Genomic DNA, 72,089 nt, shown 5'->3' on the forward strand with positions numbered 1-72,089 from the left:
TTTATGACCCAGATAATCATGATGATGTGATCACTAATCTAGAGCCAGACATCTTGGAATGTGAAGTCAAGTGGGCCTTAGAAAGCATCACTACAAACAAAGCTAGTGGAGGTGATGGAATTCCAGTTGAGCTGTTTCAAATCCTGAAAGATGACACTGTGAAAAGGCTGCACTCAATATGCCAGCAAATTTGGAAAACTCAGCAGTGGCCACAGGACTGGAAAAGGTCCGTTTTCATTCCAATCCCAAAGAAAGGCAATGCCAAAGAATGCTCAAACTACCGCACAATTGCACTCATCTCACATGCTAGTAAAGAAATGCTCAAAATTCTCCAAGCCAGGCTTCAGCAATACATGAAATGTGAACTCCCTGATGTTCAAGCTGGTTTTAGAAAAGGCAGAGGAACCAGAGATCAAATTGCCAACATCCGCTGGATCATGGAAAAAGCAAGAAAGTTCCAGAAAAACATCTATTTCTGCTTTCTTGACTATGCCAAAGCCTTTGACTGTGTGGATCACAATAAACTGTGGAAAATTCTGAAAGAGATGGGAATACCAGACCACCTGACCTGCCTCTTGAGAAATATGTATGCAGGTCAGGAAGCAACAGTTAGAACTGGACATGGAACAATAGACTGGTTCCAAAGAGGAAAAGGAGTACGTCAAGGCTGTATATTGTCACTCTGCTTATTTAACTTATATGCAGATTACATCATGAGAAACCCTGGACTGGAAGAAACACAAGCTGGAATCAAGGTTGCTGGGAGAAATATCAATAACCTCAGATATGCAGATGACACCACCCTTATGGCAGGAAGTGAAGAAGAACTAAAAAGCCTCTTGATGAACGTGAAAGTGGAGAGTGAAAAAGTTGGCTTAAAGCTCAGCATTCAGAAAACGAAGATCATGGCATCCGGTCCCATCACTTCATGGGAAATAGATGGGGAAACAGTAGAAACGGTGTCAGACTTGATTTTGGGGGGCTCCAAAATCACTGCAGATGGTGACTGCAGCCATGAAATTAAAAGACGCTTACTCCTTGGAAGAAAAGTTATGACCGACCTAGATAGTATATTCAAAAGCAGAGACATTACTTTGCAACAAAGGTCTATCTAGTCAAGGCTATGGTTTTTCCTGTGGTCATGTATGGATGTGAGAGTTGGACTGTGAAGAAGGCTGAGCGCTGAAGAATTGATGCTTTTGACCTGTGGTGTTGGAGAAGACTCTTGAGAGTCCCTTGGACTGCAAGGAGATCCAACCAGTCCATTCTGAAGGAGATCAACCTTGGGATTTCTTTGGAAGGAATGATGCTGAAGCTGAAACTCCAGTACTTTGGCCACCTCATGCGAAGAGTTGACTCATTGGAAAAGACTCTGATGCAGGGAGGGATTGGGGGCAGGAGGAGAAGGGGACGACAGAGGATGAGATGGCTGGATGGCATCACGGACTCGATGGACGTGAGTCTGAGTGAACTCCGGGAGATGGTGATGGACAGGGAGGCCTGGCGTGCTGTTATTCATGGGGTCGCAAAGAGTCGGACATGACTGAGTGACTGAACTAATCTGATTCCAGAAGCTGTACATCTCCAAAGTCAATTAGTTAATCTCAGAGGCTCTGTTTTGATAGTCTGATGATTAGAGTTCAAAGTGGAAATGAAATTGTGTTTTCTTCATGGATAGCAGGCAAATAAAGAATGCCTATTAAAATGCATGTTATATTTTGGAATGTAACTGCAGAAATAAGAAATTACAAGAAATTCTTCCTGCAATGGGCAGCTGATTCCCTGTAAGTTAGAACAATGTTGCTACTCATCTCAACTCCAAGTAGATTGTCAAAGCAGTTATGTTATTCAGAAGGCTGATAAGAACTGCACCGCACATGTAAGAGACCTGTCTAGCAATTTTTTTCACGCCTTTTTGAACTTGCAGCAGCTTAACTTTAGAATGACACTCTGTGACAGGAGGCTGTCTGAAATTTATCAGGAGTAACCTTTGAAAAGAGACCTTTTCTCAGGGTGTTTGATTCAGAAAGAGCACAGTGTGGGTCTAAAAATGTCCTCTAAGTATGAAGGATGTTATAAAGTTTAAAAAGCAGCTAAAGGAATATCACCTTCATGAAACCGGGGCACTGACTACAAATGTCCTTTCCTGATAGAGACCAAAGTTAAAATAACCTAGAAAAGGCTTGGACTTAAAACAGACGCGTTTCAGTTCATTGAGCCTTAAAACTGAGGTAAGAAGTGAGAAAAATCTTATGTATCTATTTTCCTACTCAAAGCAGTAATTACAGTATTATTGCTATACATTTTATTGTTGGTGTTTTGTCTGTTCTTTAGATTGTTTTTTAAATTTCTTGAAAGATGGGAACCATATGACCACTTAAAACTAGGTTTCACAAACCACAGTGTGAGTCTGAATAGCAGACAAATTCCATTACCCCTCAGTGAGCCATCCTTGATAAGTACAGAAGTGGAGAGTAAACTTTTACAAATACTTATAATGGGTTGATGTTGCTACAACACTTAAGCTTGTGATCAGCGGACATATCATACTAAATAAAGTATATTGGAAATGTTCAACTGTCTTGGTGCAGGTTATGTACTGGTCATGTGTGATAAAATCATGTATCTGTTCATGAAAGATTTGAAATAATAGAGAAAGTCAAAAATCAAAGCCACGGTCCATCACCAATGTGGGTTTAGAAGTTCTTCCCTGAATAGTTTGAGAGATTCTCATATCCCATACTCCATATATGATAGAGTAGGAAATGGCTTCATTGTTTTTTACATTTTTTATTGAAATATATTTGATTTACAGTGTTGTATTTGTTTCAGCAAAGTTATTCATTTATATACATATATTTTTTCAGATTCTTTTCCCTTATAAAGTGAAAGTGAAAGTTGCTCATTGGTGTCTGACTCTTTGTGACCCCAAGAACTGTATAGTCCATGGAATTCTCCAGGCCAAAATACAGGAGTGGGTAGCCTTTCCCTTCTTCAGGGGATCTTTTTGCATTCCTGTATTAAGTCATTTAAGGGTCTTAACATACCAATTTTTTTTATGGAAAGGGTCATAGTGGATACTCCATTGTGAAGTGTATCTAACCCTCCTTCAAGATGAAAAGACTTATTTCCCCAGCTGCTGTGTATTTTCCTGCTGGTGGCTGATTAGTCTCTCCTGATATTTACTCTTGGCTGAAAAGATGTGCTTCATCTAATAATATGTCCCCCTTCCCATCTGAATATAATCACTGTTCTATGAGGGGATTTTACAAGCTGGTTCATTGCTTCAATTTGAAACAACTTTACAGTACCATCCCAGCTCCAGAACGTTACATGGCATTAGTTGAGGCCTTTGTTGGGACTGTATCACAGCCTACTCTTTTCCTGGGCTCAGTCTTACTGCCTCCACATTCCCAAAGCTGTTGATTTTAATAGCACTTCCCAATAAACTTCCAGTATGCAAATTTCTGCCTCCAATTCTGCTTCCTAATGAAACCAAGAGTTATTACAGTGATTTTATAGAGACATATTTTCATTTTGATTTTTTTTTTTGTCAAGATAACCTTAATAGAGAATAACACTGTGAAATAATGAAAAAGTGAATCTGGAGAGAGATCTTGGGAGTGTGGGGGCTATCTGGTAGTTGTGAGAGCTGGCTAGAACTGAGAGCCCAGGTCACTTGGGCCAGGAGTAGGAAGAAAGCAATTGCAGAAGACTCAGGCCTTTAATTTTATATAGGGAGGGGACTAGGGATCTACATTTTTCTTCTTTATTTCCAGGGATAAACTTTCCTCTCTATATAGTCACAAATTCAACTTTATTTTTCTCATCTTAGGGTTCTGCCTGGGATTTCAGAGATGATAGAGGCCCAGTATCAAACTGAAAACTGATACTCACAAAGTACTAAACTCCATGTTAATCATGGAGTATATAATATAATGTAGTATACAATCTAAGGAACTGAAAATGGGTACACTAAAACTATTTTTATTTAAAATGGTTCAAAAGCATTCCTTCATATTTTAAAAATCTCTGGCCATTCTTTATTGAGTCTTAATACATTTTTGTGACTACACCTGAGATTGTCAAATTAATGCTTCCCCAGATACTCTAATGGTGAGCCAACCTACTAGCCAACTGCAGAGTACTCTAGGCACATTATGACTGACATTTTGTGCTATTGCAAGGGTGGTCTTGAGACATCAGCATCACGTTAGAGCCTGTTAGAAATTCAGAAGGCCTTTTCCAGACTTACTGAATTGGAACCTGCTCTTAAAAAATATTCCCTGGGTAGTTCTTACACATATTGTTATTTGAGAAACATTGCTGTATACAACTAAAATTCTCTGGAGTTCTTAATATTGCAGTTTGCATGAATAACAACCATGATATTAGAGGCAAGTTCTGCAACGCTATTGCTGCCATTCACTCCAGCAAATTATCGTAGTTACTTCATGTAAAGAAGTTGGAGAAGGGATGAACTGAGACCAGAATGATTAAAAAAAAAACAACCCCTGCTGTTTTCCATGATACAAAATCTTTAATAAGTGAAGATAAAATACCATTTGACATATATATCTAAAGGAAAACATTAGCTTACTAGGACACAGGCCAAACTCTGAAAGATGATTTATAAAAACAAATCTGCATAAACCTACATGCTTTTTCAGCCTAATCTTTTGCTACCTCCCACCTCTAAAAAACACACACCCACAGTTTTAAACTATTAAATCAATCTAGTTTCATCCCGAGCATTGCATGAGTTGTCTCTTTCCGAAACATTCTTCTTTTCACCTATAAAATTTATATTCATATTTTAAATCTCATATTAGATACCATTTCTTCCAGAAAGCCTTCTGTAGCTCCAGCAGGATCCTGTATTTCCTCCAAATTCATGCATAAAATCGTGAATGTCTGACTCATCAGGCCTTAAAAACTTGGTTTAGCTTTGGATCCAACTCCCAGCACAGTACATGGGCACATATTTATTGAATAAACAAATTATGATTGGACATAAATAGGAGTGTTAGTTTTCTATTGCTAAATAACAAAATTACTATAAACATAACAGCTTTAAACAACTCTGACAGTTTTCATGGGTCAGGAGACCAGGCATGGTTGGGACTTGCCTGGCGGTCCAGTGGTTAAGATTTCATGCTTCCGATGCAGGAGGCAGAGGTTCTATTCCTGCTCAGGGAATGAAGATCCCATACGCTGCATAGCATGGTCAAAATATTTTTAAAATAATAAAATAAAATCACATAGCCTTGAAGTGGTATAATCCAGGAGCCCAGGCATGGCTTAGTGGAATCCTCTGTAAGACTACAATCAAGGTGTTTACTTGGGCTGGGTTCTCATCTGGAGACTCGTGGGAACAAATCTGCTTCCAAGCTGTCTCAAGGTGTTGAGAGATTTTATTTCCTTCAGTTGTATGATTTAGGGTAACTTACTTCTCCGAAGGAGACAGAAACACTGGCAAGATGAATGTAACACTCATGAAATCTCATACACTTAATCACATATATCCTATTACCTTTTTGCATCCATTTAGTTACAAACAATTCACAAGTGTTGCTCAGACACAGAGGGGCAGCATTAGAAGAGTTGTGTTTACAGGGAGATGGGAATCATGGGTGTTCCTTTAAAATCTATCACAAAAGGTATTGTTAAAGTTTTATTGTTTGCTTTTGCTATATTTAAAGTATTAATTTTCTAACTTATTTAGGAAGTTAAACTTTTCCAATATGAGATGCAAATTAGTGGCCAGTAAAAAAATTGTCAGGAGATTTTTTTCAATTCTATTTCCTTCTTTTAAAATCTCTGAAGTTGGATTTTGTACCTCTGAATAAACCCAATTATCTCTCTTGAGATGGCTCTCCTATTCCACTAGACAGCACCGCTTACCTGCCACATGAGTATTATAACATTTAGCTTCCTGACTTGAGTCTTCAAATATGTTTTTAATTTTTGCTAACATTAGTCAATAACCTTGCTTGCTAAGCTGAAATTTTAAAGTTAGCCCATGTAATTCTCATACATTTTTTTTTTTTCATCTCGTAGTTTTATTTTTCTCACATTCCTCTTATTGTTCTAAAGAGTTGATAATAAGCTGTTAGGCTCCTGTGTCTGTTGAAAGGTAAAATTTTCAAATTTGCCTCTGGCAAAGGTGCACATTTTCCATGTTTTACAACTGAACATCTTCATATTCTGTAGAAGTAACGTTAAGTCCTCTTGAAACCCAGTTTAGCTATATTGTCCATTCAAAAAATAAAATAAAATAAGAACCACATCTATTCATTTCTTTAGCAGAATGATGGATACTAGAATAAAGAAAGGTAGAATGGATAAGTTTTGATTACTACATTTAGGGAAAAATTCTTATTTCACTTTTAGAAATATGATAAATGATTTTTAAAACTGATTCCATCTTTTGGATGGGCTTGCTTTTTCATATTCATGATATGTGTATGTGCTTTAAATTTTTGTCTTTGTCCTTCCTCTTCAACTTACACTGGCTTCTGAAATAATGGTTTAAATAGAATACTTGTGGTGGTTGTTGTCAAGGTGGTTACCTTATAGTTACTGGTGTAACTGTAATTTTTAAAAAGAACAAGAAATTATTGCCAATCTGATCCAAATTTCCAAGTGAGTAAAATTTAAGACAATATAATATAGACAGTACAAAGGTGATCAAACTTAAGTGATCAAGTATGTTAATGTTCTTTAATTACATAGGAAAAGAGGAGAGATACTAATTTTAGACTGCATTAAGATGAACATTCATGTTAAGAATTCAGAGCAATCACTAAAAATTTCAAATACAGTTCTAAAGAATGGAGAAAAGGAAATAAAGAAAATTCTTCCAATTCAATAAAAGTTAGGCATGAAATAAAGAAGAAAATATAGATAAAAACAAATTAAAATTATAGAAATAAGCCCAGGCATATAGGCAAATGAATATAATACAAGTTGATTATTTTTGCTCAGCAAACTAGAGGCATTGTTTAATTAGATAAAACAAAACAAATCTACCTAAGAGTTATTTTCATTAGATACACCTAAACCCAGTGACATAGAAAAGGTGAAACTTAAATGATAGAAAATTAATATATTATCAGTAAAATCCCATGCCTATGTTCTATCCCTGTCCTCCCCCACCCCACAGGGGGGGAAAAAAAAACAAAAACCTTGGGATTAGCTCTATTAATATCACATAAAATAGTATTTAAAAGTACTTTGGTGATATGACTGATTCTAGGACTGGAAGAGGAAACATTCAAGATGAGCCTGGAAATTTTGGTAATACCAAAAATTAAGAAAATGTTAAAAAGCAAATAGAACAAAAACTTCATGAAATAGCAAAACAAAGCATTATTGGCTTTATACCCAAAGTATAAAATAAATATCTATGTGCTCATACTGAGATAAATGAATGACTAAATAAGTAAGGGATAAGAGACAAATATTCCATGCAGAAAATTCCAAAGTATAGATATTCCACCCTGAAGGAGGAGGAATGTAACTACCCACTTATTAAGTATGGGCTGCACAAAGTGACTTCTTTCTGAAAAGTGAAGTAGGGAAAGATGGAAAGGAGGGGAAAGAGTAACTTTACAGTGAAGAATTCTGACAAACACTACTTCAGCCGGATGATCTAGGTCAATGTCAACTGTCAAATTTTGTTGATAGTATGTACCCTTGAAATGATTTGATGAGAATGGTGTTTTGCCTCTGTCATCTTCCTCCCTCAAACTCATAACCCATCTTATCAAGAGAAATGTATCAAATAAATTACAATATGGAAACATACTGCTGCTGCTGCTGCTGCTAAGTCGCTTCAGTCGTGTCCGACTCTGTGCGACCCCATAGATGGCAGCCCATGAGGGTCCCCCACCCCTGGGATTCTCCAGGCAAGAACACTGGAGTGGGTTGCCATTTCCTTCTCCAATGCATGAAAGTGAAAAGTGAAAGTGAAGTCATTCAGTTGTGTCCGACTCTTAGCGACCCCATGGACTGCGGCCCACCAGGCTCCTCCGTCCACGGGATTTTCCAGGCAAGAGTGCTGGAGTGGGGTGCCATTGCCTTCTCCATGGAAACATACTATTATATATTTAATACTTGACCAGAACTCCTCAAAAGTATCAAGGTCATTAACATTATAGAAAAATCTAAGAAACTGTCACAGCCAAAGGGCCCATTTTCTTTCCAATAATTGTTTATAACTTTTATATTTTCTCAAAATTAGCACATAATTATTCAAAAAGGCCATCTATTCTGGTTAATTCAACACCCTGCTTACTAGTCAGACTTCTTCAGAGAAACTGAACCAATTGCACAATATATAAAAAGAAAGATATTTACCATCAAGAATTGGCTTACATGAGTATGAAGATTGACAAGTTCCAAGGTCTGCAGTTAGTAAGTTGGAGACCTAGGAAAGCTGATGGTATAGAACTAGTCTGAGTCTAAAACCCTGAAAACCAGAGAGCCAATAGTGTAGTTCTAGTCCAAAAGTCAACCAGATAGAGACCCATTTCAGTTTGAATCTGAAGACAGAATGAAATGATGTCCTAGCTTAATGGCAATCAGACAGTAGGAAAGATCTCTTACTTGAGGGAAGGTCAGACTTTTGTTTTATTGAGGCTTTCAACTGATTAGATGGAACCCACTGATGTTAGGGAGGAAAATCTTTTATTTAGTCTCTCCATCTAAATGTTAAACTTATCTAAAACACCCTTAGAGAAACATCCAGAATAATGGTTGACCAAATATCTTGGCATCCAGTGGCTCAGTCAAGTTAAAATATAAAATTAAATAGAACAAATGATTTCTACAAAGGTTTTATCTGTGTCACTAAAAAAGTACTGATTTTCAAAAATTTAATTAAAAACTGTACATTGAATGCCAGTTCAGTTCAGTCTCTCATTTGTGTCCAACTCTGCGACCCCATGAATCGTAGCATGACAGGCCTCCCTGTCCATCACCAACTCCCAGAGTTTATCCAAACTCATGTCCATCAAGTCAGTGATGCCATCTAACCATCTCATCCTCTATGGTCCCCTTCTCTTCCTGCTGCCAATCCCTCCCAGCATCAGGGTCTTTTCCAATGAGTCAACTCTTCGCATGAGGTGGCCAAAGTATTGGAGCTTCAGCTTCAACATCAGTACTTCCAATGAACACCCAGGACCGATCTCCTTTAGAATGGACTGGTTGGATCTCCTTGAAGTCCAAGGGACTTTCAAGAGTCTTCTCCAACACCACAGGTCAAAAGCATCAATTCTTCAGTGCTCAGCTTTCTTCACAGTCCAACACTCACATCCATACATGACTACTGGAAAAACCATAGCGTTGACTAGACAGACCTTTGTTAGCAGGTAATGTCTCTGCTTTTGAACATGCTATCTAGGTTGGTCATAACTTTCCTTCCAAGGAGTAAGCGTCTTTTAATTTCATGGCTGCAATCACCATCTGCAGTGATTTTGGAGCCCAGAGAAATAAAGTCTGACACTGTTTCCACTGTTTCCCCATCTATTTGCCATGAAGTGATGGGACCAGATGCCATGATCTTCATTTTCTGAATGTTGAGCTTTAAGCCAACTTGTTCACTCTCCTCTTTCACTTTCATCAAGAGGCTTTTTAGTTCCTCTTCACTTCCTGCCATAAGGGTGGTGTCATCTGCATATCTGAAGTTATTGATATCTCCCGGCAATCTTGATTCCAGCTTGCGCTTCTTCCAGTCCAGCGTTTCTCATGATGTACTCTGCATAGACGTTAAATAAGCAGGGTGACAATATACAGCCTTGACGTACTCCTTTTCCTATTTGGAACCAGTCTGTTGTTTCATGTCCAGTTCTAACTGTTGCTTCCTGACCTGCATATAGGTTTCAATATCGGCACATTATAGGATAATTAATGATTATTAAGTTTCTTCACATTGTACTCTAAATATGTAGAGGTTCTACCCTAAGAAAATTCGTCATAGGTTTAGAACACTATAATAAGTTCAGATTGTTTTTCTTTATGATCTACTAGTATCTGGCTTTCTCAAAACTACCCATATTAACTTATGGTCTATTGACATTCACTTCTAGACTGACCATGTTCTGGGACTGACTTGGATCAAGTGAGCTACAAATATAAGAATCTGAAAATGACTGCTTGTGAGTGTATGCTAGTCATTGGTGTTCTATTACACTAAACTTGCTTATAATTACTGTGCTTTAATTAATTAATTTTAGCCTCTTCCTTGATTTTATATACCACTCTTACCATGTGTCTCTGTGCTCTGCCAGATTTCACTTGCCGCTGCGTTTATTCCTTGTCCCTTCTTTCTAACCCTAACTTGTCTCAGTTGATTCAGGTTTACTCTCAAGCTTCTCAAATATAATGAGAATAATTAGGAAGTCAACAGTAAAAGGAAACCTATAGGCCAGGGTAAACTAGATCCTAATATATAATTAGCACTGAAACCTGTTTTACGAGTCAGCCAAAAAATTTCATTTCTTATTTGATTTTTCTCATAAAACAAAGAGACTTCATTTGGAAAGTAATGCCCTCTGTACTATCTTGGATTATGACATTTTTCTTCCTAGTAGTATGTAATGGTTTTAAGCACTAGATTTAATATCTGTTTGAAATTTACTGTGAAGTATTTTATCTCGGTAGACTTCAAGTCCACACAGAAATTCATGGAGCTTTCATTGATTTAGTATCCCAACAACTGCCTTCCAGATATGCAAATATAAGGAGATATAGAAGCACTGATGGATGAGTTTCATACAGCTGGAATCATATCAACAACAGAAAGGATGAAGAAGATGGAAGCTATATATCTGCCAGTTTCAGCAAACCCACACACAATTATAGGACATGTAGGGCCAACTCATCCATTTTGTCAAGACATTATCTAGTCTGTTCCAGTGGCTTCTGGAGAGTCTTAGACATTCTAGATTGATAGTTTTCTATCCTATCCTTCAGCTGTGTCTTCTGATACTGCTGAAAGCTCATAGGTTCCAAATTGCTGACTCTCAGTTAAAGGGGCTATTTAACTTCCCCTGATAAAATAAATCATGTTCCTTACTTATATGACCTTGAATTCAGTGCATTTTTTTTGATAGACCTATTTATATCTTCCTATGGAATTGGTATATTTGTTCTCTGTCAACCATAGAAATGAGAATTGTTTACCATACTCTTCAAATCATATGCTCTTAGGAATTTGGATGGATTATGAAACTTTTCTGTTTCATTTAATATTTGTGCTGATTTATTTAATCTTAATTATATATAGTAATAGATATATACTAGCATCTGATTTAATATTACAGATATTGCTATAATATTTGCTATAAGGTTACATTTGAAAATAACCATCAAATGCAGAAAACAGTGATACAGGCTGATGCAACATTAGTGTTAGAAATAACCCTATATTGTTCATCATTTCATCATAAAGAGTAAACTGAGGCTCAAAAGGTGAAGTGGCTTGCCCGAGGTCATGAAGCTGATTTGCTGCTGTTGCTCAGTCACTCAGTCGTGTCCGACTCTTTGCAATCCCATGGCCCGCAGCATGCCAGGCTTCCCTGTCCTTCATCATCTCCCAGAATTTGCTCAAATTCATGTCCATTGGTCAGTGATGCTATCTAACCATCTCATCCTCTGTTGTCCCCTTCTGCCTTCAATCTTTTCCAGCATCAGTGTCTAATTAAGCAGTAGAATCCTGGCCTCTTAACTCCTGCCACAAATAATAGGACGCTGTGTTGTCTCAAGCATTTATACTTCAGAAAAAAAAAAATTGTTCTTAAAAAAAGAGAATCAGTTTCTTAATAGATGAAGTATGAAACTAGATGAACTATGTTGAATGAGTTATGCCTTTTGTCAATATATTATTCCTTTGCTGAAAATTAGCTAGATAATTAGCCCTATCATAATATTAAATTCTACTTAATATCTAATTATCAGAATTATTTTGATGGGCTCTCCACATAATGATCATAGTGCTTTGACCTAAATACACAGAGTGACGTTTTTTGGTTCCCCTTACCCATCATAAAAAGTTTCCCTCTCCTCTTGCTTGCCTGAGTCCAAGTTCACCTGTGGTTTGTTCTGGGTTCTCCCATATTTGAAGTGTTACTATAAGTCATCCATTATCCAGAAACAAAAGGCTAATTCTGAAGGGGAATATTAACAATAGTCTGTGGGGCCGCAATCATCTCAGTAGACATATCACCACTCCCCTTTCTGTAAGTAGAATTAATTTTACTAATTTAAAATTTATTTCAAAAAATAGAATAGACACTTATTCTCCTACCACCAACTGTCACCAAACCTCATGGAACCTATATTTTTATTATTTTTATTCCTTTGTAAGAATACATTGATATCAGATGTATTGAGTTATATGTTGTTTTTGAGAGAAGAGAAATAATCACTTGGAAAAAAGAACAGATAATGATAAATGATTACATTTACACATCTGTTTTGATTATGATTATGCAGTTTTTAAAATACATACATTTTGTGCAACGGTAACTATGAAAAATATTCTTTAAGTTGACTTTTCTATTTCTACTGTCCCCTCTCTGTTAATTCCCCCTATGGATCTAAATTAGTTTTATGCTCCAATTTCTAAATGGTTCACTAGAGAATTTTCAGAGCCTACAAAACTTCCATTTTCGGTCTTTAGTTGAATTTGACTCCTTATTGATTATTAGTTAATTATACAGTCACAGTTTTTTTTTTTTAATGTAAACTTTGTTCATGTTTCAGTTTTAAGTTAATGTTTAAGTCATCAATTCATTCAGGGCATGAATTTTCTTTTCATGAAGTTGTCAATAAATCAAGGACACTGTTTAGAAACTTCTAAGGAAGACAACTTTTAAAATATTATGCGTCCAGTACACTATAGGGCTTAAATTTATAGTCACATGGCACACATGATTGGAAATATAGTGTTGTTAAATAATGTTTTCATCCTCGCAAAGGTACATATTTTTCAGCTGGGTACAGCTTAGGAGGATTCAGTATTTATGATCTTTTAGGCTAGAGATGCAGATGAGCATTAAAATTGTGAGTAAACAGTGGAAACAAAGGTCTCCAGATAGTTTCATGTTAATACAATAATCACATGCAAAATAAATGTGTTTTAGTTCAGTGTCAACAAAATGTCAGCAAACTGCGCTAAAGAAAGTAACTTAGTCACTTTAATAGATGATCAAGAATAAACCCTCTCCTTAACCCTCACATCCAGTAAAGAAATGTACAAATCACTGGGGGAATTTGAACTTGTAATCCAACAGAGACAAAAAACAGAGCAAGGACTGTGGAGACAGAATCGAATCCCGGCACCATCACTGTTTTCTATCTGTTAGACTTTAGTCAAGTTACCAGATCTCTCGAAGTATTAGTTTTCACATATATAAGGCAGGATGGGGGGAGGGGAGAGGGTAGGATAAATTTCTCAAAGGTTAAGGTGTGCTTAAAATGAAATGAAATGACATGAAGTGTTTACCATGTGTGTTCAAGTCAGTTAATTATCACATTTATTTAGATTAGTTTATTCAGTATGATAGATGACACTGTATCTTTATTACTGTGGTCATTTTAGTTTGTTAGATTTATGTTGGTACAGTTAAAATCATAATGTTCTATGCATTTGCAGTCCCTTGTTTTTGTTTTTCAGTTGCTAAATCATGTCTGACTCTTTAGGACCACATGGACTGCAGCACTCCAGGCTTCCCTGTCCTTCACTGTCTCCCAGAGTCTGCTCAGATTCAGGTCCATTGAGTCGATGATGCCATCCAACCATCTACCTCATCTTCTGATGCCCTCTTTTCCTCCTGTCCTCAATCTTTCCCAGCATTAGGGTCTTTTCCAATGAGTCGGCTCTTCGTGTTAGGTGGCCAAAGTACTGGAGCTTCAGCTTCAGCATCAGTCCTTCCAAAGAATATTCAGGGTTGATTTCCTTTAGGATTGACTGGTTTGATCTTCTTGCTGTCCAAAGGATTTTCAAAGTTGGAAAGCATCACTTCTTCAGTGCTCAGCTTTCTTTATGGTCCAACTCTCGCATCCATATGTGTCTACTGGAAAAACCATAGCTTTGACTATAGGGACCTCCTTCAGCAAAGTGATGTCTCTGCTTTTAAATATGCTGTCTAGGTTTGTCATAGCTTTCCATCCAAGGAGCCAAGCATCTTTGAATTTCTTGGCTGCAGTCAGTCTCTGCAATGATTTTGGAGTCCAAGAAAATAAAATCTGATACTGCTTCCACTTTTTCTCCACTATTTGCCATGATGTGATGGAACCAGAAGTCATGATCATAGTTTTTACTCCCTGAAGAACTATATTATATAACTTATAGGAAATGTAGACTGTCTAGAAGGAACCATGTAGTGCTGTGGTAATTTCATCTATAGGATATTTTCTCTCAGTGAATATCTGCAAAGAATCTGTCTGACCCTGCAAAAAGAAAAATAAAGCAAAACAAAACAAAAATAAAGCCTTTTAGGAGTCTTACAACACTTTCATAAAAGTGACAATAATTTTCTCTAGAAAGATTCCTTTATATAGTATTTATTTTATTGAGAAAATAGTGTATTATAATAAGTATCCAAACTTCAGCTGAAATAAACCATTATTCAATATCATTATATGTGTGATATGAGTACAGATAATATAAATAGCAATAACTTCTTTTGTAAGTGAAAAACTGTATAGTTTCTATTTAATTTTCCCATTATTTACTTCATTTGATACTTAAGACAGATCTTCAGTTCCATCAGTTATATAGATGAATAAGAGATTTGTCAGAGTTGCCTGGGTAGAAAATAAATGATTCAGACCCTAATCTTTGTTTATATTCACAAACACCTCACTCAGATGTACTAATTCCTACTGAATAGAATGGTTGATTGTTGCTTATAAATAGAAGGAAAGCTAGTATAACAAGCAGCAAAACATTGGACAACTTCTATAATTATTTCAATGATAATTTATAATTTAACAAATCATCTAATAAATCTTACTGACGAACTAAAAAGAGCATAATGGGAAAAGTATGTTTTAAAGCTAAGAAAGTAGATTTGAAATTCTATTTTCCCTTTTCCAGATTGTGTCAATACTTGCAGAATGCCTTTAATGGACACAAGGATATAAAGATAAAGAAAAGAATAAGTCCCCTGCCCTAAGGGAATTCACAGTATGGTCAGGGAAGCAGACACACGAACAGATTATTTTAATAAAATATGATAATTGTTTCCATTGACACATGGCCTGAGTGTTACTGGAGCCCAGCAGTAGGATATTTGCCCAGTCTAAGGACTTGAAGAAATTTCAGGAAGGAAATGATGCTGGACTTAAACTCAAGTCTGAATGATCATATACCAGGTGAGGAATGACAGGAAGAATATATCTGCATTAATCAATTTATGTAAGCATAAAGCCGATAATATATTTAAGGAATATTGATGTGTGCCGCTGCTGCTGCTGCTGCTAAGTCGCTTCAGTCGTGTCCGACTCTGTGAGACACCAGAGACGGCAGCCCACAGGGCTCCCCTGTCCCTGGGATTCTCCAGGCAAGAACACTGGAGTGGGTTGCCATTTCCTTCTCCAATGCATGAAAGTGAAAAGTGAAAGGGAAGACACTCAGTCCTATCCGACTCTTAGCGACCCCATGGACTGCAGCCTACCAGGCTCCTCCGTCCATGGGATTTTCCAGGCAAGAGTACTGGAGTGGGTTGCCATTGCCTTCTCCGATCGATGTGTACTACCAGAATATAAATGACAAAGCAGAAAGAATCAGAAGTGAAACTAGAAAAGTAAGCGAGACTGAGTGACTAAAGAACTTTTGTGCTGAACTTTTTTTACTATGATGAGGAGGTGGGGCTATGAAAGGACATTAGTGGAAAAACTGATGAAATCCAAGTAAGTCTCTAGTTTCAATAATAGTATTGTATTACTGCTGATTTCTTAATTATGCATGTTAATATTGGGGGAAGCTTGAAAAGGATTGCTATTTTTTTAGTCCTGTTTTTTTTGTAGCTTAAAACCAGATTCTCCTCTATTTTTTGAAAAAGAGGACTTTCTGCTTGCAACAAACAGCTAGCAGGCTATACAACCCATGGGTGACTTAAAACAGCATTCTAATTATGACTTCCTCTGGTATACATTATTACTTTAATTTTATTATTTCTATAACTTTTATAGAATGCAGTAGGAAAATTCTAAGGGAGTCAGAGTTTCAGAGAAATTCTAAGAAACTTAATAGTCTATTTTTTGCTAAAGAGATGATTTAATAATTAAAACATATGACTACATAGCACCTTGCATTGAGGAAGTTCAAAGCAATTTGCCAGTTTATTTAACAACATGAATATTACCAAATAAAATAGCAGTTACAGTAATGAAGCTTTGGATTTCATATACATAATACGTCTTTTCCATGTATCAAAAGTGATATCATTATAAAGCGATTAATAACTTAGTGGGGTGAATCTAGTGATTGAATCGTGTATTCATTTTTTGTGTATTTATTCACTTAGCAAAAGTGTTTTGAGTGTCTACTACGCTTTTAGCACCATGCTAGGTTTTCCTGATCACAATCAGAATATACTCAATGTCTTTTCTACTCTGATCAAATACAAAATAATCCTTGGATTGTAGGTGCATCCACAAGAAGCAGAGGCTTATGTAATCATGTTCTATCTCTTCGGTCCAAAAATCTGCTTAGAAATTTTTTCCAGAAGAAACACTTTGTTCTTGTTTGCTGCTCAATCGTGCTTCAAAGTAAACCTTAGGCCTATGTGAGACATACATGAATAATAATTCAGATTTAATTTATTTTACATAACCCTCATTTTCTAAAACATGGCTTCCTCTGTATCCCAAATGGTACATGATAAATAATTTAGAGTTAAAGAGAACATTGACTCTGCATAAAATGAAGATAAAGTTGGCTCTCTTGAGTAGAATAGCTAAGAGATATCAGCTGCTATTGATTGCTTCTAAAATATTAAGGAACCCTATCCCCAGATTACTTGAATGAAATAAAGTTAGGCAATGGAGAGAATCATTTTTCCTGGCAAAGATGATAACTGTTTCCTAAATTGTTTCATGCACTGAGGGGAAAACCTAAGCCTTTTACTTGAAAGGCATGATTTTACAATTAGTTCTTATTCTTGGGTATGCTTGCTTATGCAGATTTGTGGAGAAAATTGCATCTGAAGCAATGCATCTGTGGGAAGAGACATGGCAGAGTTATTTACTAAAGGATATTTTTCTTGCTTGTTGATTATAGTCACGAAAAGAACAGAAGCAAAAATCAAAGTATCAAAACTGATCATAGAATACTGGTGCCATAAGGGACTCACTTTGATTGATTGTCTGATAGTACAACTGAAGATATGAAGATAAAGTTATAGTTCATTACTGGCTAAGGATATCTTGTAAATATTGATAATGTCAGAACTGGGCTACACTATATCTTAAAATTCATTTTGAAAAAAAAATACTACAAAATTAATTTATCCTATCAAGTAACTTCAGCCTGTGACACTATCAGTACTAGAAAAAATATCCTGGTCATTGTATTTTGGGGAATATTAAAGAAAGTTCAATTTGGAATGCATGTACCTGTATTTTTTCTGATAGTAGTACATGTAGTAGTTAACTGATGTTAACTGGATAAGTAGATATATGCATACATACATAGAAATGTCTGTGTTAACACTGTGGATATTGTCTCTTTTTAGGAACCAATATCCTTGAAAATGAAATTAGTCATCTACTATATTTAAATAACCTATAGCATTTAAATTGGCATACAGGAAATACCATCTGAAAATAAAATACATTTATGTTATTTAAATTAAAAGTTAGATTTGATTGTAGTATTTTCCCTACAAGTCTTTAGCTAAATAGAGCAAAAGTGACACATCTGTACTGAAACATTTTTTTTGTATCTATATTCTCTTCTAATTTGACTCCAGAAGTTGGTGATGGACAGGGAGGCGGCATGTTGTGGTTCATGGGGTCGCAAAGAGTCGGACACAACTGAGTGACTGAACTGAACTGAATTTAGGCCCTGGAAAAGCAAAAAAAAAAAAAAAGGCATGAAATGCCAGGATAATACACTGAGTAGACTGTAAACATGAATAATTTCACATAAACATGAAGGACAAATGAATATTTTAACACTGAATTCAGCTCAGTTCAGTCACTCAGTTCAGTTCAGTCACTCAGTCATGTCTGACTCTTTGCGACCCCATGAATTGCAGCTCGCCAGGCCTCCCTGCCAGAGTCGAGCTCCAGCAGCCAGGACTTCAACCTGAAGAGATGGACGGTGTTGGCAATGGATGTAGCCTCTGACTCATAGTAAGGAGCTACGTCAGGGGCCGATGCTGTCGTCTCTGACTCATGGTATGGGACTACATCCGGCGGACAATGATGTGGCCTCTGACTCAAAGTACCAAACTACATGTTTATTTCAAGCTTCAGGTTCTCTTTTATACTTTGACAAAAGCATTAGGTCAGAGGTTGGACATTTTTAGTTTCCTACCCAGATTTACTGTACTTAACTTGCAATTACATTGTAACTCATGCTACATTCCTCAGTTTATTTCTTATCTTTCTAAATCCTGTTTGCCCCTAGCATCTTAAGATCATTATCTCCTAAAAAGGTTTCTAGCTGTTCTTAATTAATCCTAAACCTTAAACTCAGCAAACTTCTTTTGCCATAAACATTCCCCTCACAAACAGGTCTCAGATAACAGTCCTTCCCATGGCCTCAAGCTGCGGCCTATGGGTTCATCCTGGGATATTCTTTGTAAAGATCCTTGCACAAATGTCAATGGTTATTTTATAGATTATTTTCTGGGCACAACTGTAGAAGGCTTTGTGCTTTCTCATGCTTCTCTCAAGCACCTTAACATTCTTTCCAGCCAACTCAACCGAAGAAAGGAAAGAACAAGTCAGAATCACAAGGCCTAACTCCTTCATCCCGGGGCCATGCCTGCAATATGAGGAGAGGGGTTTGGGGCCATGCCTCCATTTTGTCAGTAATGCCTAACATGGCTCCCGAAACCTCCCTGTCCATCACCAACTCCCGGAGTTCACTCAAACTCATGCCCATCAAGTCCGTGATGCTATACAGCCATCTCATCCTCTGTCGTCCCCTTTTCCTCCTGCCCCCAATCCCTCCCAACATCAGAGTCTTTCCCAATGAGTCAACTCTTCGCATGAGGTGGCCAAAGTATTGGAGTTTCAGCTTTAGCATCAGTCCTTAAAAGAACACCCAAGACTGATCTCCTTTAGAATGGACTGGTTGGATCTCCTTGCAGTCCAAGGGACTCTCAAGAGTCTTCTCCAGCACCACAGTTCAAAAGCATCAATTCTTCGACACTCAGCTTTCTTCACAGTCCAACTCTCACATCCATACATGACTACTGGAAAAACCATAGCCTTTACTAGACAGACCTTTGTTGACAAAATAATGTCTCTGCTTTTTAATATGCTATCTAGGTTGGTCATAACTTTCCCTCCAAGGAGTAAGTGTCATTCAATTTCATAGGTGTAATCACCATCTGCAGTGATTTTGGAGCCCAGAAAAATAAAGTCAGCCACTGTTTCCCATCTATTCGTCATGAAGTGATGGGACCAGATGCCATGATCTTCATTTTCTGAATGTTGAGCTTTAAGCCAACTTTTTCACTCTCCTCTTTCTCTTTCATTCTTTAGTTCTTCTTCACTTTCTGCCATAAGGGTGGTGTCATCTGCATATCTGAGGTTATTGATATTTCCCCTGGCAATCTTGATTCCAGCTTGTGCTTCATCCAGCCCAGCGTTTTTCATGATGTACTCTGCATATAGTTAAATAAGCAGGGTGACAATACTTTGATGTACATCAAAGGAGCCTTGACATACTCCTTTTCCTATTTGGAACCAGTCTGTTGTTCCATGTCTAGTTCTAACTGTTGCTTCCTGACCTGCAGACAGGTTTCTCAAGAGGGAGGCCAGGTGGTCTGGTATTCCCATCTCTTTCAGAATTTTACACAGTTTATTGTGATCACACAGTCAAAGGCTTTGGCATAGTCAATAAAGCAGAAATAGATGTTTTTCTGGAACTCTCTTGCTTTTTCCATGATCCAGCAGATGTTGGCAATTTGATCTTGGTTCCTCTGCCTTTTTTAAACCAGCTTGAACATCAGGGAGTTCACGGTTCACATATTGCTGAAGCCTGGCTTGGAGAATTTTGAGCATTACTTTGCTAGCGTGTGACATGAGTGCAATTGTGCAGTAGTTTGAGCATTCTTTGGCATTGCCTTTCTTTGGGATTGGAATGAAAACTGACCTTTTCCAGTCCTGTGGCCACTGCTGAGTTTTCCAAATTTTTTGGCATATTGAGTGCAGGCTTTTCACAGTATCATCTTTCAGGATTTGAAATAGCTCAACTGGAATTCCATCACCTACACTAACTTTATTCATAGTGATGCTTCCTAAGGCCTGCTTGACTTCACATTCCAGAATGTCTGGCTCTAGGTGAGTGATCACACCATCTGGGTTGTGAAGATCTTTTTTGTACAGTTCTTCTGTGTATTCTTGCCACCTCTTCTTAACATCTTCTACTTCTGTTAGGTTCCCACCATTTCCATCCTTTATTGAGCCCGTCTTGGCTTGAAATATTCCCTTGGTGTCTCTAATTTTCTTGAAGAGATCTCTAGTCTTTCCCATTCTGTTGTTTTCCTCTATTACTTTGCATTGATCCCTGTGGAAGGCTTTCTTATCTCTCCTTGCTATTCATTGGAATCTGCATTCCAATGGATATATCTTCTCTTTTCTCCTTTGCTTTTCATTTCCCTTCTTTTCACAGCTATTTGTAAGGCCCCCTCAGACAGCCATTTTGCTTTTTTGCATTTCTTTTTCTTGGGGATGGTCTTGATTCCTGTCTCATGTACAGTATCACGAACCTCCATCCATAGTTTATCAGGCACTCTCTCTATCAGATCTAGTCCCCTAAATCTATTTCTCACTTCCACTGTATAGTCATAAGGGATCTGGTTTAGGTCATACCTGAATGGTCTAGTGGTTTTCTCCACTTTCTTCAATTTCAGCCTGTATAACATTGAGTACCACTCATCATTTTATTAATATAGTAAAAGATGAAAATATTTGTAGCTCCAGTTTCAGGTAAGTCAGAAGTATGCCCACTTCAGAGATTAGTTTGTTATTTTCATTCTCCAAGTAGGAAATGTCTTTGAAGAAAATATGTAATCTAGCACTATAGAATTACTGTCCCTTACACATGGTAGAAGAATGCTCTACGGTTCTAATTTTTGTAAAGATGACAACCTCCATTTAAACTCAAGACATGATGTGCCATTTTCCTAGCCTTCTTTCTCCTCCTAGAGAATTCTTTGCTCTTTCTTAAAATCTTTTTGATGGTGGTAAATTTCACAAAAATCTGAAAATCTTTTTTTTTTTTTTTCAGATGAAAATATGCTGGAATATCTGAAGAAATAAGAACTAAAAAATTGATGATTAGGGAATTTTCTGGTGGTCCAGTGGTTAAGGCCCTGCCATTTCACTGCCAAAGGCCAAGGTTCAATTCCTGTTCAGGGAACTAAGATCCCACAAGCTGCTTGTACTTAGTTGCTCAGTCATATCCTACTCTTTGCAACTCCATGGACCATAGCCCACCAGGCTCCTCAGTCCATGGGGATTCTCCAGGCAAGAATATTGGGCTGGGTTGCCATGCCCTCTTCCAGGGGATCTTCCCAACCCAGGGATTGAACCCAGTCTCCCACACTGCAAATGGATTATATACCATTTGAGCCACCAGGGAAGCCTAACAACACTGGAGTGGGTAGCCTATCCCTTCTCCAGGGAAAATTCCTGACCTAGGAATTGAACTGGGGTTTCTTGCATTGCAGGTGGACTCTTTACTAGCTGAGCTACCTGGGAAGTCACATGGCACAGGAAAAAAATTTTTTTTTAATTTTATATTAAAAAAGCTAAAAATAAATTTTTTATTGAAAAAAATTGGTAATTAGCTTCACTTGAGTAGAGTAAGAACCTGAACTCAGCTAAGAGATTATCTGACCTTTCTGTATATTCTTTTAATCAAATCTCAGGCCTAGAAGTGGAGGGAAGTTTGAGTAACTCAAGTCAGCAAAAGTTTATTAACAAGACAAAAGTGAAGTAAATCAGTGTGAAGTCACAATATTGCTTCTGATAGATATAGTAAACAGCTTCCACATAAAATATAATAGCATATTTCTTCTCTCAATTCAGAGAATATAAAGGAAAATATTCAGTTTGGATAGAGCAACATATTATTTTTTAAAAAATCACTGATGATTATCTTTGATAATGCATTTGCATTCTTTACAAACATTTTTATGGCAGCACAAAATACACTGAATCCCTGATTTCAATTGGCCTCTGGGTTAAACTCACACACAGATTTTAGAAAAGAAAGTGGAGCTCCTTGAAGAACTGGCTAACTCTAGGACTGAGATAGGAAAATGAGATCAGCCTGGAGCATTTTATAGTGCCAAGAATTGAGGAAGGGTCAAAGAAAAGACAACAATAAAAAACATTGATTCATGAACGTCAAAAGGGCACAAGAGCCAACTCAAAATTCTTCCGATAGCCAGATCTGAAGCAATTTGAGCAACAAAATAGCCCAAAATATAGAAAAAATATCATGAGTTCATGCTTAACAAGAAAATTATTAAGGAAATTGGTTAGTGGGGAAGAAGAGACAAATATCTCTTGTAGGAGAATTATAACTTATGTATATAAATACTTCATCCTGAAGGAAAGGGAACATAACTCTCCACTACTTAAGTGTGTGCTGTACATAGTGACTTCCTTCCCAAAAGGATAGTATAGGAAGGGGGGAAAAATAACTTTAAAGTGGAGAATTCTGACAAGCACTATTTAGCCAAGTGATTAAGGTCAGGACCAATTATTGATACTGAGTACTCCTGATAAAATGTTATGAAAATGTCACTTTACCACTCTGATCTTTCTCCCCCAAACTCATAACCCCAGTCTAATTATGAGAAAAACACGTCAAGCCCCGGTTAAGGGGCATTCTATAATACCTGACCAGTATACCTCAAAACTGTCAAGATCTTCAAAAACAAGAAAAGTCTGAGAAACTCTCATAGCCAGTAGGAGCCCAGGGAGTCGTGGCAGCTAAATGCAGTGTGGTATAATGGATAGAAACCTGAAACAGAAGACAGACATCAGTAACAAGTAATGAAATTTTAATAAAATATGGATTTTAGTTAATAATAACATATTAATGGGCACATATGTGTGCTTGATTGTTCAGTCATGTCCAACTCTGTGACCCCATGGTTTGCAGCCTACCAGGCTTTTCCATTCATGGAATTTTCCAGGCAAAAATAACTGGAGTGGGTTGCCATTTCCTACTCCAGGGAATCTTCCTGACCCAGAGATAGAACTATCTCCTGCATTGGCAGGTGGATTCTTTACCACTGAGCCACTTGGGAAAACAGATCAATATAGTTCATTAACTATAAGAAATATATTCCTTTCTTTACTGCCAGCGGAAGACTTTGCTTGCCTGGGTGGTGCTGGCATCAGAAAGAATCTGATTTGCAAGGAGAGAGCTCTTGATCTTGTACCACATCCAGAAAGGGACCATTAGGAAGATGGGAAAGAGAAGATACTTAAAAGTTTCAAAGATTTCCAGTGAAACTGGACGATGCATTCAGAGATCAAGCCCTGAGCCTTTAGAGTGGGAGCACTGACTCTAAGACCCTAGACTACTGGAGAACTAACCCTGATGCTGCTGCTGCTGCTGCTGCTGCTGCTGCTGCTAAGTCGCTTCAGTCATGTCTGACTCTGTGCGACCCCATAGATGACAGCCCACCACGCTCCCCCATCCCTGGGATTCTGCAGGCAAGAACACTGGAGTGGGTTGCCATTTCCTTCTCCAATGCATGAAAGTGAAAAGTGAAAGTGAAGTCGCTCATTAGTGTCTGACTCTTAGTGACCCCATGAACTGCAGCCTACCAGGCTCCTCCATCCATGGGATTTTCCAGCAAGAGTACTGGAGTGGGGTGCCATTGCCTTCTCTGAGAACTAACCCTAGGGAGCATCAAATAGTGAGAACTCACACAAAGGAAACCACTTGAATACAAGACCCAGCATCACCCAACCACAAGTAGCACCCTGTGCAGGACACCTCACCTAAACAACATCATTCAGTACCACTAAACCCAGTCATCAGCAGACAGGATTACCACCTCACTCAGCCTTGCCCATCAGAGGAAAAACAAACAAACAAAAACTCAACACAAATCGTATCCTATACTAAGCTTACACAAACCACTGGACCAAAATTAGAAGGCCAGAAACCAAAAGGAAGGAAGAATTCAACCTTGAATCCTGGGAAAAGGAGACCTCAAATACAATAACTTAAAAAAAAATAATGAAAATCAGAGAAATACTACACAAATGAAGGAACAAACTAGAAACATAGAAGTCCAAATAAATGAAGAGGAAATAGGCAAACCACCTGAAAAATAATTCAGAATAATTTTAGTAAAGATGATTAAAAAAAAACCTTGAAAAGAGATTAAAGAAAATGCAAGAATCCATTAACAAAGACCTAGAAGAATTAAAGAATAAACATACAAAGAACACAATTACAGAAATTAAAAATACTCTAGAAGGAATCAGTAGCAGAATATCTGAAGCAGAAGAATGAATCAATGAGCTGGAAGATAAAATGGTGGAAATAACTTCTGCAGAGCAGAATAAAGTAACAAGAATGAAAAGAACTGAGGATAATCTCAGAGACCTCTGCTGCTGCTGCTGCTAAGTCACATCAGTCATGTCTGACTCTGTGCAACTCCATATACAGCAGCCCACCAGGTTCCACCATCCCTGGGATTCTCCAGGCAAGAACACTGGAGTGGGTTGCCATTTCCGACCTCTGGGACAATATCAAATGCACCAACATTTGAATTATAGGGGTCCCAGAAGAAGAGAAAAAGAAAGGATATGAGAAAATTTTTGAAGAGATTATAGTTGAAAATTTCCCCAACATGGGAAAGGAAATAGTCAATCAAGTCCAAGAGGCACAGAGAGTCCCATATGGGATAAACCCAAGGAGAAATATGTCAAGACATACTAATCAAACTAACAAAAGATTAAATGCGAAGAATATTAAAAGCTGCAAGAGAAAAGCAATAAGTAACATACAAGGGAAACCCCATACATTTAACAGACGATATTTTAGCAGAAACTCTGCAGACCGGAAGGGAATGGCAGGATATATTTAAAGTACTGAAAGGGAAAAATCTACAACTGAGATTACTCTACCTGGCAAGGGTCTCATTCAGAATTGATGGAGAAATCAAAAAGCTTTTCAGACAAGCAGAATTTAAGAGAATTCAGTACCACCAAACCAGCTTTACAACAAATGTTAAAGGGACTTATATAGTCAAGAAATACAAAAGAAGAAAAAGATCTACAAAATCAAACCCAAAACAACTAAGAAAATGGCAATAGGAACATTATATGAAAACACAAGTCTTAAATGATACATTACATCAGATGGCTCTCATTGATATCTTCACATATTCCATCAAAATGCAAAAAATACACCTTCTCAAGTGCACATGGAACATTCTCCAGGATACACCACATCTTGGGTCACAAATCAAACCTCAGTAAATTTTAGAAAATTGAAATCATATTAAGCATCTTTTCTGACCACAATGAAACTAGATATCAGTTACAAGAAAAAAGCTGTAAGAAACACAAACACATGGAGATTAAACAATATGTTTCTAAATAACCAACAGGTCACTGAAGAAATCAAAAGGGAAATCAAAAAATTTCTAGAAACAAATCACAATGAAAACACAACAACTCAAAACCTATGGGATGCAGCAAAAGCAATTCTAAGAGGGAAGTTTATAGCAATATAATCCTACCTCAAGAAACAAGAAAAACATCGAATAGACAACCTTACTCTACACCTAAAACAACTGGGAAAAGAACAGAAAAACCCCAAAATTAGTAGAAGGAAAGACGTCATAAAGATCCGAGCAGAAATAAATGAAAAAGAAATGAAAGAAACAATAGTAAAGATTAATAAAAACTAAAAACTGGTTCTTTGAGAAGATAAACAAAGTTGACAAACCTTTAGCCAGAGTCATCAAGAAAAAAAAGAGAAGAATCAAATCAACAAAATTAGAAATGCAAAAGGAGAGGTTACAACAGACAATGCAGAAATACAAAGGATTATAAAAGACTGTTATGAACAACTATATGGAATAAAGTGGATAACCTGGAAGAAATGGACAGGTTCTTAGAAAAGTTCAATCTCCTAAGACTGAACCAGGAAGAAATAACAATTATGAAAAACCCAATTACAAGCACTGAAAGCCATGATCAAAAATCTCCCAAAAAACAAAAGCCCAAGACCAGATGGCTTCACAGGAGAATTCTATCAAACATTTAGAGAAGAGCTAATGCCTGTCCTTCTAAGGCTCTTTCAAAAAATTGCAGAGAAAGGAACACTTCCAAATTCATTCTACAAGGCCACCATCATCCTAAAATCCAACAAAGACAACACAAAAAAAATAAAACTACAAGCCAATATCACTGATGAACATAGATGCAAAAATCCTCAACAAAATTTTAGCAGGATTATTCCAGGAATGCAAGCATTCTTCAATATATGCAAATCAATCAATGTGATACACCATATTAAAAAATTGAAAGATAAAAACTGTATGATAATCCCAGTAGATGGAGAAAAAGCCTTTGACAAATTTCAGCACCCATTTATGATTAAAACTCTTCAAAAAACGGGCAGAGAAAGAACCTACCTCAACATAGTAAAGGCCATATATGATAAGCCTACAGCAAACATTTTTCTCAATGGTGAAAAACTAACTGAAAGTATTCCCTCTAAGATCAGGAACAAGACAAGGGTGTCCACTATCACCACTATTATTCAACATAGTTCTGAAAGTCCTAGCTAAAGCAATCAGAGAAGAAAAAGAAATAAAGAAAATCCAGATAGGAAAAGAAGAAGTAAAGCTCTTTCTTTTTGCAGATGACATGATACTATACATAAAAAACCCTAAATATAGTATCAGAAAAATACTACAGCTAATCAGTGAATTTAGTAAAGTTGCAGGATACAAAATCATTACACAGAAATCACTTGCATTTCTATATACTAACTGAAAAATCAGAGAAATTAAGGAATCAATCCCATTCACCACTGCAACAAAAAAGAATTAAATATCTAGGAATAAACTTACCTAAGGAGACAAAAGAACTGTACTCAGAAAATTATAAGACACTAATGAAAGAAATCAAAGATGATATAAACAGATGGAGAGATTTTGCCTGTTCCTGGATAGGAAGATTCAATATTGTGAAAATGACTACACTACCAAACACAATCTACAATCTAGATTCAACATGATCCCTATCAATGGCATTTTTCACAGAACTAGAACCAAAAAATCTCACAATTCATATGGAAACACAAAAGACCCTGAATAGCCAAAGCAGTCTTGAGAAAGAAGACTGGAGCTGGAGGAATCAACAACATTCCTGACTTCAGACTATACTACAAAGCTACAGTCATCAAGACAAATGTGCCATTTTGTACTGGCACAAAAACAGAAATATAGACCAATAGAACAAGATAGAAAGTCCAGAAATAAACCATACATCTTATTTTTTACAAAGGAGGCAAGAATATACAATGGGATAAAGACAGCCTCTTCAATAAATGGAGATGGGAAAACTGGACTGCTTACATGTAAAAGAATGAAATTAGAACAGTTCCTAACACCATACACAAAGATAAACTCAAAATGGATTAAAGACCTAAATGTTAGAACAGAAACTATAAAATTCTTAGAGGAAAACTTAGATAGAACATGCAATGACATAAATCAAAGCAAGATCCTCCATGACCCACCTCCTAGAGTAATGGAAATAAAAACAAAAGTAAACAAGTAGGACCTGATTAAACTTAAAAGCTTTTGCACAGCAAAGGAAACTATATGCAAGGTGAAAAGACAACCACAGAATAGGAAAATATAATAGCAAATGAAGCAACTGACAAAAGATTAATTTCCAAAATAGAAAAGCAGCTCATACAGCTCAATACCAGAAAAACAAACAACCCAATCAAAAAGTGGGGAAAAGGCCTAAAGAGACATTTCTCCAAAGAAGACATATAGATGGCTAACAAACACATGGAAAGATGCTCAACATCGCTCATTATTCAGTTCAATTCAGTTCAGTCGCTTAGTCATGTCTGACTCTTTGTGACCCCATGAATTGCAGGACGCCAGGCCTCCCTGTCCATCATCAACTCCTGGAGTTCACTCAAACTCATGTCCATCGAGTCGGTGATGACATCCAGCCATCTCATCCTCTGTCGTCCCCTTCTCCTCCTGCCCCCAATCCCTCCCAGCATCAGAGTCTTTTCCAAAGAGTCAACTCTTCACATGAGGTGGCCAAAGTACTGGAGTTTCAGGTTTAGCATATCGCTCATTATTAAAGAAATGCAAATCAAAACTACAATGAGATATCACCTCACACCAGTCAGAATGGCCCTCATCAAAGAGTCTACAAACAATAAATGCTGGAGAGGGTGTGAAGAAGAGGGAACACTCTTGCACTGTTGGTGGGAATATAAATTGATACAGCCACTATGGAAGATGGTATGGAGATTCCTTAAAAAACTAGGAATAAAACCACCATATGACACAGCAATCCCACTCCTAGGCATATACCCTGAGGAAATCAAAATTGAAAAAGACACATGTATCCCATTGTTCATTGCACCGCTATTTACAATAGCTAGAACATGGAAGCAACCTACATGTCCATCGACAGATGAATGGACAAAGTTGTGGTACATACACACAATGGACTATTCAGTTCAGTTCAGTCACTCAGTCGTGTCCGACTCCTTGCGACCCCATGAGTCGCAGCACGCCAGGCCTCCCTGTCCATCACCATCTCCCGGAGTTCACTCAGACTCATGTCCATCGAGTCGGTGATGCCATCCAGCCATCTCATCCTCTGTCATCCCCTTTTCCTCCTGCCCCCAATCCCTCCCAGCATCAGAGTCTTTTCCAATGAGTCAACTCTTCGCATGAGGTGGCCAAAGTACTGGAGTTTCAGCTTCAGCATCATTCCCTCCAAAGAAATCCCAGGACTGATCTCCTTTAGAATGGACTGGTTGAATCTCCTTGCAGTCCAAGGGACTCTCAAGAGTCTTCTCCAACACCACAGTTCAAATGCATCAATTCTTTGGTGCTCAGCCTTCTTCACAGCCCAACTCTCACATCCATACATGACCACAGGAAAAACCATAGCCTTGATTAGACGGACCTTAGTTGCCAAAGTAATGTCTCTGCTTTTCAATATGCTATCTAGGTTGGTTAACTTTTCTTCTCAGCCATAAAAAGGAACACATTTGTGTCAGTTTTAATGAGGTGGAAGAACCTAGAACCTATTATACAGAGTGAAATAAGTCAGAAAGAGAAAGATAAATACCATATTCTAACACATATACATGGAATCTAGAAAAGTGGTACTGACAAATTTATTTACTGGGCAGCAGTGGAGAAACAGACATAGATAATAGACTTATGGACATGGGGAGAGGGGAGGAGAGGGTGAGATGTATGGAAAGAGTTTCATGGAAACTTACATTACCATATGTAAAATAGATAGCCAATAGGAATTTGCTGTATGGTTCAGAAAACTCAAAAAGGAGCTCTGTATCAACCTAGAGGGGTGGGTTGGGAAGGGAGATGGGAGGGAGGTTCAAAAGGGAGGGGATATATGTATACCTATGGCTGATTCATGTTGAGGTTTCACAGAAAACAACACAATTCTATAAAGCAATTACCCTTTGCAAATCCTTATGAAGGCAAATTATCCTTTAATAAACCAATTAAAAAATAAATTTTTAAAAACTATAAGAAATATGCCATACTAGCCATAAGATGTTAATAATAGGAGAAACTGAGTGTGAGGATACATGAAAGCTGTCTGTACACACTTCTCAATTTTTTCTGTAAATCTAAAACTCCTCTAAAAATATTCTTTTATTTTAAAAAAGACTTCCTAGTATAAAATATGATTTAAAAAGATGGATAAATGTGAGCATAAAGACAAGGAAAAGGCCAGGAAATGTTATTGAATAATTGCTGAAGATACATGGAAGAAAAATGTTTATAATCAGAATTATCCTTTGACAGGATTTTATGTGTTTGTTTTTAATATACTTTCTCTTCTCAGTAAGTTGAGATACAAATTGTGATTGGAAAGCAGGGATTTAATGAAATCAAAATTTTAGTCCTGGTGACAGTGCAAGTGTTTATAGATTGTTTAATTAACCTGTTCCTCAATTTTCTGAGAGAATAAAATAGTTTAGTTATGAAGTCATCCAAAGCTCTAGTATTTTGTATTTCAAATTCCTTGACAGATATTATTCCTAGTTGAAAAAAATCGCCATCTCATCTGAATCTGGTAATTCAATTTGGGAATCTCATATTTTTTTGTTGTTTTTCAGTTGCTAACTCCTGTCTGACTCTTTGTGACCCCATGGACTGCAGCACCTGAGCCTTCTCTGTCCTTCACTGTTTCCCAGAGTTGGTTCAAATTCACATTCATTGAGTCAGTGATGCTCTAACCAATGCCTCCTCTGCCACCCCCTTCTCCTTTTGCCTTTAACCTTTCCCAGCATCAGGGTCTTTTCCAATGAGCTGGCTCTTAGCATCAAGTGGCCAAAATTGGAGCGTCAGCTTCAGCAAAAGTCCTTCCAATGAATATTCAGAGTGGATTTCCTTTAGGATTAACTGTTTTCATCTCCTTGAAGTCCAAGAGACTCTCAAGAGCCTTCTCCAGCACCACAGTTCCAAAACATCAATTCTTTGGCATTCAGCCTTCTTTATGATCCAACTGTCACATCCGTGTATGACTACTGGAAAAAGCATAGATTTGACTATACAGACATTTGTTGACAAAGTGGTATCTCTCCTTTTTAATATACTGTCTAGGTTTGCCATAGCTTTCTTTCCAAGGAGTCTTTGAATTTCATGGCTCCAGCCACCATATGCAGTGATTTTGGAGCCCTAGAAGATAATATCTGTCACTACTTCCACTGTTTCCCTTCTACTTGACATGAGGTGATGGGATCAGATGCCATGCTCTTAGGTTTTTGAATGTTGAGTTTCAAGCCAGCTTTTTCACTCTCCTCTTTTCACCTTTATCCAGTCTCTTTAGTTCCTTTTTAATTTCTTCCATTAGAGTGATATCAACTGCATATCTGAGGTTGTTAATATTTCTCCCAGCAGTCTTGATTCCAGCTTGTGATTCATCCAGCCTGGCATTTTGAATGATGTACTCTGCATATAGTTAAATAAGCAGAGCAACTATATACAGCCTTGACATACTCCTTTCCCAATTTTGAACCAGTCCATTGTTCCATGTCTTGTTCTAACGGTTGCTTCTTGACTCATATACAGGTTTCTCAGGAGACAGGTAAGGTGGTCTGTACTCCAGTCTCTTTAAGAATATTCTTAAACAGTTTGTTGTAATCCACACAGTCCAAGGCTCTAGCTTAATCAATGAAACAAAAGTAGATGTTTTTTTTTCTGGTATTCCCTTTCTTTCTCTATGATCCAATGAATGTTGACAATTTGATCTTCGGTTCCTCTGCCTTTTCTAAACCCAGCTTTATCATATTGTATATAAACATGTCTTTTAACTCCTTTTCAAGCCCTTTTGTTACTATGTTTCTATAGTATACAATATTCCAATATTAGAATAAGCATTAGTGTAAAATATGGTTCACAACAAAGCAGTGAAATTTCATGTGATACTTTAGTAGAAAGTAACATTTTCATTAATAAAGAAAACAAAATACATCTTACAGGTATGTCAGTGAGAATTAAAAGTGGCTGAATACAGAATCAGTTTCCACATATTTACCTTAAGCTGTGGGTACAAAAAGTAATGTTATTTGGCTATTTTTTTCACTGTGATCAGACTCAATGCTAAAGTATTACAGATCACTCATTATACTCACATGAAATATATACCAAGGTTTTTATTCATTTTAAAATAGATGCAATTTTAACATACTTTTTAATAACATTCACTAAAAATATGATTGACAGTCTTAAGTGGTATTTTCTTCAATTATTTCTGTGCATAGTAATAAATGCATTTATAAAACTATTAAAATAAAATTTTACTAAAATTCCACAACATTATATGACAATCATTTTTTTGTTGTTAACATTAACTTAGAATTTTACTGAATCTGTCTGGTGATAACAACAAATGAAGCTGCACTCTTTGAGCACTAAGAAGAACTTTACTTGTGACAATGAAGACCTGTTCCGTTAAGTGGAATGAAATTAGGTTACAACTGAGGAATTTCCTCCTAAAATTTTTGCAGGATTGCACTAAAAGCTTCCCCAAAATGTAAATGTTGAATAAAATCAGGAATATAATGCGCATTTGTAAATGATAGAAACATCATGAATTCTTAAGCAGCATTATGAATTCAATCCTTATAGACTTATGTGTAGTTCTGAATCTTTCTGCTTATTCCTTTTTTCCCAATTTCGTTCTTTCAGTCTCTAAGTCGTGTCTGATGCTTTGTGATCCCCTGAACTGCAGCATGCCAGGCTTCCTTCTCCACTATCTCCCAGAGTTTACAACTCACTGGATATTTATTTTACTGGTTATTTATTCTGCTTACAGATTTGCCTATATCCCTGTGACTTATTCATTTTATAACTAAAAGTTTATACCCCTTTATCCATTTTGTCCAGGTCCCAGCCTGCAATTTGTTGTCTGTATCAATGAACTTAAATTTGTTTTTTCTTTAATTATAAATAGCAGTGAAATCATACTGTATTTGTCTTTATCTGTCTAATTTTACCCATGTAATGCCTTCAAGATCCATCTGTGTTGTCCCAAATGGCAAGATTTATTCTTCTTTATGGGTGAATAGTACTTCATTAATCACATACATTCACTGCATCTTTCTCCATTCATCTGTTGATGGACACTTAGATTGTTTCCATATCTTGGCTATTGTAAATAAAGCTGCAATGAACATGGGGGTGTATATATATATTCAGATTAGCATTTTCATTTTCTTTGGATAAATACTCATAGTGGAATTGCTGAGTCATAGGGTAGTTCTATTTTAAATTTTGGGGGGAACTTCCATACAGTTTTATATAGTAGCTCCACAAATTTATATTCCCATCAATAGTGTATAAGGGTTCCAGCTCAGATATTGCTTCTGATCGAGGATCAATTTTTTTTAAAAAATATATTTTACTTTCTGTATAATAAAACACACATGTAAAGTGTAGAATTTAATGAATTTAGACAAACATATGTGCCTTTTAACCACCGCTAGCACAATTAGCTTCTCCCAGGTGGCACTAATGGTAAAAGATTTGCCTGTCAATGCAGGATACATAAGCAACACAGGTTCCATCCCTGGGTTGGGAAGATCCCCTGGAGAAGGAAAGGCAACCCACTCCAGTATTCTTTCCTAGAAAATTCCATGGACAGAGGAGCGTGTTGGCTACAGTCCATGGGGTTGCAAAGAGTTGGACACGACTGAGCGACTAACACACACACACCACAATTAACATATGAACCACTTCTATCACTCCCAAAAACTTCCATTATACCCCTCACAACCCCTCTCCCTCCATCCTGGATATAGGTGAACACTGCTTTCTATGACTGCATGCTAGATTTACTTTTTCTAGACTTTCATGTAAGTGGAATTGTAGAGGATGTAGCCTTTTGCTTCTTGTTTTATACACATAACATAATATTTTTGGTTGTTGTTGTTGTTTGATATTCATCCATCTTATATTAATAAATCAATATCAATATCCTATATTGATCAATTAAACAACTGGATATTGATAGTTGTTTAATTGATCAATATCCTATCAATCTAATATCAATATCCTATATTGCTAGTAAGATTCTGTTGTGTAAATATTATACAATTTGTTTATCCATTCCCCAACTAACAGATAATTAGGTTTTTCACAGTATATGACTCATGCATAAAATTGCAATGAACAAGTTTTGCATTGCATTTTGTAAATAAGTTTTTATTAATATTGTGTGATACTTGGCCTTAGTAGGTCAAAGATGAGAGCATGTTTAATTTTCAAGAAACTGCCAAAATTTTCTGAACTGGTGGTACCATTTTTGCACTTCTACATAAAAGGCACGAGAGGTCCATGCTAAGGGCTTCCCAGGCAGTGCTACTCCAGTTGTTCTAAATTCTCATTAAATGAGTTTGTCAATATGTTTAATATTAGCCATTCTAGTCAACATGAAATAGTGTTTCATCATGTATCATGTTGTTAACTAGAGTTTCCTAATGACTGATACTTAGGATCTTGTCATGTGTTTATTGGCCATAATTATAATTTTCTGTGTGAAGTGTCTGTCTATTCCTATCTTTTGCCCATTTAAAAACTGGGTTGTCAGTCTTCAGTTGTAAGAGTTCTATATGTATTCTGGATAGCATTTCACTGTATATGTATTGCAGGTATTTTCTCCCAATCTATGGCTACATTCTTATTTTACTCATGTTATTTTTCAGAGAACGAAAAGTTTTTAATTTTTATGATACTAATTTTACCTATTTTTATAGTTTTTACTTTGTATTTAAGAAAATTTGCCTACTCCAAGTTTGCAAAGACCTCATTTTTTATATAAAATGTATTTTTACATTATAGCCTTCATGTTTAGATTTATTATTTATTAATATTTTGGGTTAGTTTTTGTTTATAGTGAGAGGTAAGGAGTAGAATTTCATTTCCTTTTCATATGAATATCCAGTTGTTTAGCATTGTTTACTGCAAATATTTCTTTCTTTAGTAAAAATATTACTTTTACTAAAAGTATTTTATTTCCTCTATCGAATTACTTTGGTACCTTTGTCAAAAGGGCCTCCCAGTTTGCTCAGTTGGTAAAAAATCCACCTGCCAGTGGAGGAGACACATGAGACATGATTTTGATACCTGGGTCAGAAAGATCACTTGGAGCAGGAAATGGCAAACCAATCCAGTATTATTGCCTGGAAATTCAAATCAGAGTCAGACATGAGTGAGTGCACACACAATCATTTTGTCAAAAGTTAATTTACTCTATAGATACAGGGCTATTTCTGAATTCTCTATTCTTTTTCACTTATCCATATGTCTTTTTGTCAAAGCCACACTATTCTGATTACCATAGCTTTAGTGTAAGCTTTGAAATACAAATTTGTTCTTTAAAAAAAAAAAAAGATGGCCCAGGTGTTTTATAAAATATGCCTGTCTGTACATATTTTAGAATCAACTTGTCAGTTTCTTTAAAATAATCATCTGTTATTTTCATTGAGACCTTATTATAACCAATATCAAAACAAAATAAGTGAGATAAAGTGCTCACACCCATGGGATTCATTGATCTTACTATGTACCCATTACCCAGAATCAACAGGACTTGAGAATTCCATGGATGAGGAGCCTGGTGGGTTACAGTCCATAGGATCACAAAGAAGTGGTCACAACTGACTGACTAACACACACAGACACACATACACTGCAATCTCAGACAGGCAGAGAGTCACAGGTAACTCAGGCCTTCATGAGTGAAGATCTTCTTTCACCCAACAGCGAAAAGTGAAATAGTTACAACATATTCAATTATGAAAAAGCTGCTGCTGCTGCTGTCACTTCAGTCTGCAACCCCACAGACGGCAGCCCACCAGTCTCCCCCGTCCCTGGGATTCTCCAGGCAAGAACAATGGAGTGGGTTGCCACTTCCTTCTCCAATGCATGAAAGGAAAAGTGAAAGTGAAGTCGCTCAGTCATGTCTGACTCTTAGCGACCCCATGGACTGCAGCCCACCAGGCTCCTCCATCCATGGGATTTTCCAGGCAAGAGTACTGGAGTGGGTGGCCATTGCCTTCTCGAATGAAAAAGCTGGATGATGACAAAGCATTAAGACTTGTGTGGTGCTATACAGATTTTAGCATATGACCTGCATAAACATATGAAGATATTTATCCCATGGCCAGGAGAAAACATGTGTCCTGGAAATAAGTGTGGAAGTAAAAGTGGCTTAGGTAATTTCTGATTCTTGTATATACATTTTTAGACTTGGTTGGTTGTGAATCTTAGTTTGTAAAGGAGCAATACTTTTATGGAGTACACAGTTATTCAGTTCAGTTCAGTCACTCAGTTGTGTCATACTCTTTGCAACCCCATGAACCGCAGCACACCAGGCCTCCCTGTCCATCACCAACTCCCGGGGTCCACCCAAAGCCATGTCCATCAAGTTGATGATGCCATCCAACCATCTCATTCTCTGTCATCCCCTTCTCCTCGTGCCCTCAATCTTTCTCAGCATCAGGGTCTTTTCAAATGAGTCAGCTCTTCGCATCAGGTAGCCAAAGTACTGGAGCTTCAGCTTCAACATCAGTTCTTCCAGTGAACACCCAGGACTGATCTCCTTTAGGATGGATTGGTTGGATCTCCTTGCAGTCTAAGAGACTCTCAAGAGTCTTCTCCAATACCACAGTTCAAAAGCATCAATTCTTCAGTGCTCAGCTTTCTTCACAGTCCAACTCTCACATCCATACATGACTACTGGAAAAACCATAGCCTTGACTAGACGAACCTTTGTTGGCAAAGTAATGTCTCTGCTTTTGAATATGCTATCTAGGTTGGTCATAACTTTCCTTTCAAGGAGTAAGCACCTTTTAATTTCATGGCTGCAGTCACCATCTGCAGTGATTTTGGAGCCTAGAAAAATAAAGTCTGACACTGTTTCCACTGTTTCCACATCTATCTGCCTTGAAGCAATGGGACCAGATGCCATGATCTTCATTTTCTGAATGTAGAGCTTTAAGCCAACTTTTTCACTCTCCTCTTTCACTTTCATCAAGAGGCTTTTTAGTTCCTCTTCACTTTCTGCCATAAGGGTGGTGTCATCTGCATATCTGAGGTTATTGATATTTCTCCCAGCAATCTTGATTCCAGCCTGTGATTCTTCCAGCCCAGCGTTTCTCATGATGTACTCTGCATAGAAGTTGAATAAGCAGGGTGACAATATACAGCCTTGACATACTCCTTTTACTATTTGGAACCAGTCTTTTGATCCATGTCCAGTTCTAACTGTTGCTTCCTGACCTGCACACAGGTTTCTTAAGAGGCAGGTCAGGTGGTCTGGTATTCCCATCTCTTTCAGAATTTTCCACAGTTTCTTGTGATCCACATAGTCAAAGGCTTTGGCATAGTCAATAAAGCAGAAATAGATGTTTTTCTGGAACTCTCTTGCTTTTTCAATGATCCATTGGATGTTGGCAAATTGATCTTGGTTCCTCTGCCTTTTCTAAAACCAGCTTGAACATCAGGAAGTTCACGGTTCACGTATTGCTGAAGCCTGGCTTGGAGAATTTTGAGCATTACTTTACTAGCCTGTGAGATGACTGCAACTGTGTGGTAGTTTGAGCATTCTTTGGCATTGCCTTTCTTTGGGATTGGAATGAAAACTGACCTTTTCCAGTCCTGTGGCCACTGCTGAGTTTTCCAAATTTGCTGGCATATTGAGTGCTGCACTTTCATAGCATCATCTTTCAGGATTTGAAGTAGCTCAACTGGAATCACCTCCACTAGCTTTGTTCGTAGTGATGCTTTCTAAGGCCCACTTGACTTCACATTCCAGGATGTCTGGCTCTAGGTGAGTGATCACACCATCGTGATTATCTGGGTTGTGAAGATCTTTTTTGTACAGTTCTTCTGTGTAACTTCACAACACTGTTATTACCAGATTGAATTCAAGTTTGAATTGTCTTGTCATCTTATGTACTTTTTGATCCTGTAGCAATAGGCAAAGAGGAACTGTCATCAGGGGGAAGTATAATTTCTGCTACACAGTATGGACAAGGAGAATATATCTAGAACCCAAAGGATTCTCTCAAGCACCTATTATGCTTCTACTTAAAGTTAATGGGAAACTGCTTCCCTGGTGGCTCAGATGGTAAAGAATCTGCCTGCAGTGCAGGAGACCTGGGTTTGATTTGTGGATCCGGAAGATACTCTGAAGAAGGGAACAGCTACCCACTCCAGTATTGTTGCCTGGAGAATTCCATGACAGGGGAGCCTGGTGGGTTACAGTCCAGGGGATCACAAAAGATTTGAACACAACTGAGCAACTAACACACACAGAGACATATACATACATGTGCACGTGCGCGCGCGCGCATGCGCACGCACACACACACACTGCAATCTCAGACAGCCAGGGTCACAGGTAACTCAGGCTTTCACAAGTGAAGATATTGTTCACCCAACAAGTGAAGAACCATTAAACATTGGATTCTTACTGAGGAAAAGAACATAGAATAAGTAGTGGCAGAAGGAAGGTGTTTGTAAGGGTTTTGTGGTGGTATAGGTTATTTGCAGAAACAAGAACTGCAGTAACCATGTTTATCATTGATCATATGCATATATCATTGATCATTTACCTATACACACACAGATTTTTCCATATCCTCTTCCTTCAGTAGTTTATACAAGGTATTATATTGGTATTAAAGTTATGTGATATCAGTCGATGATTGCAATGGATTTAATCAGGATATATGTATCAGTGAAAAATGGATGCAATTACTTATGAAATTTTTTCTCCATTTAAAAAATCTTCATTTGTTTAATGAATGATTGTATCCTGTTGTGACTTGGTAATTTAGACATATACATAAGTGTGTATGGAAGCTGAGTAGCTAAAGAAGTAGAACAGACTAGAACAGATAAGTTCTGTTGATGCTCAGTACCATCTCCACCTTTCTAAGATTCCCATCAGCCACAAGGGGTTGTTATGGATATTACATTGCAATGATTCTCACAAAGAAATATTCAATCAGTGAAAGCCAGTGGTAAAATAGCTGGAAGACATTAAAGAAGAAGCCATAGTTCTCTGGTGGAAATTTTAGGCAGAGTCTTGGGCAAAGGTATACTGTAAACCAGCTTTCTGAGAGAGCCAAGTCATTGCTACAGGAGGCGGAAGTCATTTGTGGTGAAATCCCTGCTTTCTATTTTCACAGATTTCCTAAACCTTAGGAGTGGCTTTAGTGACTTCTGTTCTTCAACTCTTCCAATTATCCTCTAAGTCCTATACAGATATTTTGGTGGTGGGGGGGTGGGTAGTGACATAAATAGAGCATGATATGGGCTTTTGAGGTACTGATAATGTTCCATTTTAAGATTTGAGTCATATGTCATGGGAATGTTTACACTCATTTATTGAGTTATACCATTGCAATATGTATATTTTAATGAAGGCACATTATACTTCAATTAAACTTTTTAGTCATAATTTCTGCTGAAAGTTTTGTAGACTAAAAGCTTCTGGCTGATAGCTAACTGATACACAAATAAAATCAATGAATGGAAAGTATATTATTGCTGCAAATCTTTTCTGCACTGTTCATTTTCTCATCTATAGAAAGCATATGATGATAGGACCTACTTCATGATATCAAAAGAGAAATTTATCAGACTTATCAAGTTTAGAAAGTGTATACCACTTTCTAATAAGAATGTGCACTAGAAAGTGTATACCACGTTCTAGTAAAAGGAAAAAAAGGAAAGTGAAGTCGCTCAGTCGTGTCTGACTCTTTGTGACACCATGGACTGTAGCCTATCACGCTCCTCCGAGTTATGTAAATGTTAGCTTGTTGAAAAAGTAAAGAGATGCGTACCTACTACCTACATTTATACATAAACGTGCAACAGTTTTAGGCCCATAAATTATTGTTAGCGTAGGGGCTTAGAATAGACCTCCCAAGATGTGCTAATTTGGCATGTGGATTATTTTGAGCTGAAAGCCTTCAAGACACTGTAGTCTCAAGGGAAACTACCACCCTTCCCTAGAATACCTATAAGAATTTGAGTGTATTTTTTTTTAACCAGAAAAAGAGTTATTATCAGCAATCAAATTTTATCTGTGACTTCATCATATGTCAGGGCAAGCATCTGATTACCAAATATCTGTTTCTCTTGCCATCTTGTGAATGACCCTCCCAGCCTTGAGAACCCTAGGCCCTTACCCCCTTTCTTAACTCCAGATGGCATATATACCTCATTTTACCTTTCTATCTATGAACCTTTTATGTATGTAGGGTCTCTGACTTTCTCATGTATATAGAGTTCACATATGTGCAAAATTAAATATTATTTTCTCCTGTTAATCTGTGTCATATCAATATAAGGCCATCTGGAAGAACCCACAAGGTAGGGGAAAGCTTTTTCCTCCCTGACAGTAGACTCCATGCTTCCCATGGTCAGTCCACATGTCCACTTTCATCATTGTTGTTGTTTAGTCACTAGTCTGACTCTTTTGAGACCCCGTGAGCTGTAAGCTGCCAGGCTCCTCTGTCCATTTAATTTCCCAGGCGAGAATACTGGAGTGGGTTGCCACTTCCTTTTCCAGGGGATCTTCCCAACTCAGGAATTGAACCTGGGTCTCCTGCATCGCAGGTGGTTTCTTTACCACTGAGCTATGTGGGAAGCCCACATGTCCATTTTGATCATCCTTAAATCCCTTTGATCTTATACCTGATGTGACATTGCTGCTTAAGAAAAATTAATTAAACAAACTGAATACATTTAAGCCCCAAATTTAATATTGTATGCTGAGCTTTATTTGGCATTTCCATTTTCTGACTAAGACCCATCACTTTGCTTCTCTTCCTTTCCATTAGTATCACTACTGGTCAATTTTTCTTAGAGACTATTTCTCACTGACAAAGCCTTATCTCTTCAAAAGAGTTCACTGGGTACATAGCATCAAACAGAAAACAACAAAGTCCTGTGGAAATGGAAATGCTGTGAGTTCTGCTGGTCTCAGATATCAGCTGAAAGCCTTGCTTCTGCTCCCTGGCCTCAAGGTGTATGCAATTCAAATGCTTGTTTCAGTAAAGTGACCTATTCATAGGTGTCACCTTTAAAACCAGGAATTGATTGTCATAAACACAGATGTTCATTTAAAAGTCTACTATAATGCTAGATTTTTAAGCTAACTTTGGTAGTTTTAATTTTTCTAAAAGAAATACATGTCCAGAAAGATATTAGTTTAGTTTTTCAAGCATAACAGAAACTTAATAAAAGAATTGAAAGAACGGCTATTCTTCTGGAGTTTGTTCTGTGTATTTTAATAGTATGTGTGTGTATAATATATATGCATATGTGTGTGTACACTATGATCATATATTATGTCCTTATATATCAACCGATGCAAGCATAGGAGGAAACAGGAAGAATGAACTTTGCATGGTATAATAGCTTCTTGAGAAAATATATAGACACCAAAAAAGTTACAAATTCTCATCTGTATAAGCCTCTAAAGAAAAATAATTTACTGAATTAGATTTAGAATATAGCATCATATGTAGTTAAGGAAATATTTAATGCAAGAGGGATTGCTGTCTTTGAGTCTATTCTCCCACATTCTCTTGACATGCCAAGTATCTGGAGAAGTCAGGCACATTGATCCTCTACAGCAGATGGTTCTCAGTATTCATTTAAATTAAAATGCAGCATTTCTTTCCTTGAAATCAATTCAAAAGAAGGAATTCAGTGAATTTTAAGCAAGATGAAGGCTTTTGTCTGACTTTGTGGCTGACTAACTCAAATATGGATTATGTGGCCTAGCCCAGACGTCATCTGTATCATCAACTTCAAAGATAAAAACTCTGTTCAAGGGGGAAAAAAATCAATTCAGATTATCTTTAGAATGATAGGCAGCTACCTTCCAAACTACCTATTGCTAGATCTAATTATTGCCAATTCTTATGATGAAAACTACATAAAATGTAGATTTCCCATTTGTTGCTCTTATTCATGTCAGTCTTCTCTGTAGAAACCCCAGTATGCCATGATCATTTTGTAATCATGTTGCTGAAGGAGAACATATTAAATATAAAAGAATACTCATCTTTCCAGAATGGAATAGCTACCATACTTTTCAGAGGTGGAAAACATGGGTAGGATCTTTATTTACCCTTAAAATCGCCATGATACCACACACACAAGAATTTCTAAAATGCTTTCACTAACTTCTATGGATAGTAAGGCATACACAAAAGGATATGAATAATCTGTTGTAGGAAAAAGATCTAGGTCGCTAATATGATAGTGCACACTCAAAATACACACTTATAACGAAGTCAGTGTTTTGTAGAAATCTCCGGATCTGAACCTTAGCTGGACAGAGGAAAGACTCTTGTGAGAAATTTAGTTGGTCAAATATAAAAAACTGGCAGAGGTATGTCAGTCTTTTCTCAAACATGGTTGTGAGTCCAAGGCTGTTAACTAAAAGTGAATATCCCTTGGGACTGGATTTGAGACAAAGAGCATGGAAGGGAATGGGGAGTGAATAAACGCAAGGTGTTTTAGGATGGAGTACACTCTTTTTGTTTGATGACTAGAGAGAATATTCAAATACAGAGCTTGATACATAACATTCAAATAACTGAAATCTATTCTTGTAATTCAGTGTAATTATCTCTTTAGGGGCTAATGAAGCATATTTGTCCATTTCATCAATGTGTTCATTTAATCATCATTCTCTGATTTCTGTGATAATGTACGTTGAATGCCATATTTTCTGTGCATGAATCCTTAAAATACAGAGAGGAAAAAAACCACATGTGAGTTTACAGAAGTAAATCATTAGAATTAATTAAGTAGTTACCAATTATTATATATAATAGAAAAGAAAATAATTGTGTGCTCTAAGATACTATCATCAGTTCAGTTCAGTTAAGATCAGTCGCTCAGTCGGGTCTGACTCTTTGCGACCCCATGAATCGCAGCATGCCAGGCCTCCCTGTCCATCACCAACTCCCAGAGTTCACCCAGACTCATGTCCATCAAGTCAGTGATGCCATCCAGCCATCTCATCCTCTGTCGTCCCCTTCTCCTCCTGCCCCCAAATCCCTCCTCAAAATTCTCCAAGCCAGGCTTCAACAATATGTGAACCATGAACTTCCTGATGTTCAAGCTGGTTTTAGAAAAGGCAGAGGAACCAGAGATCAAATTGCCAACATCTGCTGGATCATGGAAAAAGCAAGAGAGTTCCAGAAAAACATCTATTTTTGCTTTATTGACTATGCCAAAGCCTTTGACTGTGTGGGTCACAATAAACTGTGGAAAATTCTGAGAGAGATGGGAATACCAGACCACCTGACCCGCCTCTTGAGAAATCTGTATGCAGGTCAGGAAGCAACAGTTAGAACTGGACATGGAACAACAGACTGGTTCCAAATAGGAAAAGGAGTACGTCAGGGCTGTATATTGTCACCCTGCTTATTTAACTTCTATGCAGAGTACATCAAGAGAAACGCTGGACTGGAAGAAACACAAGCTGGAATCAAGATTGCCAGGAGAAATATCAATCACCTCAGATATGCAGATGACACCACCCTTATGGCAGAAAGTGAAGGGGAACTAAAAAGCTTCTTGATGAAAGTGAAAGAGGAGAGTAAAACAGTTGGCTTAAAGCTCAACATTCAGAAAACAAAGATCATGGCATCCAGTCCCATCACTTCATGGGAAGTAGATGGGGAAATAGTGGAAACAGTGTCAGACGTTATTTTTTTGGGCTCCAAAATCACTACAGATGGTGACTGCAGCCATGAAATTAAAAGACGCTTACTCCTTGGAAGAAAAGTTATGACCAACCTAGATAGTATATTGAAAAACAGAGACATTACTTTGCCGACTAAGGTCCGATAGGGGGTAGGAATTTAGATTAATGTGTTCAGGACGGTTTATTTGAGAAGCTGTCATTGAAACTGAGATCTGGAGATGGAATTATCCAGGCAGTGAGTGGGAAGGAAAACCTCTTGGATTATAAAAAAAAAAATAGAAATCTCCTGAATCAGGAAAGCGTTGTAGTGTTGTCAGAAACAAAGGAAGTGCAGCAAAGCTCCAGTTCTGTGAGTGGAGAGAGTTATAAGTGGTAAGGATTGTGAGGTAGGTCATTCCAGAAGGGTTTATAGATCATAGTAAATGTAATATTTTATCCTCTGCACAAGTAAAAACCATTTGAAATTTTGAGAAGGAGAGCAGTGTGATCTGATGTATGTTTTATTGTTATCCTTCTGGTTGCTGTAAGGAAATCTATCGTGGTGGCATTAAAAGGTCAGGAGTGGAAATGCAATAGCATTTGTCTAAACTAGATTTGATAGTGGCAAGGATGAGGGCAATGTCAATGAGAAATTCTGGCAAATAGACAGATTCTGTGGTGTTCAGTATGCTGAAAGCATCAGGAAGCCCTCAGACCCCCATGACCAGGAATGATATGGGCCTGTTTGACTGGCTAGACAGCTCCAGTTTTGGTGATGAGTTAGAAGATATGCATAATTAATTTTAAATCCTCCTGAGATCTAGGAAATGATGAAAATGTATCGACTTTCCACATTGTTAACACCTACATGTGCCAAAGGCATAGCTGGGCTCTGTCTAGGCCTTAAATTTATGACTTTTAACGATCGTAAAGAGTTGAAATATACTATTAGTAATCTAGCTTAGTTAAATCATCAAGTCATTAGTAAATTCTATCAGTCAGCCTGGGAACCTATCCACCTTCATAAAATTGTTTCTTTGTGGAAAAACATCACCATATTGTACATTGGAAGAAACAGAGCTGTGTAAAGTAAAACGGGTCAAGGAGGACTCTACAGTAATATAAATACAAGATTCAAATAAAACTGTTCTAGGAGAGATTGAACAGCAGATAGATGACTTCAGTCAGTTCAGTTCAGTCACTCAGTCGTGTCCGACTCTGCGACCCCATGAATCGCACCTCACCAGTCCTCCCTGTCCATCACCAACTCCCGGAGTTCACTCAGACTTGCGTCCATCAAGTCGGTGATGGACTGCCATCCCCTTCTCCTCCTGCCCTCAATCCCTCCCAGCATCAGAGTCTTCTCCAGTGAGTCAACTCTTCGCATGAGGTGGCCAAAGTACTGGAGTTTCAGCTTTGGCATCATTCCTTCCAAAGAACACCCAGGACTGATCTCCTTTAGAATGGACTGGTTGGATCTCCTCGCAGTCCAAGGGACTCTCAAGAGTCTTCTCCAACACCACAGTTCAAAAGCATCAATTCTTCGGCGCTTAGCTTTCTTCACAGTCCAACTCTCACATCCATACATGACCACAGGAAAAACCATAGCCTTGACTAGACGGACCTTTGTTGACAAAGTAATGCCTCTGCTTTTTAATATGCTATCTATAGATTGGACTTAGATATTCCTAAAAAATCAATTTCAAGTAAAAAAAAATTATAAGTACATAACGATGTAACTCCTGGTTTTAAAACAAAGCTCCTACAAAACTGAAACTAGCTAGAAAAATTCTGAAAAGAGTTATAGTTTAAGGTAAAAATTAGGATTAGAGTAAGATTTTCTGTTAGGATAAGAAATTGCCTCAAACTAATACCAGTACATTGTTATTAGTGAAAATGTAAATGATACATATTAAAATCAGGATAAGGGTTTCTAATGAAAATTAATTTAACCTTGCTCTGTAAATATTAGCCAATGCAATAAGTAAAAGAAAAATAGTACAAATAGACAAAGGTAGGGAAATTATTATTTTTATAAATTGTATAATTATACATCTAAGAATCTGAAAAAAATGATTTGAAAAGCACTCTGAAGGTAGTAAGAGAAAAGAGTAAAGTGCCTGAGAAAAATAATATGACTTTTTAAAATAACAAAGAAATACTTATAATACATTATTTACTCATATGAGCCATACATCTAAAATGTCAATTTACCTTTAAAAAGAGTAATTGTTATGTACACATACATAGAATGTCTGTTATACTGTTGCTTAGAAAAATAAGTATTATATAATGTGATTTTATTTTTGAAAAAAATACCAGCATTATACACTTAAGTATTATATGTGTTATGAAAATGTCTGGCAGACTCATATTAAATTTTTTAATAATTATTCTCTCTAAATAATGTAATGAGAGTGGTGTGAAGAGTTATATGTTACAAAATTGTCTATTGTTTTTATGGCAAGTATTTCTTTTACAAGAAAAATGCTTTAAAAATCAAGTTACTCTTTAGTTTACTTTTCTCAGAGCATTATATCTTTGATAAATGACTTGTACATTTTAATTGCATTTTAATCAAGTTAACATTTTGTAACAAGATGTAAATCATTACCATTTGTCTGTGTTAAAAAGAAAACCATGAGGGTTACTCTTTAAATTGTTCACTACATCTACTTGAAAAATTCAGCTCCACATACACATTTTCTAATACACATTTTCTAATACACATTTTCCTAGGCTACAATAAAAGATAATACTTTTGCTGCAATTACTGGTGTCACCTTTCTAATCTTTTCCAAATCAATGTTTTTTAGACATTTATGGGAAATGTTCAACTATTCCAGTTTAAAATATAAAGTAAAATATAAAAAATAGAATAGTCATCTGCCTCTATAGGTCTCCCATTTCCATAATAAATTTAGCTGATATCAATTACCCAAGAAAAAATAAGTTAAATGAAGATTTCTTTGTTGTGAATAGAGTGAAATTGCTTCAAATAAAAGGGTCTGTGTTATAATGATCTGTATTAAAATATCTGCAAGCTTTAGAACTATAAAAATGCTGCAAGGTCATGGTCAAAAGTATTTTGATTAATAGAGATATGTCTGCCCAACTAAATTACCTTGCTGAAGAGAACATAATGTAATGATGGCAATTTCCATGCTTTTCTCAACTTACCTTTTATTTCAGTGCTAAATTTTATTATGATAACTATTAGTTCTAGCTTCAGAAACAGCTTCAGAATAAAAAGAAACAGGTTTCTCTGAAATGAAAATATAAATTTAAATTTTGAACTTAATATTACTTAAATAATTTAAAAATTCACCTAGACTTTCAATATAATTACTGGAAATAACATTTGTAGAATTTAATGGACATGGGTGCATATTTCTAAGAAAGCCTTAGGTTTGTAATAAAATTTTTATAGTGTTATCAATTCTACTCAATAGTGCACTTGAAATTTAAGAAATTAAACATAAATCTACGTCTCTGTGCCTCTTCTTCTGTAATCTTAAAACTCTGTTTAAAATTTATTTTAAGGGATTTCTTACATAAAGCAAAGCAAAATGAAACTATGAAAAACTTAGAAGTGGTTTTCAGGAATACTTAATAGCCAATTTATTCTGCCAAACAATGTTATTTTTAAATCATTTGAAGCAATTTTTAAAAAACTATTTAATAAGCACATTATGTCAGAAATCTTTGAAGAGTGAAATTTTTTTTCTTCTATATAATGTGCAAGTTTTTTGTGAATGCATAATTTTTTCATACCTTATCATGTGCAAAACTAATTTGTAAAGGACAGATGTCATATATACATAAGTGCATACATGAGAAAAATAATCAGATGCCAACTTGGAATCCAGAAAGGGGAAGCGCTTTTCTTTCTTATTTGGTTAGTGAGCAAAACTCAATAAAATTATTGAAACAGAACCTTCAGTGGTGAACAAATGAAAAATATACTTTGGGATGAAATAGTTCTTTGCAACCAAGAGAATATGTCATAGATTGTTGAACCTCTGTCAGTGGTTAAAAATTTAACCTGATTCCTACTTTTAATCAGAAGAGGAAAAGCATCTTTCATAATTCAGTTTAGTTCAGTCACTCAGTCGTGTCTGACTCTTTGTGACCCCAAGGACTGCAGCATCCCTGTCCATCACCAACTCCCAGAGTTTACTCACTCATGTCCATTGAGTTGGTGATGCCATCCAACCATCTCATCCTCTGTTGTCCCCTTCTCCTCCTGCCTTCAATCCCTCCCAGCATCAGGGTCTTTTCAGGTGTGTCAGTTCTTCACATCAGGTGGCCAAAGTATTGGAGTTTCAGCTTCAACATCGGTCCCTCCAATGAACACCCAGGACTGATATCATTTAGAATGGACTGGTTGGATCTCCTTGCACTCCAGGGGACTCTCAAGAGTTTTCTCTGACACCACAATTCAAAAGCATCAATTCTTCTGTGCTCAGCTTTCTTCACAGTCCAACTCTCACACCCATAATGACCACTGGAAAAACCATAGCCTTGACTAGATGGACCTTGTTGGCAAATTAATGTCTCTGTTTTATAATATGCTGTCTAGGTTGGTCAATACTTTTCTTCCACAGAGCAAGCATCTTTTAATTTCATGGCTGCAGTCACCATCTGCAGTGATTTTGGAGCCCAAAAAACTAGTCTGTCAAGGTTTCCCCATCTGTTTGCCATCAAGTTATGGGACCAGATGCCATGATCTTAGTTTTCTGAATGTTGAGCTTTATGACAACTTTTTCCACTATCCTCTTTCATCAAGAGGCTTTTTAGTTCTTCTTCACTTTCTTCCATAAGGGTGGTGTCATCTGCATATCTGAGGTTATTGATATTTCTCCTGGCAATCTTGATTGCAGCTTGTGCTTCTTCCAGCCCAGCGTTTCTCATGATGTACTCTGCATAGAAGGTAAATAATCAGGGTGACAATCTACAGCCTTGACGTACTCCTTTTGCTATTTGGAACCAGTCTGTTGTTCCATGTACAATTTTAACTGTTGTTTCCTGACCTGCATACAGATTTCTCAAGAGGCAGGTCAGGTGGTCTGGTATTCCCATCTCTCTCAGAATTTTCCACATTTTGTGTTGATCCACATAGTCAAAGGCTTTGGCATAGTCAATAAAGCAGAAATAGATGTTTTTTTGGAACTCTCTTGCTTTTTCGATAATCCAACGGATGTTGACAATTTGATCTCTGGTTCCCCTGCCTTTTCTAAAACCAGCTTGAACATCTGGCAGTTCACAGTTCATGTACTGTTGAAGTCTGACTTGGAGAATTTTGAGCATTACTTTACTAGTGTGTGAGATGAGTGCAATTATGTGATAGTTTGAACATTCTTTGACTTTACCTTTCTTTGAGATTGAAATTAAAACTGACCTTTTCCAGTCCTGGGCCACTGCTGAGTTTTCCAAATTTGCTGGCATATTGAGTGCAGCACTTTCACAGCATCATTTTTTAGGATTTGAAATAGCTCCACTGGAATTCCATCACATCTACTAGCTGTGCTCATAGTGATGCTTCCTAATGCCCACTTGACTTTGCATTCCAGGGTGTCTAGCTCTAGGTGAGTGATCATACCATCATGATTATCAGGGGTCATGAAGTTTTTTTTTTTTTGGTATAATTCTGTGTATTCTTGCCACCACTTCTTAATATCTTCTGCTTCTCTTAGGTCCTTACCATTTTTGTCCTTTATTGAGCCCATCTTTGCCTGAAATATTCCATTGGTATCTCTAATTTTATTGAAGAGATCTCTAGTCTTTTCCATCCCCTTGTTTTCCTAGATTTCTTTGCACTGTTCATTGAGGAATGCTTTCTTATCTCTCTTTGATATTCTTTGGAAACCTGCTTTCAAATGGGTCTATTTTTCCTTTTCTCCTTTGCCTTTTGCTTCTCTTCTTTTCACAGCTATTTGTAAGGCCTCCTCAGATAGCCATTTTGCTCTTTGCATTTCTTTTTCTTGCCATTAGTCTTGATCCCTGTCTCCTGTACAATGTCAAGAACCTCTGTCCATAGTACATGAGGCACTCTATCAGATCTAATCCCTTGAATCTCTTTCTCACTTCCACTATATAACAGTAAGGGATTTGATTTAGGTCATACCTGAATGGTCTGTTGGTTTTTCCCTACTTTCAAGAAACTGACCCAGACTTGCCCAGGAGTGTCCAGGAGTCTCCAGCAGAGGCATGGGTTAGTGGTGGGCTGCTGCCGGGTTGGGAGCAGTGAGTGTAGCAGTACATGCTTTGGATCTTTTGAAAGAAGTCACCGTTATCTTCATTACCTCCATCATAGTTTGGCCCCAGGTAAATAGCAGGGAGGGAACACAGCTCTACCCATGGACAAAAAATTGGATTAAAGATTTACTGAGCATAGCTCTGCCCATAAGAACAAGACCCAATTTTCCCCCTAGTCAGTCTCTCCCATCAGGAAGCTTCCATAAGCCTCATATCCTTCTCCATCAGAGGGCAGACAGACTGAAAACCACAATCACAGAAAACTAACCAATCTGATCACATGGACCACAGCCTTGCCTAACTCAATGAAACTATGAGCCATGCCTTGTAGGGCCACCCAAATCAGACAGGTCATGGTGGAGAGTTCTGACAAAATGTGGTCCACTGGAGAAGGGAATGGCAAAACACGTCAGTGTTCTTGCCTTGAGAACCCCATGAACAGTATGAAAAGGCAAAAAGATATGACACTGAAAGATGAACTACCCATGTTGGTAGGTGCCCAATATTCTCGTGGAGATCAGTGGAGAAATAACTCAGAAAGAATGAAAAGATGGAGCCAAAGCAAAAACAACACCCAGTTGTGGATGGGATTGGTGATCAAATCAAGGTCTGATGCTGTAAAGAGCAATATTGCATAGGAACCTGGAATGTTAGGTCCATGAATCAAGGCAAATTGGAAGTGGTCAAACAGGAGTTGTTAAGAGTAAATGTTGACATTTTAGGAATGAGTGAACTAAAATGGACTGGAATGGATGAATTTAACTCAGATGAGCATTATATCAAACAATCTGGGCAAGAATCCCTTGGAAGAAATGGAGTAGCCATCATAGTCAACAGGAATCCAAAATGCAATACTTGGGTGCAATCTTAAAAATGACAGAATTATCTCTGTTCCTTTCCAAGGCAAACCATTCAGTATCACGGTAATCCAAGTCAATGCCCCAACCCGTAATGCTGAAGAAACTGAAGCTGAATGGTTCTATGAAGACCTACAAGACCTTCTAGAACTATCACCCAAAAAAGATGTCCTTTTGTTATATGGGACTGGAATGCAAAAGTAGGAAGTCAAGAAACACCTGGAGTAACAAGAAAATTTGGCCTTAGAGTACAGAATGAAGCAGGGCAAAGGCTAATTGAGTTTTGCCAAGAGACCACACCTTTCATAGTGAACACCCTTTTCCAACAACACAGGAGAAGATTCTACACAAGGACATCACCAGATGGTCAATACCAAAATCAGATTGATTATATTCTTTGCAGCCAAAGATGAAGCTTTATACAGTCAGCAAAAACAAGACCAGGAGTTGACTGTGGCTCAGGTCATGAACTCCTTATTGCCAAATTCAGACTTAAATTGAAAAAAGTAAGGAAAGCCATTAGACCATCTTTCATAATATTGATCTTTAAAAAAAGAGAAGACTCTAATACCTTACACAAAGGATGGAAATCTCATGCAGTATTAAATACAGATAACTTGTGTGATTAGTAAGAGAAGATAAAAATATGGACTGATTACTTGCTTAATATGGAATTGAAAGCAGAATTGGACCAAGTTTTTAAATAATAGTTATACTCCTCAAATCTAACAAGATACAGTTGGCCTTCCATTTCTGAGGATATGGAACCTGAGGAAATGGACAGAAGGTGAGAATGTACTGCTCCACTTTGTATAAGACACTTCATCTTCCTTAGATTTATGTATCCACGGGGATTTTGTTGTTGTCGGTCAGTTGCCAAGTCATGACTGTCTGTCTGTGACCCAGTGGACTGCAGTATGCCAGGTTCCTCTGTCCTGAACAATCTCCCGGAGTTTGCTTAAATTTATGTCCACTGAGTTGGTGAGGTTACCAAACCGTCTCACCCTCTGCTGTCTCCTCCTCCTTTGGCCTTCAGTCTTTCCCTGCATCAGAGTCTTTTCCAATGAGCTGGCTCTTTGCATCAGCTGTATTGAAGCTTCAGCTTCAGCAAAATTGTCCTTCCAATGAATATTTAGGATGGATTTCCTTTAGGTTTGACTGATTTGATCTCCTTGCCAGTCCAAGGGACTCTCAAGAGTCTGCTCTAGCACCATAATTTGAAAGTATCAATTCTTCAGCACTCAGCCTTCTTTATGGGCCAGCTCTCACATCCATACGTGACCACTGGAAAAAACATGGATTTGACTAGATGGATGTTTGTCAACAAAGTGATTGCTTTTTAATACACTGTCTAGGTTTGTTATAGATTTTCTTCCAAGGAGCAAGTGTCTTTTAATTTCATATCTGCAGTCACCATCTGAGGTGATTTTGGAACCCGAGAAAGTAAAATTGGTCACTATTTCCTCTTTTTTGCCTTCTATTGGCCATGAAGTGATGGGGCCAGATGCCATGATCTTAGTTTTTTGAATGTGAAGTTTTAAGCCAGATTTTTCACTCTCCTCTTTCACCCTCATCAAGAGGCTCTTTAATATCTCTTCAGTTTCTGCCATTAGAGTGGTATCATATGCATATTGATGGTTGATATTTCTCCAAACAATCTTGATTCCAGCTTATAATTCACCCAGCCTGGCATTTTCCATGATGTACTCTGCATATAAGTTAAATAAACAGGGTGACAGTATACAACGTTGACATACTCCTTTCCCAATTTTGAACAATTCCATTGTTCCATGTGGAGTTCTAACTGTTGCTTTTTGACCTGCATACAGGTTTTTCAGGAGACAGATAAGGTGATTTGGTACTCTCATCTCTTTAAGAATTTTTAACAGTTTGTTTTGATCCACACAGTCAAAGGCTTTAACGTAGTCAATGAAGCAGATGTTCTTCTGGAATTACCTTGCTTGCTATAAGATCCAATGGATATTGGCAGTTTGATCTCTGGTTCCTCTGCTTTTTCTAAACCCCGCTTGTACATCTGGAAGTTCTCTATTCATATACTGCTGAAGCCTAGATTGAAGGATTTTAAGTATAACACTATTAGTATGTAAAATGAGGACAACTGTATGCTAGTTTGAACATTCTTTGGCATTCCCCTTCTTTGGGATTGGAGTGAAAACTGTCTTTTTCCAATTGGAGTGAAAACTGTCTTTTCCCAGTCCTGTGGCCACTGCTGAGTTTTCCAAATTTGCTAACATACTGAGTACAGCACTTTAACAGCATCATCATTCAGAATTTGCAACAGCTCTGCTGGAATTCCATCACCTCCACTAGTTTTGCTCATAGTAATGCTTCCAAAGTCCCACTTGACACTCCAGTATACTCAGCTCTAGATGAATGACTATACCATCACGGTTATCTAGATCATCGAGACCTTTCTTGTATAGTTCTTCTGTGTATTCTTGCCACCTCTTAATGTCTTCTGCTTCTGTTAGGTCCTGAATGTTTCTGTCTTTTATCATGCCCATCTTTGCATGAAATGTTCCCTTGATATCTCCAATTTTCTTGAAGAAATCTCTAGTCTTTCCCATTCTGTTGTTTTCCTCTATTTCTTTGCATTGTTCATTGAAGAAGGCCTTCTTGTGTGTCTGCTATTCTCTGGAACTCTGCATTCAGTTGGGTATATTACCTTTCCTCCCATGCTTTTTGATTTTCTTTTTTCAGCTATTTTGAAGCCTCCTCAGACAACCATTTTGCCTTCTTGCATTTCTTTTTTGGGAGTGTGGTTTTGATCACTGCCTCCTGTACGTGTTATGAAACTCTGTCCATAGTTCTTCAGGCAGGCTACCAGATCTAATCCCTTGAATCTGTTTATCACCTCTACTATGCAATCATAATGAATGTGATTTAGGTCATGCCTGAATTGCCTAGTGGTTTTCCCCACCATCCTCAATTTAAACCTGAATTTTGCAATAAGAAGCTAATGATCTGAGCCATAGTCAGCTCTGGGTCTTGTTTTTTTCTCACTGTATGGAGCCTCTCCTTCTTCAGCTACAAAGGATATAATCAATCTGATTTTGGTATGGACCATTTGGTGACGTCCATGTGTAGAGTTGTCTCTTGTGTTGTTGGAAAATGGTGTTTCCTATGACCAATGTGTTCTCTTGGCAAAGCTCTGTTAGCCTTTGCCTTGCTTCATCTTGTACTTCAAGGACAAACTTGCCTGTTACTCCAGATATCTCTTTACTTCGTACTTTTATATTCCAATCCCCTACGATGAAAAGGACATCTCTTTTTTTTTTTTTTTTTTTTGGTGTTAGTTCTAGAAGGTCTTGTAGGTCTTCATAGAACTGGTCACCTTCAATTTCTTTAGCATCAGTGGTTGGGCCATAGACTCATATTACTGTGATGCTAAATGGTTTGCTTTGGAAAAGAACTGAGATCATTTTGTCATTTTTGAGATTTTTACCCAAGTACTGCATTTCAGGATCTTTTATTGACTGTGAGGGCTACTCCATTTCTTCTAAGAGATTGTTGCCTACAGTAGTAAATATAATGGTCACCTGAAATAAATTCTCCCAATCCCATCTATTTTAATTCACTGATTCCTAAAATTTTGATGTTCATTCTTCCATCTCCAGCTTGACTACATCCATTTGATTTGATTCATGGAACTAACATTCCAGATTTCTATGCAATATTGTTCTTTATAGCATCAGGCTTTATTTTTACCACCAGACATAACTGAGCATCATTTCTGCTTTGGCACAACCACTTCATTCTTTCTGGAGCTGTTAGTAATTGTCCTCTACTCCTCCCCAGTAGCATGCTTGACACTTTCTGATCTGGGGGAGGAGGCGGTTATCATCTGGTGTCATATCTTTTTTACCTTTTCATACTGTCCATGGATTTCTCCAGGCAAGAATACTGGAGTAGATTGCCATTTCCTTCTCCAGTGGACCACGAGGATCCTGGAACCAATTTCATGTGGACCCCAAAGGATCATTATATGTTCTTAATATACATCTTGGTCCTTAAAAAACCAAATTTTCTATTCAGGTTAATTTATATTAGTCACAATGTAACATGATCCTACTTTCACACACTATTTGGTGTGACCTTGGGCAAATAAAGTTGCCTTTATTAACTTTAATTTCATCATTTGTGAATATAGGAATAGTATCATTTCTGTTGTGGGACATGTAATAATTAAACAAGATCAAGCACATGAAAGCTTTTAACCAAGCACATGGCAGACAGAAGTTGTGAGCAGGAGGAGTAATAAATGGTGATTTTCTTACTGACTTATAGTGATATTCTATTAGTGTTAACACAATTTTGCATTTTCCAAAGAAAATATATACCCTATGGAAAAAATATGTGTCTATCTGGGAGGTTAGGGAATGGAATAGGATTTCATGTTCAGGTCAAACACCTTTTTAAGAAATCCCCTACATAGTATTTCTAAGGCAATTATTAGAATGATTGATTGGGAGCTAAGTCAGCAATATCAATGAAGAATGAGACTTTTCATCCCTAAGTCACTTAAGTCAGATAACATTTTTGCCCTAATAATTCACATGTGAAAACAGAAAGACATTGACTATTGAAAAAATTGTGTCTTCTATTTTCTTTGTCTTTCATGCCTAACCTTGCATAAAAATTATTATCATTATCAAACTTAAAATTCTTCTAGCTTTTTTTTAAATGGAAAGATTAAAACTTAAAACTATGATTTCATATGGTCAGAACTGTGGGGAGAATTTAGTTCATCACTCCTGAATAATGGTAGAGAAAGTATATGGACAGTAAAATCATGAAACGTATATCTCTCTTGAAAAACACAGGGGAGAAGAGGTGAAGGACCCTAAAGCTGAAGACATAGCAAAAAGAATGAGAGAAGCGGTATGGGTAAGGGGGCAAGTAAGGACAATAAGCAAGAAAGGAACCCAGGAAAACAAAGGTCTGTCTTACATGGCCACATGCAGCCTGATCATTGTACGAGGAGGGGTAAGGTCAGCAAGGAGCAGAAGGCATAGAAGGGAGCATCGGGTAACTCAGGGTGACCCAGCTCCAGGGAAACCTGAACTCCAGTAGGAGAGAAGGTATATTTAAGGTAGACCAGGGAGCATTCAAAAGGAACTGGATATCAGAAAACATTTTGTGATGCTGTAATGAGATCTCTGTTGGATTCATGCCCTAAGCAATACAATGCAAGTCTTGTCATTTGAAACATATTGAGTTAGAGAAATCTACTGAAATACTCTCTGTAAGGGATTATTCTTATATCATCACAACACTTATTTTATGGCTACATTCTTTTAGTGCAAATTCTGTGTTCCTTTTGTAACTCAGTAGTCTACTAAAACAGAACAACCTGAAGTTAGTCAGTGAGAGGTATTGTTTATGCTTGTATAGAACTGTTTTTTGTTTGGGTTTTGTTTTAATATCTTGATGACACCACATTTCCTTTCTTTATCTAAACCTATCCAACTGTGAAGTTAGAATCCTTGAGATAACTGGACCATCCGTTTAGGGCATTTATGTAGCCTGCATAAAGCACTTGGGTAATTGGCCCTTTACGTGGGACCATGTACGGGAATGGAATAAAAACAGGAAATAGACACCCTCAATGCTTCTCATAGTTGACTTGTCGTTTTCACAGCTCTCTGTGTGGCAGACTCTTACTCTGTTTAGCTGTCAAACTAAATCAGAAAATGTTTGTCATTCACTGTAGTGAAACATTTCATCTTCCTACGCATGTAGATTTCTGCAAATTTGCATTAAGAAAAAGAAGCCTTGTTTTCAAATAGCATTTTTTTTTTTTCCTGTGGGGTGAAGAAATAGAACAAAGCACCTAAGTAGTACTCAATTTTTCTTAGCAAACTGAAGCTGCACTGTTTTATTCTGATAAATGATGCTAATGAAGCTTGGGGACTTTTACAGGTGTATAATTTTTCATTTCACTACATTATTGTTTTCCATTATTTTTTGGTAAAGCACATACATGCTTTAAACAGTTTGTTAGACAGCCAACTTTTTCACAGCATTGTTTTTAGCACAATATATTGAGAAAATGTGTAATCAAAGATGAATCTACCACAAATCCTCTTTTTTCTCACAGTGCCTCTCATCCTCAATTTTATTGTTGCAGACAATTCAATGAATCAAGGGGCTTTGTCTGGTCCTTTCTTAGTTTACATTTGCCAAAACTAACAAATGTGAACTAGTTCATTTTAATACTAGAGTCCATGTTTTGGGGTCAGATCACCTCTTGGGCTTACTTGGGAAAAAAAAGGGAGAATATGAAAAAATATCATAGATTAACTTAATCTACCAATACAGTTTTGTCATGGGGAATGTTAATACTTCTTGAAACTGAACAGGCTACCACTTTATGGCAGAAACGTTTCACAAGGTCCTATTAGTAAGTCAGTCTGTAGAGGCCAAATGAGGTCAAATACATAACATCTGGGAGTAGAATTGATACAGTCTTGACCTTGAAAGTTAGTTTCCTCGTGGTCACTCATAGCTTCCCCACATAGTTTTCTCTTCATCTTGAAGAGGTGAGGAACACAGTAGAAACAGTCAGTTTAAACTAGCACTGTATGGTTAGGGATTGTTCCAAAAAGTAACCAAAAACATGGTCTAGGGTTGAGATAGGGGTCCCATTTCTTTCTTTATCGCTTGTGTTTCTCTGTCAGATAGAGGATATTCACCACTATTTATGACAAGTGATAGCCACACACATGGACTACAACTGTAACGGCTTAAATACATTTCTTTATGTTTTTTTTGTGTGGGACTAAACAAATACTGCCTACTAATTAAAAAAAAAAATCACATAGTTACATGTGAAAAGAATGAAAATCACCTCTAATTTCTTTCCTGTCCTCTATCTCCAAAGTAAACCGTTTGGAATATATCCTTTCAGAAATGTTTTAGGTCATAAACATTCTATTAGAAAAAGAACCACTGTGGCCAGATTTTAAGCCATATTTAGATTAATAACATAATCGTTCCCTGACCTTCTAATAGATTTATTTTATGAATGTGTCAAATTTTCTCATTCAAAATAGGAATTAGATGACTCTGTCAACCAGTATATAGCCCATGCTGGCAGGTGAACACAGAATAGACTCTGTCACTTTTAAACTACATTCTAGTTTCAATTATATGCAGTCTCAGCAGTGAGGCAGAAAAAATATGCTGATAGACTGTTGTCTCTATTATATTACTATTATCTAAACCATGACTTATTTTGTTTATATGTACAAAGTTAAGAGGAAGATCTAAATATAAATGTCTTATTAGATCCTTTAGGATTTAATTGAATCACAAGACAAGAAGGAACTGTAGCAAGCATATAATGCAGTGTCTTCTTTTTACAAAAGTGAATGGTGAGATATTAAACAGTCAAGAGACTTGTCCAAAGTTAGACAGCTAATTAGTAGCAGGTCTGAGATCAGAACATTTAGTTCAGGTTGTGAGCAAATATATGCTATTGTCTGAGATGAATTTATATCTTTCAAATTGGTAGTTTCTGGGCATTAGTAGGCCTGTATTGCTCTTAAAACCCACTTTTTATTTTTATTCTTCTTAAAGGAAATTCTACAAATTTACTCTGCTTCTATGACAGCTATCATGGCTGTGTGAATTACCTAGTTCCTCTCGCAGTAGACCTTGGTTGCTGATGGTAAAGCTTTTCTACAAATCCTGTGAAATTGCATTTCTTGTGTGTTAATTCCCTTGTTGGCATATGATATTGGTTCATTCTAATCCTACACTTGTCTTTTATTATTCCAACAGCTCTCCTTTGTCCCATTGTCAAAATAGTACATAAACATAGCCCACAGATTATATGAAATTCATTTCTTCACATATTCAGAGAATTTAACTCACTTCAAAAACCTTTATTGTCTAATATTTGCCAAGCCCCCAAACTATGTTTTTATAGGAAATGTAATTTTACTTGATATCACTTTTCTTAAGGTCTCCATGTGTTTCTGGCTCCAGATACCAGGTGAGATGGCTTTCCTTATATAAACAGTATTCAATGCTTGTGTTCCAATGATTAGAGTTGATATATGCAGAGGGCACAAGAAAGGAAATTTCCCAAGACCTCATACAATGTTCCTCATAAAAATATCCTGAGATAACTCATTTATCAAAGCTTTCCTCTCCAACTATGAGACCTGACCTGGGTGACCTTATCAGTCTGGGATCATTTTGAAATAGTGACTACAAGAATGATCCTGGTAAACTATTGTTCTATCAGGTACGATCTTGGCATTTTTACTTGAAAGAGCCTGGGAAGTAAGGCATCTATATTTTATTATTGTCAATCACAGACTTTTCCTTTTAGGCCTGGATATGGTTTCATATTATTTGTTAAAAAAAAAAAAGACCCAGGCCTGAGGAGTAAGGAGAATGAGGGAATGCAAACTCCTGCTTTATCTCATCTCTTGCCTTTAAATATGAATGCTTTATCCATGTATAATAGTACAACTGACATCCTCAAGGCAATTGTTGACACCACACTGTTTGTAGACAATTATCCTAGACTGAGACTAACTTGACATTGGTAGTTCTTGTCCCTCTTGATAGTAATTTCTCCACTTTGTATCCCAATTCTCTATAACTGCTTTTGAAACTTCAAATTTTGGAAGTAAGTTTGAACTAATTTTTTAATTAACAAAAAGTACTTACTCAACTCTCCTCTGCATATGCTTCTGGTTTTGAATCTCCAAAACTTATATGAGAAATTCCCCTTCCCAGCTATAATTCCAGATAATAAAACTGGTTGATTATTGTCTTCCATGGGAAGGGATTTAACTCATCTGAGCTTTCCTTAGAAGCTACTATCTTTGCCCACTTTGCCTCAGTACCAGTCATCCAAAATAAATTCAAGAGGCTCATAGTCATACCTAGAACATCTGGATATCTATAAACCACAGTATTTATTAATACCTTTCAGTTCAGTCACTCATTGGTGTCTGACTCTTTGTGACCCCATGGACTGCAGCACGTTAGGCTTCCCTGTCCATCAACTCCCGGAGCTTGCTCAGTCTCATGTCCATTGAGTCCATGATGCCATCCAAGCATCTCATCCTCTGTCATCCCCTTCTCCTCCCTTCAATCTTTCCCAGCATTAGGGTCTTTTCCAATGAGTCAGTTCTTCGCATCAGGTGGCCAGAGTATTGGAGTTTCAGCTTCAGGATTAGTCCTTCCAGTGAATATTCAGGACTTTTTCTTTAGGATGGACTGGTTGGATCTCTTTGCAGTCCAAGGGACTCTCAAGAGTCTTCTCCAACACCACAGTTCAAAAGTGTCAATTCTTCAGTGCTCAGTGCCCAGCTTTCCATACATAGCCACTGGAAAAACCATAGCTTTGACTAGATGGACCTTTGTTGACAAAGTAATGTCTCTGCTTTTTAATATGCTGTCTAGGTTGGTCATAGCTTTTCTTCCCAGGAACAAGTATCTTTTTTATTTTTTCTTCCAAAACATAAAATATATTTTATGAGCAAATGCTATTGATTGAGCACTGTGTACTTTCTGAAGGATGGCTCCAGTGTTGTTTTTTTTTTTTTTAATTTTAATTGGAGGCTAATTACTTTACAATATTGTGGTGTTTTTCGCCATACATTCACATGAATCAGCCATGGATGTACATATGTTCCCCATCCTGACCCTCCTTCCCACCTTCCTCCCCATCATATCCCTCAGGGTCATCCTAGTGCACCAGCCCTGAGAACCCTGCCTCCTGCATCAAACCTGGACTGGCAATCTATTTCACACATGATAATATACATGTTTCAATGCTATTCTCTCAAATCATCCCACCCTCACCTTCTCCCATAGAGTCCAACAGTCTATTCTTTACATCTGTGTCTCTTTTGCTTTCTCACATATGGGGTCATCGTTACCATCTTTCTAAATTCCATATATATGTGTTAATATACTGTATTGATGTTTTTCTTTCTGATTTACTTCGCTCTGTATAATAGGCTCCAGTTTCATCCACCTCATTAGAACTGATTCAACTGCATTCTTTTTAATAGCTGAGTAATATTCCATTGTGTATATGTACCACAGCTTTTTTATCCATTCATTTGCCGATGGACATCTAGGTTGCTTCCATGTCCTGGCTATTGTAAACAGTGCTGCAATGAACATTGGGGTACATGTGTTTCTTTCAATTCGGGTTTTCTCGGTGTGTAAGCCTAGCAGTGGGATTGCTGGATTGTATAGCAGTTCTAGTTCCAGTTTTTTAAGCAATCTCCACACTGAGAAACAAGTATCTTTTAATTTCATGGCTGCAGTCACCATCTGCAGTGATTTTGGAGCCCAAAAGAATAAAGTCTGTCACTGTTTCCATTGTTTCCCCAACTATTTTCCATGAACTGATGGGACTGGATGCCATAATCTTAGTTTTTTAAATGTTGAGCTTTAAGCCAACTTTTTCACTCTCCTCTTTCACTTTCATCAAGAGGCTCTTTAGTTCCTCTTCACTTTCTGCCATGAGGGTGCTGTCATGTGCCTATCTGAGGTTATTGATATTTCTCCCGGCAATCTTGATTCTTGTTCTTCATCTAGCCTGGCATTTCACATGATGTACTCTGCAGATAAGTTAAATAAGCAGGGTGACAATATAAAGCCTTGATGGACTCCTTTCCCGATTTGGAACCAGTCTGTTCCATGTCCAATTCTAACTGTTTCTTCTTGATCTGCATACAGATTTCTCAGGAGGCAGGTCAGGTGGTCTGGTATTCCCACCTTTTGAAGAATTTTCTACAGTTTGTCATGATCTACACAGTCAAAGGATTTGGGGTAATCAATAAAGTAGAAGTAGATGTTTTTCGGGTATTCTCTTGCTTTTTCGATGACCCAATGGATGTTGGCAGTTTGATCTCTTGTTCCTCTACCTTTTCTAAATCCAGCTTCAACATCTGGAAGTTCACAGTTCACATATTGTTGAAGCCTGGCTTGGATAATTTTGAGCATTATTTTGCTAGCATGTGAGATGAATGCAATTGTGTGGTAGTTTGAATATTCATTGGCATTGGAATGAAAACTCAACTTTTCCAGTCCTGTGGCCACTGCTAAGTTTTCCAAATTTGCTGGCATGTTGAGTACAGCACTTTCAGAGCATCATCCTTTAGAATTTGAAATAGCTCAATTGGAATTCCATCATCTCTACTAGTTTGTTCATAGTGATGCTTCCTAAGGCCCACTTGACTTCACATTCCAGGATGTCTGGCTCTAGGTGAATGACCACACCATCATGGTTATCTGGGTCATAAAGATCTTTTTGTATAATTCTTCTGTGTATTCTTGCCACCTCTTCTTAATATCTTATGCTACTGTTAGGTCCATACCATATCTGTCCTTTATTTTGCCCATCTCTGTATAAAATGTTCCCTTGGTATGTCTAATTATCTTGAAGAAAATTTAATACCTTTGGAGCTTCTTTTTTTGCAGTTTAATGTACACTCAAGTCATACATATAATGCATGGATTTAACATATATACTGGTGCCATTTCCACAAAGAATATAATAATTTTGGAATCAAGTTTATGAACCAAAATTTATACCTTCCATTTCCTGAGAGGTGTGTCTATTTTAACATAAAGCAATATCAGCAAAAACTGCAGCATCAGAAAAATGTCAGCCTCCATATATAGGGATTTGTGAAAGTATGAAAGTTTAGAGACAGTGATAAAGTGCTCAGAAAAGTGAAGCAAGGTGAAAGGAGAATCTCAAGAGGCCATATATACATGAAGTGAAAATGATTCTAGAAGAAGAGACACAAAGCCGGACAGTGAATCTGGGAAGAGAAAGCATCGTGTCAGTGCTCTCATGAGCTCATTTCTCCATAGTCAGGTAAAGAGCAAGGTATGAGAGGGCCAGGGAAATTTTCCTTTCTTCTTTTTTCTTTTCCTTTTTTACTCCTATCCTTCATTTCATCTTTAAATAGAGTACATATTTGTTTTCATGGCAAATTTCCTCAAAATCTGTTTGGAATAAGCATGAAAACCTGAGCATATAAAACTGAGAAGGGATCAAAACTTATCCTTGATGACCTGGGAAGAAACCAGGAAATAAATGGTAGATAGGAAAAGTTATAAGCCATAGTTATCCATCCACTCAATAACTATTTTATTGACATCCTACTTGTATTTGATCTTGTACATTTAGTTCCCTAAGCATGTCAAGGTAAACAATACATAGTCCCTTGTTCTTAAGAATATGTAGTCTAAGAGGAAGGAAGACTCAGATAACCAAAGTCTATCATCAAGAGATGTGCTGATTACAGTGATGGCAATGAGGAGAGATAAAGTTTTCTTAAGTGAATCAGAAAATCTCATTAAGTTCTCTTGGCAGAACAGAGAGGTAGAGAAAAAAGAAAAGGAATTTATAGAATTGCTTTTTGTAGGAATACCTGCAACAGGAACAAAGTCATGGGCAAATCACAAAAATCTTGAGCATTTTGGTGTTTCTGGAAAATGGAATCAGAATGGAGTGTGAAGAGAGTTAAGACTGAAATATTGTCAAGGACAAGAAATAAAGAACCTTGTTAGTACATCAAATTTAGGGATTTATCTTGTGATCAATGGCAATGATGACACAATTTTAAACAAGCAGGATAGAATTGTGTCCTAGAAAAATCTCTGGTTGCATTATGGAGCACAGGTTGCAGATGAGAGTAGGTATTATTAGTAGATAAACTATCATTCAGGTCAGTTCAGTAGCTCAGTTGTGTCCCACTCTTTGTGACCCCGTGGACTGCAGCACTCCAGGCCTCCCTGTCCATTAGCAACTCCCAGAGTTTACTCAAACTCATGTCCATTGAGTCGGTGATGCCATCCAACTATCTTATCTTCTGTCATCCCCTCCCCCACCTTCAATCTTTCCCAGTATCAGGGTCCTTTCAAATGAGTCAATTCTTCGCATCAGGTGAGCAAAGTATTGGAGTTTTAGCTTCAGCATCAGCCCTTCCAATGAATATCTCAGACTGATTTCCTTTAGGATGGACTGGTTAGATCTCCTTGCAGTCCAAGGGACTCCCAAGAATCTTCTCCAACACCACAGTTCAAAAGCATCAATTATTTAGCACTCAGCTTTGTTTATAGTCCAACTCTCACATCCATACATGACTACTGGAAAAACCATAGCTATCATTCAAGACGATATAAAATTTCAAAATGAAAGGAAATGGTGATGTTAACTAGGGTAAAAGTTTGGAGGTAGGTGGACAGAACCAACACATAATTAGGAGTTAAAATTGATAGGACTGATATTTTTTGGTCAAAAGTGGGCAGTTAGAGAAAGGGAATCAAATATGACTTGTAAGATTCTTTTTAAAAAAATTTTTATATTTTAATTGAAGGATAATTGCTGTGCAGTATTGCTTCTCCATACATCAACATGAATTGGCTGTAGGTCTACACATATCCCCTCCGTCTTGAGCCTCCCTCCACCTCCCACCCTTCCCCACCCATCTAAGTTGTTACAGAGCTTCAGTTTGAGTCCCTGGAGTCATACAGCAAATTTCTACTGGCTATCTATTTTATATAGTAGTATATCTGTGTAATATATGTGCTTCCATGCTGCTCTCTTCATTCACCCCTCCCTCTCCTTCCTCCCCACTGCCTGTGTCCATAAGTCAGTTCTCTATGTCTGTGTCTCCATTGCTGTCCTGCAAATAGGTTCACTGGTGCCATCTTTCTAGATTCCATATATTTGTGTTAATATATGATATTTATTTTTCTCTTTCTGACTTACTTCACTCTGTATAATAGGCTCTGCATTCAGAAATATTTATACTATCTGCAGAAAAACCAGAGTATTGTAAGATTCTTGACTTAGGTTGGGTCATTTGTGGTTCAATGCCATAAAATAGAGGTAAAAATGAGAGTAGGTTTAGTGAAGGATAATATGGGTTAAATCTTGGATCTGTTGTGAAGGTATTTATAGGATAAGTAAAGGTCAGTAAAGATGTCTTGTAGGCAGTTAATACTCAAAAGAGATATCTGGAATGGAGATTAAGTTTTGGTAGTCAGCGTATATATGTTTCAGAAGTTCTAAGTGTAAATATGACTGTCAAGATAGTGTGGAATAAGAAAAGAATTCTGGAAACCAGATCAACTGTTGAGAGTTACAAGATAGGCCTTGGGAAAAGACTTCTAGAATGATTAATCATGTCAATCTGGAAGATATCATTGTAGTTTATTTTATAGACCTTAAATACCATGCAAATAATTTTTTAAAGGGTCATGCAATTTTCATTCTTATGTATTCAGTTGTAATGAATATAGGACAGAAATTTTTTTAAAAATGATAAGAAGACCTTGCACTTGAATATCATGTCATTGGTGTATGTTAGGCTGTACCTCCCTGAGTTTAAAGGCTGAATCTGGTTATTTGGGAAACTTAGCCTCTAAGTTGTTTTTCTTCTTATTTTGTTCTACCTTTCATTTAAAAAGTTAATTTGAGAGGGTTGGGGTGGGCAGGGAAGCTCAAGAAGGAAGGGATATATATTGAATTATGACTGATTTGTAGAAACCAACAACCAACACAACATTGTAACACAATTACTTTCCAATTAGAAAATAAATTTTAAAAAGGTTAATGTGGATATTAAGAAAAATTGAAGATAATTGATGCCAGGAAACCAGAGACTAAAAAGAAAGGTACTTTTTTCAGCTTGCTCTTATTTCCCAAACTCTGATAAAAAATAAAGTTATACAAGTAGATTCAAATCTTGAATAAGGAAAGATTCAAATCTATAAGAAAACTGAAGAGTAGATTCTAGGTAGGTATCTGTAATGAGAGTTTCATGTGAAGTGCATGTTGAATTCACACTAGAATTCAGATATTTTTCTTGAGACTATGGGACTATCAGAGGACTATTTATTATAGCACTGAGGAGAGTGTGAGAAAGAAAGAAATCTCAAGTGTAGAAGGAATCAAATATACAGGCTTAGTGCAGCAACAGCATCTCAGTATTGATAACAGGGAGACTCAAAACCCAAAGCTTATCACTCTTGATCCTTCAGCTCATCACCAGGGATGATACACTTATTTGCTTGTTTTTGAATAAAACAAATTTTCAAAAAAAATCCATAAAACATTAAAAATATAGGAAGCACAGCTTTAGAATGCATAAAAAGAGCAATCCAAAAGTAAATGATATATACTATATGATACCACTTACATGGAAAATCTAAAATCAGACTCAGGGAAGTAAAGAGTAGAATGGTGGTTGCCAGGGGCTAGGGGAGAATAAATTGAAAGATATTAACCAAAGGGTACAAAGTTTCAGTTATGTACAATGAATAAGTCCTAGAGATCCAACATCATAGACCCCATAGTCAATAATACTGTACTGTACACTTAGAAATTTGCTACAAGGGTAAATTGTATGCTGTATGTTCTTATCCCAAAGTAATAACACTAAAACTAAACTAATACTAATATTAAAGAGGGAAGAAGGAAACTTTGGAGATAATGGATAGGTCTATGGCATAGATTGTGCCTATTGTTTCACAGATGTATACTTATCTCCCAACTCGTCAAGTTGGTTACAAAAGTATGTAGAACATTTTGTATATCAATCATAAAGGAAGAGAGATTCTCATCAACCAAGACCAGGGTGCAGGATTTCATCAGATAATACTTTGATGGATCTCAACAGGCACTGCAGCAAAGCAGACACTGTTCATTACACCTAGCAGCCACCCTTCCATTATTCTTGTCAGCAGAATACCTATATATTTTTTTTATTGGAGCTAAGTGCAAGGTGGGAAGATAATTCATGATGGTCTAAGTCAATCCATATTCTTTGTTAGCACTTACTAGTCTAATGTGGCTACATGGTCCAAGTTCTAGTCCATGTAATGTAATGTAAAGATAAATGGATTTATGTGAAAGATATTTCTAACAAAGCAAAAAGACCATTTTTTGTCTGAGTGCCTCCTTCCTTCTCTTACCACTTAGAATGTTGTAGTATGAAGTGCTCTAACAGCCATTCTGTGACCATCAGTTCAGTTCAGTTCAGTTCAGTCGCTCAGTCGTGTCCGACTCTTTGTGACCCCATGAATCGCAGCACACCAGGCCTCCCTGTCCATCACCAACTCCTGGAGTTCACTCAGACTCACGTCCATCGAGTCAGTGATGCCATCCAGCCATCTCATCTTGGGTCATCCCCTTCTCCTTCAAGGGACTCTCAAGAGTCTTCTCCAACACCACAGTTCAAAAGCATCAATTCTTCGGCGCTCAGCCTTCTTCACAGTCCAACTCTCACATCCATACATGACCACAGGAAAAACTATAGCCTTGACTAGACGGACCTTAGTCAGCAAAGTAATGTCTCTGCTTTTGAATATGCTGTCTAGGTTGCTCATAACTTTTCTTCCAAGGAGTAAGCGTCTTTTAATTTCATGGCTGCAATCACCATCTGCAGTGATTTTGGAGCCCCAAAAAATCAAGTTTGACACTGTTTCCACTGTTTCCCCATCTATTTCCCATGAAGTGATGGGACCAGATGCCATAAGGGGCAGTATTTGTAACACGCTGATTTGGGCAGAGCAGAAATGAACCAAACAAAAATGGGCCTTTAAAGACAGTACTGGGCTACTCCATGGACTTGAAATCATTGGCTCTGAAACTTTTTGTTATGTTAGAAAATCCAGTGTCTTTATTGTTGCAGCCACTGTGAGCCAAGAAGGCTATTACTTTCAGTCAAAGCATTACTGACTTATACATGGTAGCAGAAATAAGGCACTTTCAGTTGGCTTCACAGGGTCACTAACTTGGATAACAGATGTTTCAAGCCAATGTTTCAGGAAGCAAAGCTAGAGTAGAGGGGATTGTAAAGCGGCAGGTGCTACATGATAAAGGAGAGGAGTCTGTGAAAGTAACCAAGATATCCCACCCCACCCTATTTTTGCTTTGGTGTAAGGATTTTCAAAAGTGAGATTTGGAAGTCTCCTGAGGCTTTCCCTAGGGGTACAGTGGTAAAGAATCCACTGAAGTGCAGGAGATGAAGGGGATGCAGGTTTGATTCCTGGATCAGGAAGATCCCCTGGAGAAGGGAATGGCAACCCACTCCAGTATTCTTGCCTGGAGAATCCCATGGACATAGGAGCCTGGTGGGCTACAGTCCATAGGATGACAAAGAGTTGAACACGACTGAGCCTCTAGCACTTTTTCTTTTCTTTTCAAGGATTTTCAAAAGTGAGATTTGGAAGTCTCCTCAATAATCTGAGCATAACTAAAAAATCTTTTCTCTTGGCTATTATTGTGATGTGATTTATCTTATAACTGCTGAAACCTAGAGAAACAAGTTTATTAACCAAATGGATGAAAACCATAGTAAATGTTAATGAAATCTGACACTGTAATTAGGCTATAAGAAGAAAACAATATGCTAACCAACCTAGTAAAACATCTGTCATATAATAACTACTCCTTAAATGTCTGTTGAACCCAACCAAAGCCTCAGATCCCATGTTTCTTGAAAAAGTCAATGCTAGTAAATGGATCTTACCACAAAATAAGGATTACCCAAAATTATCTCCCAGATCTTAGTAGTAGAATAATTTCTTCTTTATTCACTGTCTGAATTCTGTGCCAGGGACAAAACTGGAGATATAAATTCCAGTGAACAATAACCTATTTGAGAAATATAGGTACCTGGTAAGGAAGTGTGGAAGTATTTCTGGGAAGAGAATATAGTTGATAAAGTGTGTTCAGTCAAGCCACCTACCATAGTGGACTACCAGAACTTAAATCATGACAGAATTCTGGGAAATGTACAGAACACTTCAAAATTATCCAAGAAGCCAGGAGTCATTGGTTGGGAAGCAGTAGGAAGGATGAAGAGGATTGGTAATTCCTTAATACTTGGAGTTTCAGAAAGAAAAAACCTTCAGGCACTAATGAAGTTACAAACATTTGTCAATCAGCATCAAAGATCCTGAACGGGTGTGGCAAGGCATGGTTATGTCTGCTACAAATACTTTTTAATTGTATCCTGTTCTGTCAGCTTTTGGTGCTTTCCCCCACTTGTCTGGAAATATGTGATGCATTTGGAAGGAGAAAGTTTTTAGGTGAAAGCAGAGATAATGAGCAGACGTATTGGAAGATTGTTGACAAATGTACTCATCTTGCCTTCTATTGGCTTTCTTCTTAGAAGACTAAAATTGAACTTACTGTAAGTCGTATGCCTTGAACAAGACCTCTGCAGTCCCCTGATAGATGCAGCATGTAGCTTACTGCCTTCTCATTTTCCCTTTGGTTTCTTCTGTCTTCCACTGCTGGAGACCCTATTTACCTGACTCCTAGATACTTAATGCCCTCATACTGCTCTCTGGTTGCTATAGTTTTTTTCCATCAACCTGATTGTTCTCAGTGTCCTAAAATTATGTTATTTCATGCCTTCTTCATTCCTCTGTAATCTACTATTCTATCATTGTCCTCAGCTAAGAAACAGAAAACCAAAGTGAGTGATATTAAAGTTCAAAGAGGCACCTATGTAAACTAAATAGTTGCAAATTAACTAAGCAGTTCTCCTCTGACACTGTATGAGAGCAGGTGATAAACCAAGGTGGGAGATAGCTGGGGAGCAGAAGTTGTTTCATAGCATCCCATGAGCCATAATTCATACACTCAAACCTGAGTCTATCTAATCTAATATGCTGATCTTTGAAAATATCCTAGGTTAGTTAGACTTTCAGGCAGTAGGACACAAGCTCTGGTGCTCCACTTTAAGTAATTTATTACTTTGTAAAATGTTATTATATTCCAGCAGTGCACCCTGGTGAAACTGGGCTTTTAAAATGTTAATTAGTCATTGAAAAATGATCCCTGTGACCCAGTTTGCCTGATAGTGTAGTTCCTATGAGGAGTAACAAATCCTGTGCTTGAATCTTGCTTAGTCAGCGTGCTAGAATATGATGTTTAGTAATTTAACCCTCAGTTTTCTATTCTTTTATGAAAAGGGTAAAGGGGACGTACTCATCTTGCCCTTTGTAGTTCTCTCAGTGAGGGACGGCCACTAGCACTACTTTGGTTCCATCTCCCCCACCTCTGCCATCTTCCTGCTCACTTCTTATTCCTCTTCCTGAGGGGTAATGTCATATCTTTTTAATTTGGAATATTTCTCTACCTTTCAATTTTTCTCTTAAGAGTACATTCAAAATAGATGTATAGAGCACAGGAGAATTTTTAGGGCAGTGAAACTGTCATTATGTAATGGTGAGTACATGTTATCATACAATTGTCAAAACCCATATATAGTTAAAGGAGTGAACCCTAAGTAACCATGGATTTTAATTAATAGTGATCATCAATATTGGTTTATCAGTTGTACAAATGTACTACACTAGAGCAAGATGTCACGAAGAGTCAGACACGACTGAGTGACTTCCCTTTCACTTTTCACTTTCATGCATTGGAGAAGGAAATGGCAACCCACTTCAGTGTTCTTGCCTGGAGAATCCCAGGGACGGGGGAGCCTGGTGGGCTGCTGTCTATGGGGTCACACAGAGTCAGACACGACTGAAGTGATAGCAGCAGCAGCAGCAGAGCAAGATGTTAGAAAATAGGGGAAATCTGAGGGGCTAAGTGTATATATGGGAACTCTGTACATTTCACTCTTTTTGTGTATGTGTGTACTGCTTCTAAAAATCTATGAATTTTTTTAAAAAGCTAAGTATACACCTCAATGACTGAACCATACCACTTTCATCAATATTCACCCAGAATAAATGAAAGCAAATATCCATAGCAGTTTCATTTCTAATGGTTCACACTTGAAATAACCCAAATAGCCATCAACAGATGAATGGATAAACTGAAAAATACAATGAAATGCTACTCAGTAATAAAAAGAGATGAACTATCAGAAGAATCACCAAATAACTATGTGGAGTAAAAGATACTAGATAAAATAGGGAGGTGATGAAGGAAATGAGGAATCTTTTGGTGGTGAGATGGTTACTTTCACTTCCAGATTGTTGTGATGGTTTTTTGAGCATTTGTATGTCAGAATTTATCAAAGCATCTACTTTAAATATGTGTAGCTCACTGTGTGTCAATTATATATCAGTAATAATATTTAAAAATTCAAAAAACATTACATCTTCCTCCACCTTCTTCCCTTCCTCTGTTCTTCCCTTTATTTCCTACCCTTCTCAGATTGTACGCCCTTGGATGAGATACTCATAGTCCCAAAATGCCTTTTACCGGTGTTCTGGCTTTACTAATTGGGGGTTGCAAAGCACAGAGGAAAAAAACCATCATTGTTTCTCAGCACTTGTGAATTAGGTGAAGAGTTTTCTCTTCCCACCTTTTGATTGTAATTGGTGTGCATCATTTCACGCTGTGATTGCTCTATTAGGTTAGAGAAAGAGACATCTATACTCTACAGACCTAGTCACATCTTCAGCCCACCACACTGACACTAAGTTTTGAGTTTTATGGAGAAAGGGACTCAACCACTCAAGGGAAAGTTCAAGAGGAAGATAAATTGAATAATATAAGGAATTTTTTTTTCCATAGCCCATTTCTCAGCGTGATTCCTTATTGTATATCACTAAGATGATAATACTACTGTCTTATCCTTTAGAAGTCAATCAACAGAAAATGTCCATTGCAATAATTTGCATTACCCTTTCAGAAAGAGAGAGCTAGAATGTGTAGGCCAGTCTCTTTCTACAAACTAAAGGAGGAATTTTAGTCTTCTTGTTTTACTTTTTAGTTAACTTTCTCCTTCTAAAGCAATCAATTTCTTTGGACATCACCAAAGAAATAATTTGTAGAATCTAACACACTATGGAATTTCATGCTAATTAATAGTGATACAGCGTAGTGTCTAGGAAGTCTCTCTTGAGGGTGTCTGCCTGGATTTAAAGAATATCTGTCAGTTACCAAGTTAATAGCTTGCATAAACTTTAGCATTTATCTGCAAAATGGAGGAATTAACAGAACATAGTACTGTATGTGTTGTAAGGACTAAATGAGATACATTGAGTACTATTTCATGTACACCATAGGCACAAACATAATCTTTAGTGAATATAATCATTATTTAATTACAGTGCCACAAAACATTTGGCTACTCATGTTTGAAAGACATAATGAAACTATTTCCTATGATAATGTGCTGATTTAAAGGCATTCATCTGTTATACCAGTGCTAAGCAGTAAATAACAACTGTCATCATTTCCCGAGAACTTAACATGAAATTATAGTGAAA

Source organism: Oryx dammah, unplaced genomic scaffold, assembly GCF_014754425.2.
Source record: "Oryx dammah isolate SB20612 unplaced genomic scaffold, SCBI_Odam_1.1 HiC_scaffold_27, whole genome shotgun sequence".
Lineage (NCBI taxonomy): Eukaryota > Metazoa > Chordata > Mammalia > Artiodactyla > Bovidae > Oryx > Oryx dammah.